This window comes from Triticum dicoccoides, chromosome 6A (assembly GCF_002162155.2).
Source record: "Triticum dicoccoides isolate Atlit2015 ecotype Zavitan chromosome 6A, WEW_v2.0, whole genome shotgun sequence".
NCBI lineage: Eukaryota > Viridiplantae > Streptophyta > Magnoliopsida > Poales > Poaceae > Triticum > Triticum dicoccoides.
Window position 1 is genome coordinate 99,258,780 of NC_041390.1, and position 56,527 is coordinate 99,315,306.

General features: G+C 44.9%; 3 protein-coding genes and 1 non-coding gene across 5 annotated transcripts in view; 2 read left to right on the forward strand and 2 right to left on the reverse strand.

Moving 5' to 3' along the window:
- Positions 1–3,032, reverse strand: part of LOC119315286 (probable LRR receptor-like serine/threonine-protein kinase At1g05700) — a 19,319-nt gene extending 16,287 nt beyond the window's left edge. The window contains exons 1-3 of the mRNA XM_037589948.1: positions 2,935–3,032; positions 2,240–2,795; positions 1,492–1,976 (exon numbers count right to left, since the gene is read on the reverse strand). Coding sequence (XP_037445845.1) covers positions 1,492–1,976; positions 2,240–2,795; positions 2,935–3,004 — 1,111 coding nt within the window. The 5' untranslated portion in view covers positions 3,005–3,032. The remainder of the gene's footprint in view (positions 1–1,491; positions 1,977–2,239; positions 2,796–2,934) is intronic.
- A 3,755-nt stretch (positions 3,033–6,787) lies between these two features.
- On the reverse strand, positions 6,788–6,981 carry LOC119319676. Its single transcript, XR_005154558.1, has one exon. It is a non-coding gene; the product is annotated as a U2 spliceosomal RNA (small nuclear RNA).
- Positions 6,982–31,467: 24,486 nt separating this feature from the next.
- Positions 31,468–36,399, forward strand: LOC119315287 (endoglucanase 5-like). Its single transcript, XM_037589950.1, has 4 exons — positions 31,468–32,371; positions 32,502–32,705; positions 33,026–33,280; positions 35,447–36,399. Exons 1-4 carry the CDS (start codon positions 31,952–31,954, stop codon positions 36,155–36,157), a joined length of 1,590 nt encoding a protein of 529 aa, XP_037445847.1. The 5' UTR covers positions 31,468–31,951; the 3' UTR covers positions 36,158–36,399.
- A 1,269-nt stretch (positions 36,400–37,668) lies between these two features.
- LOC119315288 (probable LRR receptor-like serine/threonine-protein kinase At1g05700) lies at positions 37,669–45,270 on the forward strand. 2 transcript variants are annotated; one of them, XM_037589952.1, is made up of 14 exons: positions 37,669–37,791; positions 37,971–38,526; positions 38,803–39,064; positions 39,164–39,287; positions 39,869–40,007; positions 40,142–40,213; positions 40,987–41,058; positions 41,151–41,231; positions 41,839–42,002; positions 42,121–42,341; positions 43,571–43,697; positions 43,888–43,953; positions 44,040–44,226; positions 44,340–45,270. In XM_037589952.1, the coding sequence occupies exons 1-14, from the start codon at positions 37,722–37,724 to the stop codon at positions 44,809–44,811; spliced, it is 2,613 nt and encodes an 870-aa protein (XP_037445849.1). In that variant the 5' UTR covers positions 37,669–37,721; the 3' UTR covers positions 44,812–45,270. The 2 variants fall into 2 exon arrangements, with proteins under 2 accessions (XP_037445849.1, XP_037445848.1); XM_037589951.1 differs by having other exon boundaries at positions 38,803–39,287.
- The last annotated feature ends 11,257 nt before the right edge of the window (positions 45,271–56,527 follow it).

The window sequence follows — 56,527 nt, forward strand, 5'->3', positions numbered from 1 at the left end:
GGCGGCGCGTGGCTGCGCTCGGCGTCGGTGTGCGGCGCGGCAGGCCTGGCGCAGAGGGCTGGACGCGGGTGGGTGACGCGCTTGTGCCCGAGACGGCGGTAGCTCCGGCGCGGTCAGATCTGGCTCAAGACGGCGCGGGCTGCGGGCGGCGCGGGCTGCAGGTGGCCACCTCTCTGTCGTGGTCGCGGCAGGTGGTGGTGACTTCGCGGCAGTTGGTGGTGGTGGTGCGGGCCGGAGGTTGGGGACGACGGCCGCGGCGGCTCTTTCGGATCCGACCTCCCGGCTGCGCGGGCCAAGAAGGCTTGGGCTGCGGGCAGCGGCCCTGACCGAGGCCCCCTCGGCTGGTCGGGGTGGCGGCGCACTGGCGGTGGCTGCGGGGGTTCGTGCCCGGCGGCTGCTGTGGTGGTGGCAGGTTGATTGCGGCGGCGGCCAGATTTTCCTGGCGTCGGCCCGTCTGTAGGCTGCCTGTATCGGCCCTCGACCCCTTTCCTCGGCGTCCGTTCGCTTCTCTCCCGGAAGGCTGGCCTTCTCCCGGCTGCGGTCCATCATCCGTCTCGCACCCGGTGCCGTAGGACCGAGCTGGTCTCGCGCCCGGCAGCAGGACCGGCTCGTCTCGCGCCCGGCAGCAGGACCGGCCTGTCTCGCGCCCGGCGGCAGGACTGTGCTCGTCTCGCGCCCGGTGTAGCAGGACGGCTCGATGGAGGCTTGTTGTGGCCGGCCTATTGGGTCTCGGCGTTGGGACCGACCAGGGGTGTGAAAGGCGGATCCTTTCCGCCCGTCTCTACGGTGGGGGTAGCGGTGGGGCTCGGGGGACTTGGTGTCAGGGTCTTGGATTCCGAGGCGGCGGCCTTGGTGGTGGTGGCGCGGTGCTCATGGGCAGAGCTCGTGCCTTGGTGCTGCCCGGCTACCACGGCCGTGTGGGTGGCGTGGTAGCCGGGGTGTGGCGTTCAGTGGCGGTGAAGGTTGGCCGGGGTGAAAACCTACTCTATCTTCGGACGGACTGGCGACGGCGAAGATCGCTCCCTTCTTGAAGGCGTCGTCGCGGCTATCACTGCCCGTCGTGGTGCTCCAGGGGAAACTCTGATCCTCGGATCGGGTGGTGGCGACGCTCCGGTGTCGTATCCTTCCTAAAGGCACCGCCTTGGAGCCCACGGTTCGTCATATGCGGCCTTACTTCTTCGGATGAAGCCCTCGGCGGCTCTTGTAGTGCTAGGGTGTGTGTTGCTGCGCTCAGCGCCTATGTATCATGCCTTGGGTGCGTGTGTGTGTTTGTGGTGGGTGTGTGCGGTTGTACCGGGCGTTGTGGATCTTTGCTTTATATATAAAGCGGGGCGAAAGCCTTTTTCGGTAAACATAAACTTTTGCCGAAGTTCAGAGTTGAGAAGTACTACAATTTTTCTATTGCAAATTAGACAAGACCCTTAACATAGTAACTGTGGGTGGTTATACCCTCTGTAGTCCAGTACTAATATTGCATCAGTAAATTCATACCATCTCCAGGATCAGTTGCAACCGCAGTTATCGGTTTCACCAAGTACATCTCCATGGCATTGAGGATAGGTGGAAGCGTTGCATTTTTAGTAGCAACAAGTGAGACACTGTAATTTTCCATCCCATGCAAAATGCCAGAAAAATAATCTGTGACTTGGAATGTTGGGGTGTAAGGTTGCTTGTTCCATGTCTTGCTATTGATAATGATATCAAACTGCCGCACTGCATTGCTTCCTACAGTCTGCAGCTCAGCAAAGTAGAAAATAAAGAAGTATTTGGAGCTTATGTTCACTGATGGATCAGATGGATTCCATGAGAAATCAATTCTTGAGCTATTAGCAGTCACTGCATTTTGCATAACAGATGATGGCACATCGTAGACATCCCTGAGGTTATTCTGAATTACAGATGTTGCAGATATCTGGATACAGTTTGGAATTGCATTATATGTCGTCCAGATGCGGTCATGGGAATCCGAGGGGTACCTGCTTAGACCAATGAAATATCTCTATCATCTGGCATTATAGTCCACTGAATTAACTAGAGTCAAAATAACCATATCTCTGTCGAAAAGTACACCTTGCGGACAAAACTTATGCAATACAAGGCTAAAAGCAGCTGGTACAGATTACACTCATCTATAAATATATTTTTTCTTTTAGTCTAATTACTTCTATTGACCAATATGTGAAAACATAGATTTTCCAATTTAAGATTTGATTAAAACAATTATAAGTAGAAAACTAACCTGATTACTGAACCGTCTGTGGGCCCCATGTGGAACCGATTAGAATTAACCAGCACGAGCGATCGAGTTGCATTTACCTCTGGGTAAAGGGTATTCTTCATTGGCCTCAAATCCAGCCCAGAAATAAATGGATTACCCATACCTTTGTTCACCAAACAAACTTGCAAGTAATCATCAGGAGCCACAACTATGATGTCCATCCAGTTGAATGCTCCTGCATCACTTAAGCTAACTTCATGCCAGTAGTTTGTCCCCAGGTACAGATCAAAGACAGGAGGTTTGCCCAGGCCATCATAGTTTCCATAGTAGAAGGCGGCACGAACAAGGTACTTGTTTCCCATCACCAAGGATCTCAGGGTGTAGCAATTCCTTGCGCCATGTGGAAAGAACCGGAGATTCAGATAGCGTTTCACCAGTGATGGCTTTACGTAATCTGAGGAGATGCCGTGGTTTTCTCCAGTGGTGACGAAACCATAGTCTGATACATATATCATATTTGAAACGGAATCTTGGTAGGTAGAGTTCACTTCGATGCCACAATCGATGCTTATGAAACCTGGAAACAAAATACAAGTCAAAAAGATTTATATCATCGACCTTGAATAAACCTTTGGCTATGAGCAATGCAGGTGCTTCACATTGTGTATTTTCTGAACAAAAAAGCAGTAAGAAATAAGAATTGAGGGGCAACACACCTAGATAATCAGGCTGTCCATGGATCAACTGGAACATGTAGAATAGGAGAGCTGTTACACATAGATTCATGTTTCTTGTGAGCAAACTAGAGGTTTCAGGCTTCTATCCAAGAGAGAGAGAGGGAGAGAGGCAGAGACTGGCATATATGTATATCCATGGGACTAGCAATTGCTTTCATATGTGTATTACGGTTGTCATATTCCACAATTATAGACCAGGAGGGTCAGTGTACAGTTGCCGTGTGTGGCTATGGTACGCTCCAATAAGAAATGGCTGTTTCGAAACAGTTTCGTCATGATAATGGTTAATGGAGTATCTCCCACCAATAGAAAGGATACGGCCGCGACATAATTGCAACTTTTAGACTTGACTCCATGATTCCTTTGTTGGCATTAGAAGAAAGGCTGTCCTCTCTTGTGGTTTGGTCATCTCATAGTAGAATGATAAATGAGAATGGCAAGTAAATCCCATGCCTCAAGCATTTCAGTGTATTTATTAAGCTCCGGAACAGAACCGGCCTGAAACAGTGCGCAACAAATTACTCCCTCCGTCGCAAAATATAAGAACGTTTTTTCATACTACACTAGTATGAAAAACGTTCTTATATTTTGGGACAGAGGGAGTACATTCCAACCGATCATGTTGTGGTAATCTTGTCGCCATGGCCTTGACGCATAACTTAACTGCCATCCGCCATCAACCTAAATGAACTTACGCAGTAAACTAATAAGATGATCTCAACGAATTTTACAAATATAAGTGGCAAACAGTGATAAAGTCAGGGAAGACTTGTACCTCCTTGCTTATCATGCGCTACTGCTAGTTAACAATTTTACCAATTGGTGCATATACTGTAGTGTGTAGAGGGGACCTGATCTTTTACCCAGATTCCATGATCTACCAATAGTTTCAGATGGAGACCCGCAGCTGGAGGGCGACCACGTGCATACCTGGCCAAAACAAGGGTGCGCGACAGCGCGGTGCGCGCCGTCTTCGGAGACCCTGAGGCCAGGTCGGCACGAGCAATCCATACGCTCCCCGGGGCCCCGACGGCGACGTCGCGTGTACGAGGACACGGGTGCGGCCGCGTCAAGACACCACCGCACACAGACTACCCGGCCAGTGGATGGCAGCGAGCGACCAGGGAGTGGAGCCGTCCTTGTCGGCCTCCTCTCCTTGACCTCGGTCTCAGTGGCGGCATGTCGGCACTCACTGCACAGCGCCGAAGGAGGTGCAGTACAGGCAACCGAGGAAGTCATTACGCCGAGCACCCTGCGCGCGCGGCGACCGGAATCGACCCCGGCACGCACGAACACGCGCGCGCACGCGCCGAGAGGAGAAGCGCGGCATCAAGGCCGTCGGTTCCCCCCAGAGTGACGCGCACGGAGGGCGCGACCATGGCTGCGCTAGCTTTGCGGTGACATTTCGCCGAACACACACCGAGCACTGCCACCACCCCTGTTCCGATGGGCAGTGGGGAATTAATTTTTTGTTTTTTGGGGGTAAGGCAGTGGGAAATTGATGGAAATTTCGCGGCAACGCAGAGACAAGTTGGGCTGCCGGGCCCGGTGTCTCGGTGAGGAAAACTTTGCCCGTCTCTCCTCTTCCTTTTTTGAACTGGAGATGCAGAAAAGAGAATGCCGCCACTCGGATTCAGAACAAGATGCTTGAGCATTGCTTTCTAAGAGCAGCGTGTCTATCAATTTCACCGCACATACACCCTAGCACATGATCCTCGCGCTAAGGCATTCTTTAAGAGTCTGTTCGGCAACACTCCAGCTTCGAACTTCATGACCGAAGCGGGTGAAGCTGTGCCAAACGCAACAGCTCTCAAAATCTAATAATGAAAAGCGGAGCGGCGCACAATGCAATTTAACGGAGCAGCATAACCCTCGCTCCTCGTTTCAGCAGAATCGGGAGCTGGTTGAAATTACCAAAAGTGTCACCGCCAAGTGCCACCAACAAAACGGTACGAGTCTATTTTTTCTCCTCTCCTCTCTCTATCGCTAACCAGTCCCAAAAAAACAAAGACGAGAACCAGCGCTCCGCCGGAGAGCCAGCCGAACGGTCCTTCCACAAGGCGTTTGATTAGGAGAGCGCTTCCTGCACGGGTCGGAGCGGAGCGACTAGTTTTTCTGGAGTGGGTGATTGCCGAACAGGCCCTAAGCGCGCCCTTTTTTTTAGCATTTCATATTGGCTGTCTTGCGTTTCCTGCATTGACCGCTTGTATATCTTCATGGTTTTCTGCGGATAAACAACTATTGCTTGAGGTCTCAACACCCATTAGTGCATGGTGTTCTTCGACTGATCGACATGTTGATCTTTTTGCTTTCCCAGCGATATGTGCATATCTAAGTAACTATTCTTCTGTCAAACCATAATGAAAACACATTTTCTATTTTTTAATCTCATTCTTTATACTTCTTCTTGGCATAATGGCATGCAGTATGAATCTGGTTCACTTTCTTTATAATGTGATTTTTGAAAATAAAATTATAATGATCCTTTGATTTTGATTAAACCGATTTGCTATTGAATCGTTGGCTAGTCTATGTTTTACTTCCTCTATTTCTAAATATAAGCTCTTTTAGATATTTCAATATGGACTACACACGAACGTATAGTCATATTTGAGAGTGTAGATTTCACTCATTTTACTTCGTATGTAGTCAGTATGGAAATATTTAAAAGGTCTTATATTTAGGAACTAAGGAAGTACATATAAAGGAGGAAAGCCAAAGGGTGCTGACATTGGGGGGCAAGACTTTTCTAAAATGAAAGTTTATCGTTCGTCGCAGGAGTGAGACATGATGTTTTGCATATTGGTGGCTAGGATATCAGGTTGGATGCTATGTTGTTAGATTGGACATGCTGAGCTTTTGCGTCAGTTTTCATCTCCCTTCGAGCTTTCTCTTTGCTTTATTCGCTATGTTTTTTATACTTATGTTCTTCTATAATTCAAAGTTTAAAACTTAGTCTAGGGTACGTGATTGTGAGTGTGCTCGTTTATGGCACTCCATACTTGTACGTGTTCTCTTTTGGCTTTAGCTTGATTGGGATCCGTCGTGACTCAACCTTCTTGTATGATACATGCTGCTAGTTTGTAATAGGGTTCAAACCATATGGTTTCTTTAATAGAAATCGAAGGGGGTGGCCTCTCTTTTATTAAAAATTATAATCTTTAGAAGATCAATCTATATGCATATGTCATACTGGATAACGTGGTTTCTCTTTGACTTGGATATACAAATGTTTATTTAGATATGCAGAAAAAAGATTAAAAGGCAGTCATGGATTGTGCCACAAAAGGCAAAAACAAAACTGAAAAAGTAGCACACATGATTAACATCTACTTTTACAATGTATTTTGATTTAAAATTTGTTGGATTGTAGACACATATTTCTTTATAGTTTCATTTAGAACTTTTTTAGTGGTGTGCCATGCACTAGTAGCAAGCTAGCAACATAGTCCCGTTAGCACTAGAAGTCTAGCAAGGATCAAGATCCAAGCAAACAACAACAATACATGATATTAGGAGTATTCTTGGCCCCGAGATCAACTGGAGATTAGGGCAAGTCCGACGCAGATCACCTAAACGCATCGCACAATGTCTGGAATTTTTTAGTATTGAACTAGTGTGGGTGTTTGAAGCCCTACATATTGTCCTCAAACTAGGGGTTTGGAGGGGAGGGCTTTGGGAGAGTTTGGACATCCGAGAAATCGCCAACTTAGCCTCAGGCCCGCCACAAGCTTGCCTTTTCCCTCTTCCTTCATGTCTCTAAGATTTCAAGGTCTAAAAGATAACAAACTAGATTAAAAATTTATTGATTCAAACGTTAAATTTAATTTGGTTGGGGTGCACCAGGCCTAGGCAATGATGCAACGCCTAGGCAACACACAAGGGCCCCAATGGCAAGCCATTGTGATGGAACCTCCCCACAAAAAATAAATTTAATATTGTTAGGCACATGACCCAAATATCAGATATTAAATTGATAAGAACAGATACTACACTTGATCTTAGTCAAAAGGCCGAGAAAGGTATGCTTTGAAACGATGTCTTATGCCTTGTTTTACAGCTCCCATCATCCATCTCCTCCATTTTATGTAGACGAGGTGGTACTAAACCAAGTAGGGATTTTTTTTTGTTTTAGGTAAGAACGATGAGTTTGCATTGAACTTTGTGCAACCGGCCTGCTTGGGGCGCCCCTATGTATCGCTTATAGCAAGACGTAGGGAACCCTCGCGTAAGGGCGGCATAAGATGGGCCGGCCCAAATTCGTTGGAGGCCACAACTTCTTTGTTCTGAGTTTTTATTTTCTTTTACTTTTGTTTACACGTAAAAACATTATACACATATATATTACAAAAATATACTTTACATAATGTTTTAAAAAATATTAATCACGCATACGGAAAATGTTTAAATGTGTATAAACAAATGTTGACCATGTATATGAAAACTGAATAACAAAGATGCAATGTGTGTGAAAAGGTTTGATCATGTATTTTAAGAAACTTAATCAAGCATTCGAAATAAATGTTAAATAAGTATTTGAAAATTGTTAATCAATCCTTTGAAAATGTTAGATGTGTATAGAATAAATATTGACAATGTAATAAAAATAATATTAATCTTGTACTTGAAAAATGTTGATAAAGCATTTTAAAATTGTTAAATGTGTATAGAAGAAAATACATACTACTCCCTCAGTCCCATAATATAAGAGTGTTTTTGACATGTGTCAAAAACATGTGTATGTATTATGGGACTAGTGTCAAAAACATGTATAAAAAATGCTCTTATATTATGGAACGGAGAGTGTATGTATTAAAAACCTTAATCTTGTACTTGAAAAAAAAGTTAATAAAGCATGCAAAAAAATGTTAAATGTGTGTCGAAAAAATGTTGACCATATATTAAAAAAATGTTAATCCTGTATTTAAAAATGTTGATCAAGATTTTTTTAAAATCTGCGTAAAAATATTAACCATTTATTAAAAAATGTTAAACATGTATTTAAAAAATATAAGGCATATATTAGAAAAATGTACTTGATACATACCAAGAATATACAATGTGTATGGATAAAAGTAGACATCACGAAGGTATAAGATTTCAAAAAATGTTAGACGTGTAATAAAAAATATTCAACCTATACATAATAAATGTTTCTGATGTATATCAAAAATCTTGAGTGTGGTCTGAAAACCGAGGAAAGCTGAAAAAACAATAGGGAACAAAGAAATCCGGGAAAGAAACCAAAAACATAAGAAAACTGAGAAAAAATGATGGAAACTGACAAAAACACAAAAAACGGAAGAAACCCGTGAAAAACAAAGAAACCCACTAAGAACCGTGAAAAAATGAAGAAAAAAAGATGATATATAAATTAACAATATATATATATATTATATAAAGAAATTGAAGAAACCAATTAAAACAAAGAAATACAAAAAACCAAAGAAAAAGAAAAAACCAAAGAAAACTGGCAAAGAAACAAAGAAACCGAAACAAAAAAAAACGAAAAGAAACAAAGGAACATGCGCAGCAAAAAACAGCGAAGCCACGACCAAAACGTAGGAACGAACCTGCGAAGCGTTTGTCTTGACGGAAAAAAGAACAGAAACACGGGGCGGATAGTCTGACGCGTGAGAGCTAGTCTCTTCAGAGCGAGTGTAGCTTCCATATCTCTTAAAGCGGGATATAGCTGTCGCGGCTGCTTCTACCACCGTGTTGTTTGGGTCTCCCAGGCCCAATAAAAAGTAGCAGCTCCAGGAAATGTTCATATATGTTCATAAAATTGAAGAAAATGTTCGCTAATCCATTACTTGATGAACATTTTTTGAGCTTGACGAACACAAATTGTATTCAACAACATTGTTTGTTGAAAAATGGATGAACAAAATTTTAAAAGTCGATGAACAAATTTTGAATTTGATGAACATTTGTTGAAAAAAAATATGAACAAACTTAGAATGATGAACATTTTTTAGTTCGACAAACATTTTTTGAATTTGATGAACAATTTTGAATTTGATGAGCAATTTTTAATTGGATGAAAAAAATTGAATTCAGTGCACAGTTTTTTACATTTTTAAACATTTTTTGAAACTGATGGACAAAATAATGTTAGTGAATTTTAAAATAAAATTCACAAAAAACTCAAAATGTATAGTAGAAAAGAGAGAAAAGAAAAACAGAAAAGAAAACCTGAAACAAAAAAAGAAATCCTGGTTTAGGGAAGGTTGTAGAACCTTCCCAAACCGGGCGAGAATGCACGTAAATATCCTGGAAAAACTGGGCGGGCGCACTGTGTGAACGATTCAGGGTGGGGGCTACGCACTATGCGCGAAATAGGGGGGAGCAACTACTTGGTGAGCGCTCCTTCGAGAGCCTCCCAACGATCATTTGGGGTGGGTTGAGAGCGCGCCAAGTGGCGCGCTCTCAGCCGTCGCCACGTGTCACGTTCTGGGTGCTCTCTCCGGATTCAGTTTTTTTAGCACGCGTTTTTAGCTTTTTGAATGATTTTTTTTTACTTTTTTGGTTTTCTACTGGTCTTCCTTATTTTTTGGACCAATTTTTAATTTCTTTTGGCGCGAAAAAATATTTGTTTCTTCCACGTGAGACACGGTTTTGCTTTCGTGCGAGGCATGGCTATGCCTCTCGGAAACAAAAAAAAGAATGCATTTTTTGTTTTTCTCTTTCCGCAAGAGGCATGGTTTTGCTTCCACGAGAGACACGGTTGTGCTTTCGCAAGAGGTATGGCCGTGCCTCTCGCAAATGAGAAAAATAAATATGTTTTCTATTTTTTTTCCTTCCGCGGGAGGCATGTTTTTGCTTCCACGAGAGGCATGTCCGTGTCTCTCGGAAACGGGAAAAATGCGTTTTTATTTTTATTTCATTCCGTGAGAGGCATGGTTTTGCTTCCGCGAGAGGCATGGCCGTGTCTCTTACGGAAAGTGAAAAAACGTAATCCCGGTTCGGTTTTTGTTCCGTCTTTTTACCTTTTTTCATGAAAAAGAAATTCGTCAAAACCTATCAATATGTAATCTAATTTTGAAAATCACGACACGAGGAATCCAATGATGAAAATGGTTCAAGATTTGGATGCACAATTTAAGAGATAAAACATTTTAAATAAACAAATATACAGAAAAAGAAAAACTCCCAGATTACAACAAGTGACACGCATGCACTGCGTCACTTATCGCAACCTGAGAAGGTGGGAGTGGTCTTTAAAAAAAATACTCCTTAATTAGTGATTTCACAAGTAGAAACCGCCTATCTTCAGGGCGAGTGTAGATTCCATCTCGCTTAAAGCGAGATATAGCTCTCGCGGCCTGCTTGTGCCATTGTGTTGTCTGGGTCTCTCAGGCGCAACAAAAAGTAGCAGCTCCAGGGTTTTTAAACGCACCGTGGCTTGGCATGCAGGACTGCTATCGGCGCTGGTTGCCGTCTTCTCCATCAGCTTTCTCGATCTAAAATGATGTCACAAAAATAAATAATGACATAAAAGAGACACAAGAAAGAAAGAAAATGGATATTCTCTTCTGACATAAGGAAACTGCTTGCCCCTGAGCGTCTCCTTCAGATTCTGTTTGGATATATACATTTTGATAGCATGCAGCGGCACATCTTCCAAGCTAAGCCAAGATACTCATCTCGCAACCAGAGTTGTTAGGAGTAGTACGTACTGCTTTGCTGACAAGAAAAAGACTAGTGTGGTCTTCTCGAGCTCTCAATCAACGAACTTTGGGTGGCATGGCAGGCCGGCTGAAAGGAAAACCACTCAACGCGACAGAACAAAGTAAATCAAGTCGTTGTTTAATTAAGGTAATACTAAACATGTGATTTGATATGATTACATTACCTAACACAGATTGCAGGCATGCTGATTTGTATCCTGTGTAAGTTTCGTTGCTGTTGACAGAACCTTTTTCGCTAGAACTATTGACAAAAAATATCCCAGCAAAGTTCAGCAGAGTAAGAAACGCATGGTGTTGTAGAATACATTAGTGCTCCTATCAGCAGATGCGGATGCCGACGGGTTGGTCCGGAAAATCAAGGTAGTTAGGCATTTTCCGGCAGCTAGCTAGCAAAATCAACCCTTTCAATTCCCCCCTTTAATTCCTTTCCTAATCACAAGCAAAGTCAAGTTGGAAGAAGAAAGAACGATGCGATTAATCATGCACACAACACAATCATCCAGTAAACCAAGTGGAGTAAACTAACTAACTGATTAAGTAGTGCACAGAAAGGTGATGCGTGTTCAACCTTTGTGTCCTCCCTTTTCCCACAACAACCAACCCAAAACTTTGGGGTTTGAATATGCACGCACTCATCTGTCTCTCCGTGTGACCATACATACAATCATACTACATACATGCTTCCTTTCCCTTCTTTTTGGGACAGTGTGATCGACCATAGCATACGCTTTCATACAAGAAACTTCTCTTATCTACGTACACAAAGTTCCAAACAGAGCTAGCAGTACTACTAGTGCTCCTGCTTTGCTGCCATGGAATTCAAGCCGACTCAATCAATCAGGCGCTTTGCTTCGAGACCCCGTTGTTAGGCGACAATAATTGCGAGAACGATCTTGACCTGCTGATGTCTCTTCCTGCCTGCATGTTGCGTGCTTTGTCAATTCAAGTGTTCGGCGTTGAAACCCTAGCATGTTTGAACGCGATGCACACGTATGTGTCTATGTGGTACGTGCCAAATCTTTTGACGTTCCGCTGTACACGGATGGGGGACCTGAACTGAATTGACCAATCGAGTTCGTTAACTAACCTGATCGCCGACGCGTGGGCGTGTCGTGTGACGACCGGATGACGCCCGTGTGTGCAAGGCACTGACCAGCTAGCTGCTCCGAGGAAGCTATACTACCTTATTATAGCTGGCCAGTTCGTGCGATGACTGGGGCGCATGCATGTCCCCTAACGGCGGGCTGTGCTCTTCAAGCTAGACAGACATTGTGGGCACGATCGATCAGTCGATCGAGGGGTTGTTGATTCCGATGATGGCATCTGGCAGCTGCTCGGCTTGCTTGCCAATACGGAATGTAGCTCCGGCGTCGTGCTCTCCGTGGATCGATCATCGATGTGATGTGCACGGTGGCATGGAGCTCCATATCGATCGGTCCCTCCCCGGGGAAGTATATCCTGAAGAAGTTCGAACCATATTCGTCTCTCCCACACAGCCAGGCCCAGGCAGACACGAACACAAGAGTTTGAACAGGCAATTGCTAGCTCAAGTGGCGTAAAGCAATGCACTATGCCGCCCCGGCGGCCTCTCCATCTGTGTCATGCCGTTCAGCAGAATTCAGACAAGACAACCAATCGCGCACTAAAGAGTCGTGGAAAAGGAATAATTCTGGTGTCACTGTTCTTCACAAAAGTTGGGGAGAATTGTATTCTCAGCCCCTCGATTATTACCAGAGTCTGAATTTGGTCTCTCCATTCTAATACCACAAAGATATGCGACAAATTATGCTACCAAGTCTAGAATATTCTCAACTCTAGAGACTTGTTTTGACGATCAAGTAGTGATGATCCTGTGCACGTGACAAATTATGCTACCAAGTCTAAATATTCTCAACACAGTACAACGCATTCAGCCTATAAACGCACACATATACATCTTATCTCTATGAGCAGGGGCGGAGCTACGTTGGGGCAAAACCAGGCCGTGGCCCGCCCAACGTAACAACAAACAATGAAGGATTGAGGAGGCCATAAAACAAAAGTTTGTGAGTTTAGCTTTAATCTGCCTGTTTGGCCCGCCCAAAGAATTTCTCGTAGCTTCGCCACTGTCTATGAGCACCTCCGAGATAATGAGCCGACACAATATCTTGAGATTGACGAAGCCATCAAATGTGTTTTTGTAGTCGACGGGAACGTCTTCTCGCACTGAACGAACATCGGTGGAAAAAGACTGAAATAAATCTAGGAAGATACAAACACCAATGCTAAGTGTCGAACTTGAACCCTGATGGGCTGCGTCAATGACAAGGAACCTAACCCAGTCCAGTCATCACGTACGAAAATAAAACTAAAAAAAGGTCACCTGAGGTACTAGGCGTTTTGGAAATGCAAAGACATACACGGATTTTCTTGAAAAATTCAAAAGTTTTTCTTTTCCTCAAATCATGATTTTTTTTGTTTCAATTTTTGATTTTCGGTAACTTCCTTCAATATTCCACTTTTCTTCTAAATTTCCATGTTTCCGGTAGTTATACGTATTTTCTAATGTTTTATTTTTATTTCCTATCATTTTCTTCTTAAAAATTAGATAAAAATGAATTACTCATCTATATTTTTGAAACTGTGAATATTTTGATGTGGTCTTTTCCTCAATATTTCTTCAATGTATAACAAGAGTTTTCCAATATACCATCAATTTTCTCATTTTTTTATTTGTTGATCATTTTTATTTCATAACAACATTGATGAGTGTGCTACCCACATATGTGAAATTGCCGACACAATGCCAAATTTCTCGTGACCATGGTGTGTGGAAGTGCCCCTCCAGGTAATATTGTCTTCTTTGGCAAGTGGCGGTGGCACACATGGTGCCTTATTAGTACCGGGTCTCAAGCTCCAGGGTCAAAACCCTTGGTTCGGCCTTCAATGACTGCACCTGGTAGGGGCGGTGTTTTCACATCCTTGTTGAAAGGCATTGCTTTGAAGATTCTTCAGGTGTACCATTTCGGGTGAAAACCCAAGATCCAACCTTCTGTTGTTGGATTTAGCGGCGGAGGCTACTTACGGAGAATCTTTCTTGTAGCCCATATGTTGTAAATTGACGGTGGTTGGTGTTGCTACTTGTTTGCTTGTTACGTGTCATTGTCACGTCGGCTCTCTTTAATTTCTTCCTTCCTTTTTTTTTATCATTTTGGTTGTGTGCAACCTCAATTTCTAGATTGGGTCTTGATATTGTATCGTTGCAGAGGCCATATATAATTGATATCTTCTTGATATCAGTATATTATCCTTTGTCAAAAAAGTCTAGAACATTCTCAACTCTAAAGAGTAGTTTTGACGATCAATCAACAATGGTCTTGTGCACATGGAAACCCATTCACCATGTACAAAATTAAAACTCAAAATAAGGTCACCCGAGGTACTAGACATTTTACAAATGCAAACCATTTTCTGTTCCTCAACTTATGATTTTCTTAGTTTCAAATTTCAGTTTTTTTGGGAACTTCCTTGAATATTGGAAGCAACTATTACACGGGTGGCTGAATTTTTTGGGCATTCAGTCAAATTGCTCTCCACCACTATGCACCACTTAATAAAAATCCAAAGGCCCAACCTTCTTCTTCTTCTTTCTCTAGCCTTCTTCTCCTCCATATACTCATGCTGAAATAAAATAAAAGTTTTCTAAAGAAGAATAAATTTGTGTAGTGGTATTTAACTTCGAAGAGGAAGAAATTAAAACAAACAATGAAAAAAATTGCACATAATTTGCAAATAAATTTATAAGATGAAAAAATAAATATATGATAGTGAAGTTTTCACACAAATGGTTTTTTCTAAAAAAATAATTAATTAGTGGCATTGGTATTACCATTAAAAAAGAAAGAAAATAAATAAACTAATACCAAATGATGACAAAAAGCGCGCACAATTTATACTGAAATTGCATACATTCTTGCATATACAAAATAAACATATAATTATGCAAATTTCGCACTCTAGAATATACAGATGTATTACGTAATACTTATGTGTATACTTGCGCACGCGCGCGCGCGCGCGCGCACACACACACACACACACAACGCACAACATTCACACATACCCATATAGGAAAAGAAAAATCAACTAAAAAAGAAATAGAGCAAACACACTTAGAAAAATGACTGCCCCTTAGACACCTGCTCAACAGCAACGAATTGAATATTTCATTTTTCCTCTAATATTTCATATTTTAAATGATTTATTTGTTATTTCCTATCCTTTTATTTTAAATATATCAAAATGGTATTGTATCAGAAAAAAACGATTTCTTCATCTATACTTCTTTTAATATTTAATGTGGACTTTTTCTCAATATTTCTTCAATGTAAACTATAACAAGAGTTTCCCGATAAACCATCAGTTTTCAGATTCTTTATTCTTTTTCTTGATTTTCTTGTTTCATAACAGCATTTGGCGAGTGGGCTGCCCACATGTGTGAAATTGCCAACACGTTGCCGTCAATATGGCTTTGACACTTTAAAGATCAAGAATCGTTGATTTTCAGACTTAAGGGAAAGGAAAGAACTTTAGCCCAATTGTGTAGCACTCACCAAAAATGTTTTCTTTTCTTCTCAAGCATCCAGGGTGCTCTCGTAGCCCAATTGTGTAGCACAGCACTCACCAAACATGAAAGCAAAGTAGGGCATCACACGCAGTTTTTGCAAGATACAACCACTGCATCAGGAGGCATGATTCCCCAATTATTTATCTAAGCATTCTAGCAATAAAAAAACATGTTCATGTAAGCACCTACTAGCAGCACTGACAAATAAATAACGTCCTAGAGCACTCGTAGTACCAGTTTGTCTTATTTATTGTGAGAACACAGTTGTAATTTTCACTTCTGTCATGCTAAAAAAAAGCCGATCGGTCAAACAAAATTCGAATCACCAGATTTATCATTAAAAATATTTACAAACTTAATTTTTTAACTAAAAATAATGGAAAGCAGTTGACAGGGTCTTGCACTGAAAACCGAGTCAAAACCTCATAGGACAAACATATACACGGCCAGTGCATTGTTATATACGTATACCACTTACATGCGTGCCTGCGTACATATATTATACCTAAAATCTAAAAAGCGGCCGGCCACCATCTGGTGGAAACGAGCGGGCGCGCTAGCCGACAACCCTTTGTTCCGCTCGCTCACAGCGGCTCTGGTTCCTTCTTTCCCTCCGCTCGCTCACTCTCTCCACCAAGCCGAGGCGAGGCGGCGGCCGCCGCCGCAGCGACCCCGGCGAGCCCTCCTTCTCCCCCGCTTCCCCGACAATCGCCCGCATGCCGAGGGAGCCCTAGAAGCACGGGCCACAACCGCGGGCCTCGGATCTCGCCCCGACTCGATCGACTCCATCCAGTTCATCTTCGGCGAGGACGCCGGCGATCCCTCCTTCTCCCCCGCGCCCCCGCGGCCGGCCAGCATGCCTTGGCTTCGAGGGAGCCCTAGGTGCGTGCGCTACAGCCGCGGGGATCGAATCTCGCTCCGTCTTGACGCCATCTGGTCAGATCGAGGCCTTAAACTCCCTACTCTTCTCCTCATATCTGCAGTTCCAAACTGATGTGTAGCCGAAACTGCACGCATGACATACAACCGACAATCATATCCAACGATGCACCAGTGCTGCTGCCATGCATCGTACGCTGTAATTTTAGCGTCGTCCACAAATCATGTGTATAAAATCGTGTGTATAGCAGTGCTGTTTGCAGTTGAGTCAGTGCTAATCTCCTTGTGCTTGGAAAACAGTGTTCGAAACTAATGTACTAGTCTGACGAACAGTTTACTGAAACTTTCGCTAAATCATTTTCAGTTAGGACATGGAAATAGTCTGAACTATTGTAGGATTATTATAGACAATGGAAATAGTTTTGATAGAACACAGTTGTACTAAGTTGGTCATGGTTGTAGTCTAAGTTGGACACGATCATTGCGAAATTGCACAACACAGCCATACTAAGTTGGCTAGATGATGATTTTGCTTAAGTTTATCTTTTTTTTTTTGCTAGTCACATTTTTTTGGTATCCACAGTAGTTGTAGTTGCACACATAGTAGTTCTCAGTTGGATACGACCTTTGAGAAGTTGCATAATGTAGTGATACTATGTCGGCTAGATAACGTCTCCGCCACAGGACTGTTGGAAATATGCCCTAGAGGCAATAATAAAAGTGTTATTATTATATTTCTTTGTTCATGATAATAGTCTTTTATTCATGCTATAACTGTATTATCCGGAAATCGTAATACACGTGTGAATACATAGACCACAATATGTCCCTAGTGAGCCTCTAGTTGACTAGCTCGTTGTGATCAACAGATAGTCATGGTTTCCTGGCTATGGACATTGGATGTCGTTGATAACGGGATCACATCATTAGGAGAATGATGTGATGGACAAGACCCAATCCTAAGCCTAGCACAAAGATCGTGTAGTTCGTATGCTAAAGCTTTTCTAATGTCAAGTATCTTTTCCTTAGACCATGAGATTGTGCAACTCCCGGATACCGTAGGAATGCTTTGGGTGTACCAAACGTCACAACGTAACTGGGTGGCTATAAAGGTGCATTACAGGTATCTCCGAAAGTGTCTGTTGGGTTGGCACGAATCGAGACTGGGTTTTGTCACTCCATGTAAACGGAGAGGTATCTCTGGGCCCACTCAGTAGGACATCATCATAATGTGCACAATGTGACCAAGGGGTTGATCACGGGATGATGTGTTACGGAACGAGTAAAGAGACTTGCCAGTAACGAGATTGAACAAGGTATCGGTATACCGACGATCGAATCTCGGGCAAGTAAAATACCGCTAGACAAAGGGAATTGTATACGGGATCGATTGAGTCCTTGATATTGTGGTTCATCCGATGGGATCATCGTGGAACATGTGGGAGCCAACATGGGTATCCGGATCCCGCTATTGGTTATTGACCGAAGAACGTCTCGGTCATGTCTACATGTCTCCCGAACCCGTAGGGTCTACACACTTAAGGTTCGATGACGCTAGGGTTATAAAGGAAGCTTGTATGTGGTTACCTAATGTTGTTCGGAGTCCCGGATGAGATCCTGGACGTCACGAGGAGTTCCAGAATGGTCCGGAGGTAAAGATTTATATATAGGAAGTCCTGTTTCGGCCACCGGGACAAGTTTCGGGGTCATCGGTATTGTACCGGGACCACCGGAAGGGTCCCGGGGGCCCACCGGGTGGGGCCACCTGCCCCGGGGGGCCACATGGGCTGTAGGGGGTGCGCCTTGGCCTACATGGGCCAAGGGCACCAGCCCCAAGAGGCCCATGCGCCTAGGGAACCCTAGAGGGAAGAGTCCTCAAGGGGGAAGGCACCTCCGAGGTGCCTTGGGGAGGATGGACTCCTCTCCCCCCTCTTGGCCGCACCCCAAAACCTATCTAGGGTTGGCCGCCGCCCCTAGGGGGTGGGAAAACCCTAAAGGGGGCGCAGCCCCCTTCCCCCCTATATATATTGAGGCATGGGGCTGCCCATAACACGCGATTCGATCTCTCGTTGGTGCAGCCCTGCCTCTCTCCCTCCTCCTCCTCTCCCATGGTGCTTGGCGAAGCCCTGCTGGATTGCCACGCTCCTCCACCACCACCACGCTGTTGTGCTGCTGTTGGATGGAGTCTTCCTCAACCTCTCCCTCTCTCCTTGCTGGATCAAGGCGTGGGAGACGTCACCGGGCTGTACGTGTGTTGAACGCGGAGGTGCCGTCCGTTCGGCACTTGATCATCGGTGATTTGAATCACGACGAGTACGACTCCATCAACCCCGTTCACTTGAACGCTTCCGCTTAGCGATCTACAAGGGTATGTAGATGCACTCTCCTTCTACTCGTAGCTGGTCTCTCCATAGATAGATCTTGGTGACGCGTAGGAAAATTTTGAATTTCTGCTACGTTCCCCAATAGTGGCATCATGAGCTAGGTCTATTGCGTAGATTCTTTGCACGAGTAGAACACAAAGTAGTTGTGGGCGTTGATTTTGTTCAATATGCTTACCGTTACTAGTCCAATCTTGTTTCGACGGTATTGTGGGATGAAGCGGCTCGGACCGACCTTACACGTACTCTTACGTGAGACAGGTTCCACCGATTGACATGCACTTGGTGCATAAGGTGGCTAGCGGGTGCCAGTCTCTCCCACTTTAGTCGGAACGGATTCGATGAAAAGGGTCCTTATGAAGGGTAAATAGCAATTGGCATATCACGTTGTGGTTTTGCGTAGGTAAGAAACGTTCTTGCTAGAACCCATAGCAGCCACGTAAAACATGCAAACAACAATTAGAGGACGTCTAACTTGTTTTTGCAGGGTATGCTATGTGATGTGATATGGCCAAAGGATGTGATGAATGAATATATGTGATGTATGAGATTGATCATGTTCTTGTAATAGGATTCACGACTTGCATGTCGATGAGTATGACAACCGGCAGGAGCCATAGGAGTTGTCTTTATTTTTTGTATGACCTGCGTGTCATTGAAGAACGCCATGTAAACTACTTTACTTTATTGCTAAACGCGTTAGTCATAGAAGTAGAAGTAGTCATTGGCGTGACAACTTCATGAAGACACGATGATGGAGATCATGATGATGGAGATCATGGTGTCAAGCCGGTGACAAGATGATCATGGAGCCCCGAAGATGAAGATCAAAGGAGCTATATGATATTGGCCATATCATGTCACTACTCTATTTGATTGCATGTGATGTTTATCATGTTTATGCATCTTGTTTGCTTAGAACGACGGTAGTAAATAAGATGATCCCTTACAACAATTTCAAGAAGTGTTCTCCCCTAACTGTGCACCGTTGCTACAGTTCGTCGCTTCTAAGCACCACGTGATGATCGGGTGTGATGGATTCTTACGTTCACATACAACGGGTGTAAGACAGTTTTACACAGCGAAAACACTTAGGGTTAACTTGACGAGCCTAGCATGTACAGACATGGCCTCGGAACACGGAGACCGAAAGGTCAAGCATGAGTCGTATAGTAGATACGATCAACATGAAGATGTTCACCGATGATGACTAGTCCGTCTCACGTGATGATCGGACATGGCCTAGTTGACTCGGATCATGTAATCACTTAGATGACCAGAGGGATGTCTATCTGAGTGGGAGTTCATAAGATGAACTTAATTATACTGAACATAGTCAAAAGACCTTTTGCAAATTATGTCGTAGCTCGCGCTTTAGTTCTACTGTTTTAGATATGTTCCTAGAGAAAATATAGTTGAAAGTTGATAGTAGCGATTATGCGAACAGTAGAAAGCTTATGTCCTTAATGCACTGCTCAGTGTGCTGAACCCCAAACGTCGTTTGTGGATGTTTCGAACATCGAACATACACGTTTTGATAACTACGTGATAGTTCAGTTAAATGGTTTAAGTAGAGGCACCAAAGACGTTTTCGAAACATCGCGGAACATATGAGATGTTTCGAGGGCTGAAATTGGGATTTCAGGCTCGTGCCCATGTCAAGAGGTATAAGACCTCCGATGATTTTCTTAGCCTGCAAACTAAGGGAGAAAAGCTCAATCGTTGAGCTTGTGCTCAGATTGTCTGAGTGCAACAATCACTTGAATCGAGTGGGAGTTGATCTTCCAGATGAGATAGTGATGTTTTCCCAAAGTCATTGCCACCAAGCTGCTAGAGCTTCGTGATGAACTATAACATATCAAGGATAGAGATGATGATCCTTGAGGTATTCGCATTGTCTGACATCGCGAAAGTAGAAATCAAGAAGGAGCATCAATTGTTGATGGTTGATGAAACCACTAGTTTCAAGAAGGGCAAGGGAAAGAAGGGATACTTCATGAAACGGCAAATCAGCTGTTGCACCAATGAAGAAACCCGAGGTTGAACCCAAACCCGAGACTAAGTGCTTCTGTAATAAGGGGAACAACCACTGGAGCAGGATTACCCTAGATACTTGGTAGATAAGAAGGCTGGCAAGGTCGATATAAGTATATTGGATATACATTATGTTAATGTGTACTTTACTAGTACTCCTAGTAGCACCAGGGTATTAGATACCGGTTCGGTTGCTAAGTGTTAGTAACTCGAAATAAAAGCTACGGAATAAAACGGAGACTGGCTAAAGGTGAGCTGACGATATGTGTTGGGAGTGTTTCCAAGTTTGATGTGATCTAACATCGCACGCTCCCTCTACCATCAAGATTAGTATTAAACCTGAATAAGTGCTCTTGCACCTAAAGGAATGGTTTATTGAATCTTGATCGTAGGGATACACATTTTCATGCCAAAAGATATAAGATAGTAATGATAGTACCACTTACTTGTGGCACTGCCATGTAAGTCATAATGGTATAAAATGCATGAAGAAGCTCCATGTTGATGGATCTTTGGACTCACTCATTTTTGAAAAGTTTGAGACATGCCAACCATGTCTATTGGTATATATGCATGAAGAAACTCCATGCAAATGGACCGTTTGAACTCACTTGATTTTGAATCACTTGAGATATGCAAATCATACCACATGGGCAAGATGACTGAAAAGCCTCGGTTTCAGTAAGATGGAACAAGATAGCAACTTGTTGGAAGTAACACATTTTGATGTGTGCAGTCCAATGAGTGCTGAGGCATGTAGTGAATATCGTTATGTTCTTACTTCACAGATGATTTGAGTAGATGTTGAGTATATTTACTTGATGAATCTCGAGTCTGAATTATTGAAAGGTTCAAGTAATTTCAGTGTGAAGTTGGAAGATCGTCGTGATAAGAGGATAAAAATATCTATGATATGATCATAGAGATGAATATCTGAGTTACGAGTTTTGGCACACAATTAAGACATTGTGGAAATTGTTTCGCAATTAATACCGCCTGGAACACCATAGTGTAATGGTGTGTCCGAACATCATAGTTGCACCCTATTGGATATGGTGCGTACCATGATGTCTCTTATCGAATTACCACTATTGTTCATGGGTTAGGCATTAGAGACAACCACATTCACTTTAAATAGGGCACCACGTAATTCCGTTGAGATGACACCGTATGAATTATGGTTTAGCGAAACCTAAGTTGTCGTTTCTTAAAAGTTTGGGGCTACGACGCTTATGTGAAAAAGTTTCAGGCTGATAAGCTAGAACCCAAAGCGGATAAATGCATCTTCATAGGACACCCAAAACAGTTGGGTATACCTCCTGTCTCAGATCCAAAAGCAATAAAGGATTGTTTCTTGAATCAGGTCCTTTCTCGAGGAAAGGTTTCTCTCGAAAGAATTGAGTGGGAGGATGGTGGAGACTTGATGAGGTTATTGAACCATCACTTCAACCAGTGTGTAGCAGGGCACAGGAAGTTGTTCCCGTGGCACCTACACCAATTGAAGTGGAAGCTTATGATAGTGATCATGAAACTTCAGATCAAGTCACTCCCAAACCTCGTAGGATGACAAGGATGCGTACTACTTGAGAGTGGTACGTAATCTTGTCTTGGAAGTCATGTTGCTAGACAACAATGAGCCTACGAGCTATGGAGAAGCGATGGTGGGCCCGGATTCCGATAAATGGCTTGAGGCCATAAAATCCGAGAGAGGATCCATGTATGAAAACAAAGTGAAGACTTTGGCAGAACGGCTCGATGGTCGTAAGGCAAATGAGTACGGATGGATTTTAAAAGGAAGACAGACAATGATGGTAAGAATTACCATTAAGAAAGCTCGACTTGTCGTTAAGATGTTTTCCGACAAGTTCAAAGAGTTGACTACGATGAGATTTTCTCACTCGTAGCGATGCTAAGAGTCTGTTGGAATTATGTTAGCGATCACTGCATTATTTACGAAATCTTGCAGATAGGATGTCAAAACATTGTTTCCTCGACGATTTTGAGGAAAGGTTGTATGTGATACAACCGGAAGGTTTTGTCAATCCTGAAAGATGCTAATAAGTATGCAAAGCTCCGGCAATCCTTCTAAGGACTGGAGTGAGCATCTCGGAGTTGGAATGTATGCTTTGATGATGATCAAAGATTTTGGGTTTGTACAAAGTTTATGAGAAACTTGTATTTCCAAAGAAGTGAGTGGGAGCACTATAGAATTTCTGATGAGTATATGTTGTTGACATATTGTTGATCAGAAATGACGTAGAATTTCTGGAAAGCCTGGATTAAGCTACTTGAACATTGAGCATCAAGATCTATAAGGATAGATCAAAATGCTTAATAATACTTTCAAATGAGCACATACCTTGACATGATCTTGAAGGTGTTCAAGATGGACCAGTCAAAGAAGGAGTTCTTGCCTGAGTTGTAAGGTACGAAGTTAAGACTTAAAGCTCGACCACGGCAGAATAGAGAGAAAGGACGAAGGTCGTCCCCTATGCTTAAGACGTAGGCTCTTCAGTATGCTATGCTGTGTACCGCACCTGAAGTGTGCCTTCCCATGAGTCAGTCAAGGGGTACAAGAGTGATCCATGAATGGATCATAGGACAGCGGTCAAAGTTATCCTTAGTAACTAGTGGACTAAGGAATTTTCTCGATTATGGAGGTGGTAAAAGAGTTCGTCGTAAAGGTTACGTCGATGCAAGCTTAACACCTATCCGGATAGCTCTGAGTAGAGATACCGGATACGTATAATGGAGCAACAATTTAGAATAGCTCCAAGTGGAACAGTTATTTGGAATAGCTCCAAATAGAGCGTGGTAGCTGCATCTAGGAGATGACATAGAGATTTGTAAAGCACACACGGATCTGAAAGGTTCAGACCCGTTGACTAAAACCTCTCTCACAAGCAGAACATGACCAAACCCCAGATCTCATTGAGTCTTGATCACATGATGATGTGAACTAGTTTAGTGACACTAGTAAATTCTTTGGATGTTGGTCACATGGTGATGTGACCTGTCAGTGTTAATCACATGGTGATGTGAACTAGATTATTGACTCTAGTGCAAGTGGGAGACTGTTGGAAATATGCCCTAGAGGCAATAATAAAAGTGTTATTATTATATTTCTTTGTTCATGATAATAGTCTTTTATTCATGCTATAACTGTATTATCCGGAAATCGTAATACACGTGTGAATACATAGACCACAATATGTCCCTAGTGAGCCTCTAGTTGACTAGCTCGTTGTGATCAACAGATAGTCATGGTTTCCTGGCTATGGACATTGGATGTCGTTGATAACGGGATCACATCATTAGGAGAATGATGTGATGGACAAGACCCAATCCTAAGCCTAGCACAAAGATCGTGTAGTTCGTATGCTAAAGCTTTTCTAATGTCAAGTATCTTTTCCTTAGACCATGAGATTGTGCAACTCCCGGATACCGTAGGAATGCTTTGGGTGTACCAAACGTCACAACGTAACTGAGTGGCTATAAAGGTGCATTACAGGTATCTCCGAAAGTGTCTGTTGGGTTGGCACGAATCGAGACTGGGTTTTGTCACTCCGTGTAAACGGAGAGGTATCTCTGGGCCCACTCAGTAGGACATCATCATAATGTGCACAATGTGACCAAGGGATTGATCACGGGATGATGTGTTACAGAACGAGTAAAGAGACTTGCCAGTAACGAGATTGAACAAGGTATCGGTATACCGACGATCGAATCTCGGGCAAGTAAAATACCGCTAGACAAAGGGAATTGTATACGGGATCGATTGAGTCCTTGACATCGTGGTTCATCCGATGAGATCATCGTGGAACATGTGGGAGCCAACATGGGTATCCAGATCCCGCTGTTGGTTATTGACCGGAGAACGTCTCGGTCATGTCTACATGTCTCCCGAACCCGTAGGGTCTACACACTTAAGGTTCGATGACGCTAGGGTTATAAAGGAAGCTTGTATGTGGTTACCGAATGTTGTTCGGAGTCCCGGATGAGATCCCGGATGTCACGAGGAGTTCCGGAATGGTCCGGAGGTAAAGATTTATATATAGAAAGTCCTGTTTCGGCCATCGGGACAAGTTTCGGGGTCATCGGTATTGTACCGGGACCACCGGAAGGGTCCCGGGGGCCCACCGGGTGGGGCCACCTGCCCCGGGGGGCCACATGGGCTGTAGGGGGTGCGCCTTGGCCTACATGGGCCAAGGGCACCAGCCCCAAGAGGCCCATGCGCCTAGGGAACCCTAGAGGGAAGAGTCCTCAAGGGGGAAGGCACCTCCGAGGTGCCTTGGGGAGGATGGACTCCTCCCCCCCCTCTTGGCCGCACCCCAAAACCCATCTAGGGCTGGCCGCCGCCCCTAGGGGGTGGGAAAACCCTAAAGGGGGCGCAACCCCCTTCCCCCCTATATATATTGAGGCATGGGGCTGCCCATAACACGCGATTCGATCTCTCGTTGGTGCAGCCCTGCCTCTCTCCCTCCTCCTCCTCTCCCATGGTGCTTGGCGAAGCCCTGCTAGATTGCCACGCTCCTCCACCACCACCATGCTGTTGTGCTACTGTTGGATGGAGTCTTCCTCAACCTCTCCCTCTCTCCTTGCTGGATCAAGGCGTGGGAGACGTCACCGGGCTGTACGTGTGTTGAACGCGGAGGTGCCGTCCGTTCGGCACTTGATCATCGGTGATTTGACTCACGACGAGTACGACTCCATCAACCCCGTTCACTTGAACGCTTCCGCTTAGCGATCTACAAGGGTATGTAGATGCACTCTCCTTCTACTCGTAGCTGGTCTCTCCATAGATAGATCTTGGTGACGCGTAGGAAAATTTTGAATTTCTGCTACGTTCCCCAACAAGGACGTCGGAGCACTGAAACATTTTTGTTACCAGACTTGCACCAAAGCAACATATTTTTATTCATACGTTCTTTTCAGTTGTGATTGTAGTGTCTTATTTGGAGTTGTATTATGAACCGCCACTCCATGCATGTCCACCAAAAACTGGGCAGTATCAACACGGGACATCCTTGTCCGATGTTGCAACATTAGGGGTCTTAGGGTTAGTTATTTAGAAGTTTTCGTAGATTTTGTGTGAATGTTTTTTAGCCATTTGTGCAACCGGGGCAGCTTCCCTTGTGCAACCTGTTATATTGAACTCGCCAACTTCATGTTTAAAAATAGCCAACCTAACTTTTTGTTTTTGATGGAATTTTTTGTTTTTGGCTGGCAGTTTTTTTGTACAACTAGGCAGCAAATCATGTGCAACTTTTATTTTAATTCAACCAGGGTAGTCTTTCTAAGGCTGCTGTTTTTTTAGTTGCACAGTGAGCATGCAAACGATGTGGATCACACGGTGATACAAAGGCATTTTGTAGCCTTTTTTTGCAACTAGGCAGGTCCCCTTATCCAAGTTGTTTTGATTGACTTGCCAACCAAGTAGTATAACTGTTTCTGGGTGGCAGTTTTGTTAATTTGACAAATATGTTTGTTCTTTTTCTGTTTTGCAGAGACAAATTGGTTGGTGAAGGAGAGGTGCCTGGCAGTGAAACAAAGGTTCATATTTTCTTTTTCTTTTATCCCATGACCATTAATTATGCTCTTCTCTTTTACCCTCTCAGTAGTTCAATCTTTTTTGTTCATTGTAGGGTTCTCCAAATAGGACCTTTCGGCGGGACTCAAAATGGGGTGCTAAGCAGGAACCATGTGGCACTGATAATGACGGGGATGGAGAGGATGATGACGTGTCCCAGAGAGTATCTAAGTGAGTTGGCATCCTCATACTTTTCTAGTTGCACAAGAGTACCTAATTAGTTGGCATCCTCAGCATTTCTAGTTGCACAATACCATCCAACTAGTTGACATCCTTAGTCTTTTTGTAGCTGCGTTGACACCCTCAGCATTTCTTCTAGAAGCCTGAAACCTGAATGTGCAATTTTTGATTGGTCATGCAAGCGATGAATATTTCTTTTCGAGTATCTAATTAATTGGCATCCTCAATATTTATAGTTGCACAATAGTATTCAATTAGGTGGCATCCTCAGCATTTCTACTTGCACAAACATTATCCAAGTAATTGACATCCTCAACCTTTCTAGTTGCACAAGAGTAACTAATTTTTTAGTCCCATCTTCAAATTTTTGAGGGTTGCCCAAGAGTATCTAATGACTTGGCACCCTCAGCCTTTCTAGTTGCACATGAGTATTAGTTAGTTAGCATCCTGAGCATTTTCTAGTTACACAATAGCATCTAACTAGTTAACATCCTCAACCTTTCTAGTTGCACAAGAATAACTATTTTAGTTGGCATCCTATGCATTTTGTAGTTGCACAACTAACATAATATCAAGTTGGCATCGTCAACCTTTTTTATCTAGTTTTTTAGAAGAACATATATTTTGTGTGCAATGTTAACTAATCACCTTTGGCTCCTTTTGTTTTGCAAAACCGCATGTGCTCAAGTCGGAATGTGATCACCTTTGGCACCTTTTTCTCATGACAAGAAAAATAATTTCATCTTCTTTCCTATTTACTTTTAGTAACATCCTATAGAACATATTCCCCCTATTTGCAATTTGTGTGAGACAAGCCTATTTGTACGCTCATTTTTAATATTGTTCTTGTGCTTTTTCTAGTCTGGTTTCTTTGCTGCACACATTTATAGAAAAAGTTGGGATTTGGATACAAGTTTAGTTGCACAATTATATGTTTATATTTGCAGACAGCAAACTCAGTCTTTTTTAGTTTCATCTAGTATGTGTGTTGGTTGTACACATTTTTTGCAGGAAAAGATGGACTGAATGTAGTGTCTGTGCAAATAGAAGCCCATATTTGTGCCAACTAAACATGAATCCAAAACCATCTTTTCCTGCAATGTGTGCAACCAACAGCCAAAAGATTAGAACAGATGGTCTCCAGTCTGGGCTGTTTTGTTATACATTTGCATAAAAAGGTTGGCTTGGACCCGTGCTTAGTTGCACAAATATGTTCAGAAACAGTACACCCAATCCATCTTTCTAGTCTGAGATGTTTTTTTTGCACACATATTGCAGGAAAGTTGGTTATGGACTAATGGCTTAGTTGCACAAATATGTGCTTCTTTTCGCACAAACAGTACACCCAATCCATCTTTCTAGTCTGGGTTGTTTGTTGCACATATTTTGCAGGAAAGATGTCATTGGATTAATGCTTAGTGTGCAAATATATTTACTCCTTTATAGTTTTGGCTGTTAGTTGCACACATTGTAGAAAAAGTTGGCTTGGATCCACGATTTAGTTGCACAAATATGGACTTCTATTTGCACAGACACTACATCCACTCCATGTTTCTAGTCTGGGCTGTTTGTTGCACATTTTTTTTTTGCAAAACTACTCCCTTGTGTCTATTTGCACACATCCAGGCAGAAGTTGGTTTTGCTACTGGGTCTACTTGCACAAAGTGGTGTTTAATTACAGAGACATTAGATTACTGTTGCTACTCCCTTCAATTAGGAGAAGATTGGTGGTAGATCCAGAGGCAAAGGGGAAGGGGAAGTGAAGAAGGGAGGATCTGGAGCCAAAAGGGAACTTACCTTGATTGATGCTGCCTAGTACGCCTCTCTCCTCCCTCTACTTCCGCTCGGCCAACTGCTCATTACGTGAAGTTGGTTCATGTAGCACTAAAATTGCATCACGTTGTATTATAATTGGTTGTGGTAGCACAAACGGTGGTCTAAAAAATAGTTGCATCTCATAGTATAAAAGTTGCACCATCTAGTACAACCAGTTGGCAATGAAAAAAGTTCATCGAAACATATATAAATGGGGTCTACTTTTAAAGATCTCGTCGCAAGGGTTCCGATGATGGAAACGGATTTTAATTTTGACATGTAATTCGAAAGTTATAGCTTTTTGAATTTTTTGGAATGCAATTAATTGCCTTTTTACTTTATTACTGGCATGGCAAAGCATATGAAAAAGAACTTGGGCCAGCGTGAAGGCGAGTGGATGATGCTTTTTGATTTTGGTCTCTGGAATCAGCGGACTTTCCTAATCAAGAGATGGGACAAAAAATTTCCTAATACAGCCGGCTGCCGAGAAGCGCTAGCGAGCGCACGGCTGCTCGCTAGACGCGTCCTATATTATATGCTTGTAACGCAATGTAACGCTGGGAACAAGTCATCGGTCGAACGAGGCGCGACGTCGATCGTTGACGTTCAGCTACGCAACACCACCTGGTGTGTCCGGTGAGCACTCGGTCTCTCCCCCACACGTACCAATCACCGCTACTGTTGCATCGTGGCAGCTTCCAGTGCCTCTCCTCGTCAAAGGTCCCAATTCCGCCTCCTCGCCTAACAGTTTGCATATTCCAGTATTACTCTTCTTCTAAACGTGGGTCGCCCGAATGCCAAACGTGGGCCGCCTGCCCACCAGAACACGGCGGAGCAAGCGTCAATGAAGCCAGTCGCATAATAGTACCGGTACTTTTGAAAAGAAATAAAAAAGCAGGCGTCAATGGAGCTGCTAGCCACAAGAGTGTTTTCGTTCCTTGATTCCAACCGAAGCATCGTCCGGCGATGGGCACCGGCCGGCCGCACGCCGATGTGCTCGCTTGCCGCCGACGGGACCCGTCACACGATTTGGTTAACGATGATGTACCACACCACCTGACGGCGACGCCGCAACGGCCCGGCTCACCTACAACAGAAAGAGCTAGCCACACAAAGTACACACACTAGCTTTGCCAGAAATCAAACAACCTAGTAGGAGGAGTAGTATGTGGCTTCCTCCCCACATGCACCTTCCTCCCTTCCTTCCTTCCTTCTCATGGTGATGGGAATGAAAAAGCGGCTGGTTTGTCTATTCGTAGGTTGCGTGAAACTTGGCTTGAGGCCAAGAATTCTCGTTGTATTTTGCTAAATTTGCGCACTTGTGTTCCACAAATTTTGCGCTAGTTAAGGGGTGCGCAAGGAATGAGATCGCAACAGTTCTAGACCAACCGCTGAGAAATGGAGAAAAGGATTCATTTGCATATCTTTTCCTTACACCGGTCCGCTGGTCGATCAGTTTGGACTTTGGAATGCATTTCCTTGAACATAGTTGCACTGTCCTTGTGATGTGTGCCAATCTCTGTAGAAAACCAGAGACAACGGAAAATCGACAACTTATCGACCCAGCAACAAGCAACTAAAATGATTTTTAGTAATAAACAATATGATGCTTAATGTATCGAAATATCCATGTTTATCAATTGTTCCTGAAGAAAAAATGTTTGTTAGTTGTGCGGAACATTTTTTAGGGAAGGCTATCATGGTGACACAAGCTGTGGAACTTAATTAATGCTTATAATTACAGTTTACATCTTGCTAAATTTGCAGGGTTGCACCATACTACTATACTCAGTTTTATGCTGGTTATAAATGATGTACTATAATTTTCCCGCAAAATAATAATAAATAACAAATGATGTATAACTTTAAGTGGCTGATATTAAATGATTAAGTTTGTCTATCTTTTATTAGACGGTCTGGTTGTCGACTATGAAGATGCTCAAAATTTCTTGACCGTGTCATGCAACCTATGTGGCTTAGTTTTGCCAATAAATCAAAGAACCTATGTGGCTTCCGCCATGCACCTTCCTCCGTTCTCATGGGAATAAGAAGCGGTTGGTTTGTCTATTCGTAGGTTGCACGAAACTCAGTTTGAGGCCAAGAAAACTCGTTACATTTTGCTAAATTTGCACACTTGCAGTTCCACATTTTTTTTTGTGCTGGGAGGTGTGCGACAATGAGATCACAACAATTCTAGGCCAACCACCGAGAAATGGCGAAAAAGATTAATTGGTCTATCGTGCCTTACACCGGCCCGGTTAGCACAGTTTGGACTTTGGGATGCATTTCCTTGAATATATTTGCATTGTCCTTGCGATGTGTGCCAATCCCTGTAGAAACCAGACACAACGGAGAATCGACAACTTATCGACCCAGCAACAAACAACGAATATGAGTTTCGTTAAGCAACAATAGCCATGTTTCTCAGTTTTTCACAAAAAAATTGTGTTTTATCAGCTGTGTAAAACTTTTTTAGGGAAGGCCATCACGGTGACACAAATTGTGGGACTTAATAAATGCTAATAATTTGCAGTTACATTTTGCTAAATTTGGAGACTTGCACCATATTTAGGCTGGTTATAAATGATCTTTTATTACCGATCCTGTTGTGGACCTGGAGGACGCTCAAAATTCCTCGATCATGTCATGCGGCATTCCAACTAGTAGAAAAGGTACTCCCTCCATTCGGAAATACTTGTCTTGGTTTTAGTTCATTTTGAACTAAAAGCACAACATGTATTTTGGAAAGGAGAGGGAGTATTACTCATTGTGTTAAGAAAAAAAACATATTCCGACGACGACATCAGGGCATCTCCAATAGGTGGAATATATAGTCAGCATTGTAATTACGCTACTTCTATGCATTCCCATATCACTTGCTCCACCATGCCTTTGAATTGGCTCCGGGCCAGTCGAGCTACACGGCAGGACCGAACCGATCCGCACCGTAGACCGGGGCGATCGTACGTCGGAGGAAAAAACGCGGGAAGCGCTCCCCGTTCCGCCGCGAGGACCGGCCGGGGTGCTGGGCTGGACCGACCAACCACAGCAGCCGGGGCGTGCGTGGGCCCGCGTGGACCAAGCAGAACAACCCAAAAAAACGTAAACGAAGGCAACTCGCGCGCGCGCATGAGTTTTTTGATGATGATTTGCGGACATTGCAAAAAAAATAAAATCCCGAACTGGAGTAGCAGTAGTAGTAGCTCGTACTGACTTCTCTCGGGACGTCGCTGTCCCTCCCCCGCCAAGCCACCGCACCGCCATGCATGCCAAGCCCCAAAGCCTTCTTCCTCCCTCCCTCCCTCTCTTTCAACACAGCCCACCAACCCAACATCGCCATCCGTTCCTACTACTTTGCATATCTGCGCGCGCCCGCGCCCGGCCGTATATAAACCCGTCGATCAATGCACAGCGAAGATATTGTCGAGGAGGGTTAGGGTGAGGAGGAGGTCCGCCGCTAAAGCTGGAAGCCGATCATTAGCCATTTATTTACTACTCTACTCGGGAGCGGAGCAATTACTCCGTCGGTTATCTATCAGCTTCCGTTTCGAGCTTAAATTACCAGGCAGGAGGAGGAGGAGGCGGAGCCGCGGGTTCACTTTTCGGAGGCGGCGCTGACCCGCTTCCATTCTTGGAAACCCGTTACTCCGGCGAGCGAGGCCGGCCGCCGGTGGCCATTTTGGTTTGCGGCGGGCGCGGAGCGATCGAGAAAGGTCGGCCGCACCGTCGGCGCCTGCTTTGGAGTTTCTTTCGGGGGCCGATCGACCGACCGCGGGTTTCTTTCTTGGCGCGCGCGCGGGCGGGACGGGCGGCCGCTGAGATGAGCGATGTCACCGGCAGGTTCGTGCTGGCCGCGGCCGTCGTGGCGGTGTCGCTGGTGATGGCGTCGGCGGCGCGGCACGACTACGGGGACGCGCTGTCCAAGAGCCTGCTCTACTTCGAGTCGCAGCGGTCGGGCCGGCTGCCGTACAACCAGCGGGTGCGGTGGCGCGGCCACTCGGGGCTCACCGACGGGCTGGAGCAGGGGGTGGACCTGGTGGGCGGGTACTACGACGCCGGCGACCACGTCAAGTTCGGCCTCCCCATGGCCTTCACCGTCACCATGCTCTCCTGGGCCGTCCTCGAGTACGGCGACCAGATCGCCGCCGCCGGCGAGGGCGCGCACGCGCTGCAGTCCATCAAGTGGGGCACCGACTACTTCATCAAGGCGCACACCGCGCCCAACGAGCTCTGGACCCAGGTCAGTCATCATCCATCGCCGCCGCCGCCGCCGTCGCCATGACCGGCCGCGCGCGCAGAATGCAAAGTGTAAACACGCACGTAGCGTGCACACGCTGCATCTTTTCTGACCCGATCGCGCATACGTACAGGTCGGCGACGGCGACTCGGACCACTACTGCTGGCAGCGGCCGGAGGACATGACGACGTCGCGGCGGGCGTACAAGGTGGACGCCGAGCACCCCGGCTCGGAGGTGGCCGCCGAGACGGCCGCCGCCATGGCCGCCGCGTCCATCGTGTTCCGGCGAGCCGGCGACGCGCACTACGCGCACCTCCTCCTCCACCACGCGCAGCAGGTACGCTGTCATGTACTAGCACACATTACTTGTCACACAAAATTAATAATTAATAAACGTAAAGCAGAAAAATCAGACTAGATTAGCACCAGCTTAATTTCCCTTTAAGCTTTTGTCAGCCCCCTTTACACACAGAATTCACGATTAAAAAACACGACACTCGATCCACTAGCCACAGCCGGGTCTGGTACGTGACAGCGAGCAGCTCAACGTCCGTCGTACACACACACGCTTGACGCTTCGGCTATACCGTAGTTCTTTTCTTATCGTATATGTCGTCGTATTTATAATTTATACGTACGTATGTATATTACGTGCAGCTGTTCGAGTTCGCGGACAAGTACCGGGGGCGGTACGACGCGAGCGTGCGGGTGGTGAAGAGCTACTACCCGTCGGCGAGCGGGTACAACGACGAGCTGCTGTGGGCGGCGCTGTGGCTGCACCGCGCCACCGGCGGCCGCGAGTACCTCGACTACGCCGTCGCCAACGCCGACGACTTCGGCGGCACCGGCTGGGGCGTCTCCGAGTTCAGCTGGGACATCAAGTACCCCGGCCTCCAGGTCCTCGCCTCCAAGGTCAGTCTCAGTACCACTCATCACCACTACTGCCATCTCGTCTCTCTCTGTGCGTCTCTCCATTGCTGACGCATGCACGCAGCCCATGCATGCATGCACTGCACCAACCTAGCGACCTTTCCTTGAGCTGGTCAAACTTGTTTACCTTTTCATGCATCATCAGAATGAATTCCTCACAAAAGAAAACAATGATCAGATTGATTCTTTTTTCCACCGCCGATTGCGGCAGCTGTAAACAAATTAGTCAGAGGCATACGTCAACTTCCACTATAGTTAGTTCGAATTTTAGTTAGTTCGTGATTTTTTTAAAAAAATTCACTAGTAGTTAGCAGTGCTTAGTTATTTAATACTACGTACTAGGGGATTGCCATATGGGATCCATGCGGTAAATTGATCCCATGTACTAGTAATGACAGATGTAGTATGACTTTGTTGATTTGGTTGTGCCACCGGTTTTGTATATATCGTTAGCATGAGGAGCAAGCCGCGTGTTTGGTGCACCCTAGCTTTTGCTTAGCTACCCTCTCTCTCTAGCTTGCAAGCATGGCTACCCCCCTACCGTACCTTACCTAGCATGCTTTCCCGGGGTGCTTCCGCTGGAGTTGATGGATGATGCGCCATGCCCAACAACTCCGCCCGCCCTATGCATCTCTTCTACTAATTCTTCTAGGAGAATGCATATATACATATCATCCCAAACGCCTTTCGAATTTCGATAATACATATTGCAACGTGAGTTTTAATTTGCGTAGAGGTTGATTTTCGTCGAGGGGCGCCCATGCATGTGCAAAACCTAGTTAAGCAAGCATATGAGATGATTGATGATGATTCTCAGCAAAAAAAGCTAATCATGGGGAGCAGGCGATGCTCTGCCCACCAAGAGGGTCAAGAAAGTTGAGAGATGCCCAAATTTGTTTTATACTACACAAACACGGGGCCGGCCATGAGACTAGGAGAGATCTTTCGATCTACCCCACCCCACCTGCGCCTTTGTCCTGCGGGTAACCATTTCTAATTCGTTCCTTTCACATGTGCTCCTCCCGGCAGCTGCCATTTATTTATTAAAAACCTTCCAGAAACAGACCGGTTTCCTAACCATGGACTGTTCACTGTCGCCGATCACATGAGGTCTCGTAGGAATGGACTGCCTTCCTAATCATAGCTCCTTTGACCGCACCTTCTGCTTCGCATATGCTTAGAACGCAAGGCAGCATGCGGCCGGCTCCTCTTGCCATGAGGGTGAAGGCTCGTCCATCACATGCCTGCTTCTTTGGTCATCCACAAGCTGTTTTTGTCTCTGTCATGCTTCACTTGGGATGTGATGTTTGAAGCAAGCGATTCAACCAATGATGGATACCTACTCTGGCTAGACAGCTTACTTGCCCAAGTGGAATGGAGGGGCCGAGCGGTCATTTCCTCGGTTGTTTAATGAAAAACACATCAGCAGTTGTTATCAGCAGTTGTTACTGATGTGTATGGGCTTTTCAATTGGAGATGGGAGAAAGGAAAGAGTGGAAGCACATGAGACAGAAAAATACTCAACCGACAGTAGCTGCACGTTTTTTCTTGGGATTCAGTTTTTTTTAAGGGTTTTTTGGATTCGGTGGTTGGATCACAACTTGGGCACTGGTAACTGAGCCCGCAAGGATCATGCGGCCCATTTTCGTTGATGTTCGGCCGGGTTGGTTTATATAACCTGATCAATTCTGCACGGCACTGAAGTTATGTTCCGTGTAACGATGGATGCCATTCGGACATGGCGTCTGTCAGTTGGTGTCAAAGATTCTGCACTCACATACAGTATACCAGACAAATGGAGGACAGGTTGACAACGATCACTGCTCAAGTCAACCCTGCTATTAAGTTTGCATGTAGTTTGACTACCAGCGATCGCTGCTCAAGTCAACCCTGCTATTAAGTTTGGCACATAGTTTTGACTACTAGAAGGTGTTCCTGGTCGACATGCAGCCTCTAGAGCCTATAGGTCAATATATTTTTTAGAGAGGGTCAAAGGTTTTATTTGCAAAAGGTCAAAGGGGTCAAAGGTTTTATTTACAAATTAGCCGTCAATTAAAAACTAAATTAGCCATGCATCAGCTGTTTAATTAGTATAATTTGTGTTTTGATCCTTGCAATTAACATTTCTCTTCCTGGGCCATCGATCAGCTGCTGCTGGAGGAGAAGGACCTGAGCTCGGAGTACCGCGCGGTGCTGGAGAAGTACCGTGCCAAGGCCGAGTTCTACGTGTGCTCCAACATGAACAAGAACCCCGGCGGCGCCGCCCGCAACGCGCCGCGCACCCCGGCGGGGCTCATCTTCATCCGCCCCTGGAACAACCTCCAGTACGTGACCAACGCCGTCTTCCTCCTCACCGTCCACTCCGACCTGCTGGCGGCGCTCGGGGAGCCCCTCCGCTGCACCGTGGACGAGGACGCCGACACCTCGGACACGGGCGGCGAGACGGCGGCGGACGTCGTGGTGTGCGCCGAGGAGGTGCTGGCGTTCGCCAGGGCGCAGGCGGACTACATCCTGGGCACCAACCCGATGGGGACGAGCTACCTGGTCGGGTACAGCGACAAGTACCCGCGGCGGGTGCACCACCGGGCGGCATCGACGGCGTCGTTCGCGGACGAGAAGGGGTTCATCGGGTGCGCGCAGGGGTTCGACTCGTGGTACAGCGCGGGCGAGGAGAACCCGCACGACCTCGTCGGCGCCGTCGTCGGCGGGCCCGACGGCGAGGACCGGTTCAACGACCAGCGCGGCGCGTACATGCAGACCGAGGCCTGCACATACAACACCGCGCCCATGGTCGGCGTCTTCTCCAGGCTCATGGAGCTCGACGCGGAGGAGCGGCTGCGGGAGCAACGGGACCTGTGAAGAAGCGGCTCCTCGTCGCCGGCCGGTGAATATGTTCAGCTGTAGGAATGTTAATTGAATAACCGAGAAAAATGTGAGAAAAGAAAGAGTGAAGAAAAGGCGATTTTTTAGGACCGTTGGATGGATGGGTGGATTTGTACATTTTTTTGTTGATTAATTCGTATAGGTTTTGCTTTGTTTCATTCGTGTAGGAATGAAATTTCGAAAAAAAAAAAGAGAATAAAACGTCACCAGATTGATGATGGTTGACCTTGAGTTGACCAAGAGGGAAGAGGAAAGGCGGGAAAGGTTTTTCCGTCGCTGACACCGGGCCCCGTAGTCCAGTTTCTCTCCGCGTCCCCACGAAATTTCCATCCCCACTGCCCACCGAGAGGGTGGCGGTGGTAATGCTCGAGAAGCAGTGCCCGATGTGTGTTCGACGAAATGTCATCGCCAGAGCTAGCGCTGCCATGGTCGCGCCCCCGTGCGCGTCACGCTGGGGGAACCGACGGCCTTGACGCCGTGCTTCTCCTGTCGGCGCGGACGCACCGTGCGTGCCAGGGTCGATTCCGGTCGCCGCGCGCGCAGGGTGCTCGGCGTAATGGCTCCCTCGGCTGCCTGCACTGCATCTCCTTCGGGGCAGTGCAGTGCGTGCCGACATGCCCACTGAGACCGAGGTCAAGGAGAGGAGACCGACAAGGACGACTCCGCTCCCTGTTCGCTCGCTGCCATCCATCGGCCGAGTAAATTGTGCGGTGGTGTCCTGACGCGGCCGCACCCGCGGGCTCGTACAAACGACGTCGCCGTCGGGGCCCCGGGGACATACGGATTGCGCGTGCCGACCGCGCCTCAGGGTCTCCGAATGCGGCGCACTCCGCGCTGGCCAGGCACGGTACGTGGTCGCTGTGCAGCTGCGGGGCTCCATCTGAACCTCTTGGCCCAGCATGAAATCTGGTGAAAAATCAGGGCCTCACTGCAGTAACTGCAGTAATGCCAATTGCTAAAATTGTTAGCTAGCAGCGCATAATAAGTAAGTAAGCACTACCTCATTGTTCCCAGACTTTATCCTTGTGTGCCACTTGCAAGATTCCTTAGGATCATCTTGTTAGTATACTGTACCAGGTCATTAGGTTGATGATCACTTAGATTACGGTTCCATTCCGGAGATTCATTCATTCATACATACATACCCTGAAATGCTTGAGCCATGGGGGTTCTTGCCCTTCTGGTTTGTTCGTATTATTTACTATGAGATGAAGATGACCAAACCACATGAGTGGACAGTCTTTTTCTAATGCCAACAAAGGAATCATAGAGTAAGTTAAAAGTTGCAATGACAGAACTGTTTCGAAAAAACCTTTTCTAGACCGACCCTCCTAATCTATCATTGTGGAATAGGACGACAGTAATATGCATGTGAAAGCATTTGCTAATCCCATGGATATACATATATATGCCAGTCTCTCTCTCTCTCTCTCTCTCTCTCTCTCTCTCTCTCTCTCTCTCTCTCTCTGCCCTCCCTCCCTCTCTCTCTCTCTCTCTCTCTCTCTCAGATAGAAGGCTCGTTTGCTCACAAGAGTGAAGCATGAATCTATGTGTAGCAGTTCTCCTATTCTACATGTTCCAGTTGATTCATGGACAGCCTGATTATCTGGGTGTGTTGCCCCTCAATTCTTAGTTTCTTACCACTCTTTCTGTTCAGAAAATACACAATGAGAAGCACCTATGTTGCTCATAGCACAACGTTCATTTAAGGCCGGTGATAGAAATCCATTATGCATAAGTGCATAACCACTTGTGATACAAATCTTTTTGACTTGTATTTTGTTTCCAGGTTTCATAAGCATCGATTGTGGCATCCCAGTGAATTCTACCTACCAAGATTCCATTACAAATATGGTATATGTATCGGACTATGGTTTCATCACCACGGGAGAAAACCGCATCATCTCCTCAGATTACATGGAGCCATCACTGGCAAAACGCTATTCCAATCTCCGGTTCTTTCCGCATGGTCCAAGGAATTGCTACACCCTGAGGTCCCTGGTGATGGGAAACAAGTACCTTGTTCGTGCCGCCTTCTACTATGGAAACTATGATGGCCTGGGCAAACCTCCTGTCTTTGATCTTTACCTGGGGGCAAACTACTGGCATGAAGTTAACTACAGTGATGCAGGAGCATTCAACTGGATGGACATCATACTTGTGGCTCCTACTGATTACTTGCAAGTTTGTTTGGTGAACAAAGGTATGGGCAATCCATTTATTTCTGGGCTGGATTTGAGGCCACTGAATACCACCCTCTACCCAGAGGTCAATGCAAGTCAATCGCTCGTGCTGGTTAATTCTAATCGGTTCCACATGGGGCCCACAGACAATTCAATAATCAGGTTAGTTTTTGACTTAGAATTTTTGTTATCAAATTTTAACATAAATCCGCGTTAGCACCATCTTGATCAACAGAAGTAAAATTTTGGTCGCTGAATATCCTGCGGAAAAATATATTTATAAATGACTGTAGACTGTAACCTCTGCTTTTAGCCTTATAGTATTGCATAAGTTTTGTCCGCAAGGTATACCTTTTGACAAAGAGGTGGTTTTTTGACTCTAGTTAATTCAGTGGACTACAATAGTACATAAAACATATACTTCATTGGTCCAAACAGGTACCCTTCGGATCCCCAAGACCGCATCTGGACGACATATAATGCAATTCCGAACTGTACTAAGATATCTGCAACTTCTCCAATCCACAATAACCTCAGGGCTGTCTACGATGTGCCACCTTCTGTTATGCAAAATGCAGCGACTGTTAATAGCTCAAGAATTGATTTCTCATGGAATCCATCTGATCCATCGGCGAACATAAGCTCCAAATACTTCTTTATTTTCTACTTTGCTGAGCTGCAGCATGTACCGAGCAATGTGGTGCGGCAGTTTGATATCATTGTCAATAACAAGACATGGAACAGGCGACCTTACACCCCAACGTTCCTATTCACCAATTACTTTTCCGGTGTTGTGCAGGGGATGGAAAGTTATAGTGTCTCACTTGTTGCTACAAAAAATGCAACACTTCCACCTATCCTCAATGCCATGGAGATGTACTTGGTGAAACCGATAACTGCGGTTGCAACTGATCCTGGAGACGGTATGGATTTAGTGATGCGATATTAGTAGGGACTAGAGAGGGTATATAACCAGCTACAGTTACTACGTTAAGGGTCCTGTCTAACTTGCAATAAACAAAAGTCCACTTTCCAACTCTGAACCTTGGCAAAAGTTCACTTTTCAACCCTGAATTCTAAAACCTTTCGATTGACAACCTCAAACTATTGAAACCATCATTTTTTTAAACCTCGGGTAGTCTCACTAGTGATTTAGTGTAACGTGCATGCCACGTGTCCACCACATTACTGCCATGCCATTGCCATATCACTAAGTTCCGTTTATTGATCTGTTTGTACCATTTTTTCTTCTGTTTTTAGCATTTTTTTTGTGGAAGTTTCTTTTATCCAAATGGTGGAGCTTGTTTTCGATTGTTTGTTGTTGTAGTGTCTGTTTGTTCATGGCTGTGGTGTAAGTTCAAGACTGAGACGTAGAATTTTTTCTTAGCAGTAAAGAGGGTTGGATTAGACTGTCCTTTATCACATTCGAGGTGTATTAGTATCTTAAAGCTTGCCTGCTTGTCTATTCGTTTAATTAACCATCTTCCTTGTTCTTGCAAAGCAGCTAGAGCTATGATGGCAATCCAAGACAATTTTGGTGTGGTAAAAAACTGGATGGGTGATCCATGTACTCCGAAAGCTTTTATATGGAGAGGATTAAACTGCTCATATCCACCGGCAAGCCCCTCTGAAATAATGGGACTGTAAGTTTCATAACTGTGTTTGGATGAAATAAAGAAAAAACCCATTCTCATACGCTGAATATTTGACATTTCTAAGAAACGTCTAGGACAAATGAACAAGAGAAGCTAACTGTTCTTGGTTTACTTTTTGGCAGAAACTTGTCTTCCTTTGGGTTAGTTGGTGCCATCTCTACTAATTTTAGAGATCTCAAAGCACTCCAGTATCTGTAGGTTTTTACTTCTCGTCTTTCTTACTGTGGAATTTTTAACATGCTACTACCTTTTTTATATTCCCTCCGTCCGAAAATACTTGTCATCAAAATGGACAAAAAGGGATGTATTTAGAACTAAAATACATTTAGATACATCCCCTTTTATTCATTTTGATGACAAGTATTTCCGGACAGAGGGAGTACTACTCAAAATAAACCCACGTGGATATTTTCCGCACCTGCCTTTTTTAGTATATTCAGGAATTAGTGTACTTGTTATCAGAACACAGGTTTGTATAAGCTAAATTATATGCACATAATTCACAGACATTTGAAAATTACCAAAAAAGGAATGCTTGCACTGATATTCTTAAGATGATTAGCTTGTTTACACATGGAGAGAATTACTGAACAATACCTGAAACAATTTACACAGTAGTACAGAGAAACTCTCTTGAACTGTGGATGATAGTACATTTCTTAAATTGTCTGTGTCTCCATGTTTTCAGGAAAAAGAAAGAACTGTCTGTATCTCCATATAGGAACTTTGGATACATGATATGTGCTTCCTCGTTTTAATACACCGTTCACCAAAATAATACTGTCAGAAAACTAATGATATAGTTTGGGAGAAAAACATAACTCTCTTCCTCACATGCAGTGACTAGATACATACTTTTGCCTTTTGTATTCAGTCATGCAGTGAAGCTGAAAATAACACTTCAGAAAATGTTGTATTTCGCCTTTCCTTTTTAGCTTTAATTCACAAGATCTGTTACTCCTTCCAGGGATTTGTCACACAACAACTTATCTGGTCCCATTCCAAATTTTCTTGGGAAACTATCATCACTAATGTTTCTGTAAGTCTTATTACTTATCTTTTCATTCTTGAATCTCGGCACAACAGTTTTCTGTGCTACATATATGGATATACCATGTTTTTCCTTTATAGGGATTTGTCCAGCAATGATCTGAGCGGACCAATTCCTTACAGCCTTTTACAAAGGTCCCAAAATGGATCCCTATCACTAAGGTATGTTCAGCTATCAAAAGTTAACTAACTAAGAATATAATTTTTTTTAAGGAAAAAATTCATACCAATATGTAAATCAGTAAATGCTCATCATTTTGGGATGATGTCAGTAATATTTTAGAAAATGATGATTTAATATCATACTACTTAAAATTGTATGGTTTTGCTATTTGGGCCTTCTATTTTTCAATTTCTTTGACTGCTCATTCAGTAAGGTATATTACTTCTGGTTAACTGGAAAGATAAGTTGTGTCATCATCAGTTATCAACTGTAATAGATACTACAACAAGGACCGGTGACTCTAGCGCATAAAATAATATATGCTAATTGTTGGATTTCTCTAGAAAGGCATGGAAGAATCTTGTATATCAATTTACTTTGTCCCAGTGCATTTCATGGGTAGTTTCATTTCTTCAAGAGCATTCATTGTGAAAGCACCTTCAAAAACAGTGTCAGTATTACATTTGACTAGTTAACTATTAGGTCTGATTGATCAGTATATTTTGTAGAGAAGTAGTGGTTCCTTCCAGCATTTATAGTTAGACACCTCTCTTTATTCAGAACACCATAGAAGCACATTATAATTTAACTTTTGTGTATTGCCAGGGTCGGTGGCAATGCAAATCTTTGTGGCAATGATACTTCCTGCAGACCAGTTCGAAAGAAGATCAATGGGTCACTTCTCTCTGCAATAGTCATTGTGCCAATAGTTACTGCCATCGCACTATTTGTTATATTATTTTTGCTGCGCCAAATGCTCAAAGGAAAAGGTAATATTGGAAATAATGGTTTCTGCTTTGTGCATTACACACTTTTGTATTTCATTTTCTTTTGCCTTTTTTTATACAAAATATAAAATGCTTGCCATTACGTTGTGCATGTATTCAGCTAAGCGAAAGGCTACTGGTCATGAAGATGGATCAGCATTACTTGGGAGCCGAGAGTTCTCTTACAAAGAACTGAAGCATATTACAAACAACTTTAGCCAACAGGTAGGAAAGGGTGGGTTTGGACCTGTCTTCCTTGGTTACTTGGAGAATGGAAACCCAGTTGCAGTGAAAGTGCGTTCTGAGTCATCTTCCCAAGGGGGCAAAGAGTTTCTGGCTGAGGTAAAAACAAAATCAGTGTGAAGTTCTACATGTCGAAATTAAAAATATTCATGTGTAATCGTAACATCTATGTTCCCCCCAGATTTCTTAGTGTAGCCATCTGTATACGAATTTTGATGAATGAGTTCTTTAAGATTTTTGTGTTTGTGTGTGTGTAGTTTTACAAAAGAGAGAAGTTCATGTTACAACCCTGAACTTTTCCATTTGTCTATGATTCAGTCCCGAACTCTGAAACTGTCTAAGAATTAATCCTGAACTATAAAACCTTATGAGATTCAACCCTTCTCTCCCCTGAATCCAGTTTTTGCTGAGTTGGCCTAGTTTTCTCCCGTTGACCGGCCTGTCAGCATCCCAGTCACCCCTTTTTGGGTCAAATTTTGACAAAAAATTGGAAGTGTCAACAAAATTTTGAAATAATTTCTGTAAAATCAATACTAATATACTTTACCATTCTGGGGAAGTTTCAGACATTTTTGCCAAACAAACTTTAAAATACCCTCAAATTACATTTTCTGCCCCTTTTTTGGTCAAATTTTGACAAAAAAATTAAAGTGTGCAGAAATTTTTTAGACTGTTCTGTAAAATATAGACTAATATACTTATCATTCTGGGAAATTTTAAGACATTTTTGCCAAACAGATTTAAAATACCCTTAAATTACATTTTCAGCCAATGGAAGTGTCCAGAAAAAATAGTGTAAAATCAAAGAAATATAGTGATAATTCTTGGAAATTTTCAGACAATTTTGCCAACATAACTAAGAATACCCTCAAATTTCATTTTCAGCCCCTTTTGGGTAAAATTTTGACCAAAAAATGAAAATGTGCAGAAAATCTGAAACAATTCTGTAAAATCAAAACTAATATAGTGATCATTCTGGGAACACACACTTTGGCCTGCAGAAGTAGGGATACCCTCAAATTTCGTTTCTGGGATGCTGACGTGGCTGCTAACTGGCCGACCAACGGGCCAAAGCCAGGCTAACTCAGTGAAAACCGGGTTCAGGGGAGAGAAGGGTTGAATCATAGATGGTTTTGATAGTTCAGGGTTGATTCTTATATGGTTTCAGAGTTCCGGGTTGAACCTTAGACAAATGGAAGAGTTCAGAGTTCAGGGTTGAACCTTAGACAATATGGACTTCTCTCTTTACAAGACTACACTTACTAAACATCCTCATTATGTATTCTACTTAAATTATTTGAATGACAGCGCCGCATGTTATATTGCAGGCTCAGCACTTGACGAGGATTCATCACAAGAACTTAGTTTCTTTGATTGGCTACTGCAAGGACAAAAATCATTTGGCTCTTGTTTACGAGTACATGCCTGAAGGGAGCCTGCAGGATCATCTGAGAGGTTCATCTTGGCCATTCAAATGTGGATTCTTATATCGGCTAATCAAAGTTTTAGGCGCACATTACATTACATTTCATTTAAGCAAGAATTGCGTAGACCTTAAATTATCCGTGGTTATTAACTGAAGTCCATGAATTGTTCCAAAATCTTCTTTGAACTAACTATGTTTAATCTCCATTGACATGTGAAGCCACTTCTACTAGTAAACCACTCACTTGGAAGCAGCGTCTTCAGATCGCCCTTGATGCTGCACAAGGTTAGGACATAGCAGCCATCTACTAGGTCCTGAGATTTCATTTGCACATGACTGTCAACAAAAAAGTAGTAATTATTTTATCACAGGTCTTGAGTATCTGCACATCGCTTGTAAGCCAGCATTGATTCACAGAGATGTGAAGAGCAGGAACATCCTCCTGACCACAGATCTTGGGGCAAAGATAGCTGATTTTGGCCTGACCAAGGCTTTCAGCGACTCCGAAACACATATAACTACTGAGCCAGCTGGTACCATTGGGTATTTAGATCCTGAGTACGTCATGCACAGCATCACTCTCTTCTCCTGTCTACTCCACTTATTCAACATTACCTGAAGTGTTGTTACTTTGTCATAATTAAGGACCCTTTCGTCTACCAATTGTTCAGGTACTTCCGCAGTTATCACATCAGCGAGAAGAGCGACCTGTACAGCTTCGGGGTCGTCCTCCTGGAGCTCATCACAGGCCATGCCCCGGTAATACCGATTAGTGACAGCATGAGCATCCACATCGGCGAGTGGGTGCATGAGAGCCTCGACCATGGAAACATCGAGAGCATTGTGGATGCAAAGATGGGAGGGGACTATGACATCAACTCTGCCTGGAAAACTGCTGACTTGGCGCTGCATTGCAAGCAAGATGTCTCCCGGGAGCGGCCGACTATGGCGGAGGTCGTGGCCCAGCTTAAGGAGTGCTTGGAGCTCGAGAATCGTTGCAGTGAGAGGAGAGGAAACTTGTCCTCGAATGATGATAATTTGACCTGTCCCGGAGAGGGAAGTGCACTTGAGGTAGAAGAAGAAGAAACACAACAGCAACAAGGTGGAGAGATACAAGCGGCTGCTGGCCCTGCAATGAGATGATAGTTTTGATGATCTTATACATAAATGCTGGAGGTTGGAGCCATCTTCTTTACCTTTCGGATAAACCTTCATCTTGCCTTTCTTTGTGAAGTTCTCAAATTTCTGGCAATGACTAGATGGAGTCTGCCTGTTCTAGTCTAGATAAAAAAATTGTGATGAAAGAAGCTCGAGTGGATCACCGGAGAATTCACATTCGGGTTTGGACGGCGTGCAAGTGATACGTTTCTCAGTGTTTAGAGTGGACTTTTTTGTTGGCATGTTCGTCTTAGTTTGTCCATGTTTTTGATGTTTCTCTCTTGGCAATATTAAACTTTGATCTCTTTATAATAAACAATGTTTTAGTGCTGGCTATATGCATCTTAGGATCCAGAGGCTGGGGGCAAATAAAGCTTCCATCATCTAAAAAACCAATCATGTATTTGATGGTTGCTTACCCAAAGGTGACACTTCTTTCTGATATTCTTTTGACAAACATTTGTGATAATGTGATGATTGATGATGGCACGGCATAAATTCCTTGATTCTTTTTCTTTTAGCCTGGATTTCTTGATTCTTAGGATGCTGATGCAAGATGGCAACGTGTGAAAACCTTGAAACCATATTGATGGCAATGTGTCGGCATTTTCACACATGTGGCAGCCCACTCGTTAAATTGTTTTGAAACAAGAAAATCAAGGGGAAGAAATATTGAAAGGAACACATTGAAATATTCAATAAAACATTAAAAATTTAAAATATAGAATAAGAAGAAAATTCAGGTTAAATTTTCAAAATTCTAATATATTTAAATAAAAGATATGTAATATAACAAATAAAACATTAAAAATGTGGAAAATAGGGTAAACATGGAAATTTAGAATAAAATGTAATATCTAAGGGAGTTACTAATCTAAAAGTTTAAACTGGAAAAAATCATGAATTGATGAAAGAAAACCTTGTGAGGTTTTATGAAGAATACTCAACTATAGTCTGAATTTCTAAAATGTTAGAGCAACTCTAGCAGACCCCGCAAAACGCCGGCCCGCAAAACGCGTTTGCAGTTCGTGCAAAACAGCTTTTGCGGGCCGGCGCGGGCTGGCAGAGATGCAGACCCCGCAAACGGATCCGTAAAAAAGTATATTCGCGGAATATGCTTTTTTACGGGTCGGCTATGCAGGTTCTGCTCAGACACCACCGTGACGACCCGCAAAAAGATAAACTGCAAATCTCGCATTTGACATAGGATTTCACAAACAAGTTCAAATTCAAACGACACAAACAGTTTTATGCGTAAATAGAAGCCAAGTTCATTACGGCTAACACAAAAGAGGGCCCTGCAAAAGGTTTGCGCTCATGTCCGGCATCATCTTGATCGATCTTCACTCCGCGCCATCGAGTCCACCTTGGAGTTCATCGGTGCCACCGAATCCACCTCCGGCGCTTGTTCCAACTCCTGCACCGAAATCATCCACGTTGCCACCATATGGAGCGGAGAAAACATCACCGGAACTGTAGCACGAACCGGCCGACGCCACCATTCTTCTCTTCAAGATTTCCCTCCTTGCCATATCATGCCATGTTTTGGTGAGGTCGTTCATGTCATTGCGGTTCATTGACATGATCTTGTTCTCTTCGGCGAGCAACATGGACATTGATTTGTTTTCGGCGGCTCGTGCTCTTCTCTCCTCGATGGCATCTTTGCGCAACCCCTCTTCCTTGAGCAACTGCCACTTTTCTTGCTTCTCCTTTGCCTTCTTCTCGGCCAACTCTTTCTTGATCTCCAACGATTTCAACAACATCGACTCGTTGGATTGCAACATGGCATCAATCTTCTCCCTCAAGTTTGATGCTTCTTGCTCTCTCTTCATCTTCTCCTTGGTCTTCTTGTCACCATCGGGCTTGTGCAAATTTCTTGGGCCATCATCATCCTCATCTTCATCCATGTTTGTAAGTGAGCCTCTCTTTGGTGGGGATTCTTTGTCGATCAACTTTCACTTCTCGCACTTTTGGAGAAACTCCCAACAATGCTCTAGTTTGAAAAATTTGCCTTCCGAAGCTTCCATGTCCTTGTATCTATGTTGAGCAATCTTTTTCTACACAATGTGAACAAAGTGATCCAATCACTTCTCATGATGCAATATGATGATGCACAATTTGAACAAAGGAAAAACAAACTCATGGTCGGACTCCACGGTGCCACTTGGAGGTGCATTGCGTACTTGCTCCAAGCAAGCTGCCCAACGGTTGCACATATGCTTGATGCTCTCCCAACGCCCTTGAAGCGACCGAAATATGCGTGGAGTCCTATTGGGATACTTTGTCATAATGCGGAAGTATTGATCTTTGATCCTTTGCCAATATCTCTTGGAAGTTTCAGATGTACCCGTGGTAGCATCAAGAGACACCGCACTCCATGCTTGAATCAAAGCTTGATCTTCCAAGATCGTGTAGTTCTTCGATCTTATACTTTTCCCAGTTTTTGCTTGCGATTGCTCAAACGCTTCCGCTTCGATCTCCTCCAATTCTTCTGCACAACCATGATCATCCACGCCGGCCTCCGTTTCATTGTACTCGAATGGTTCGAAAGGGGCTTGATCAATGTCAACCGCGTTCGTGTCCAACAAGTTCATGAACTCGGTTGTTCCATTGTTCGAACCACCGCTGTAGCGAACGATAACAAGTCACGCGCTATCGAGAATAATGGCGAAAAATGAAAGGGAATCGCCAAGACCGAAGGCGCATACCTTCCGGCCATTTCGTTGAACACCTCGCTCGCGGGGGGAGCGGCACCGTTGAACGGCATCGCCGGAGCACCTCCTTGCGGCGGGATGAAGCGAGAGGTTGAAGAAGGTGGCTTCTTTGTAGCCGGAACCTTCCTCCGCTTTACGCCCGCGACCTTGCTGACCTTCTCCGCCGCCGGCCGGGATCGCACTGCCGCGTTGGCGCCCGGAGCGCGGGCCATCGCGGTGGGGGCGGCCGGATACCCGCCCTGCACGACAACGTTGCCCTGCCGCTTGCGTGCAGGCGCGGCTTGGGCTTGGGCGACGGCGGCTGGACCAACTTGGCCGGCGACGAGATCCGCCCGAGCGGAAGGGGCGTGGTCGACCTCGACGGTGACGGGGGACAGCAGGGGGTCGTCCATGACGGCGACGGATGGCCGGGGAAGAGCAGCCGGAGCTTGCGGAGTGGGGGCAATGGTGGCGGAGGATGCGGGGAGCGGGAAGGGCCGCGCGGAAATGTCTCTCCCGCCAAATCTCGCGCGGGATAGGGGTTGAGCTCGGGTCGGCCTCCCAACCCGTGAAGATAGAGGTTGGGGAGAAGATTTGCCGCGCCCCGCAAAAAAATTTGCGGGCCGGGGCGGGATGCGGGGTCTGCTCGTGCAGATTTTCTGGCCTCGACCCGCAATTTGGCGGTTATTTTGCGAGGCGGGGCGTTTTACGGGGTCTGCTAGAGTTGCTCTTAGTACCTCGGGTGAACCTTTTTGGAATGTTTATGTTTTTTGCCAATTATTTTAATTTCCCCTTACTTCTCATCTGTATTATTTTTGTATGTGGTCACTGGGCTGCCGCCTGCATGAGACCATCGCTCGGTACTTGATTGTCAATAGTCAAAACCCACTCTCTTCGAATTGAATCCTTTCGATCTACGTTATTCTTCATCTCGGCGGTTGCTGTTATGGTGCGCTGGTCCTACGGGGCCTTAGCACGACGACTTCTCAACTGTCTACTACAACAAGTTGTGCCCGACTCCGACGATGGAGGGGCGATGACGGCGGCGCGCCTTCGGCTCGCTTCAGTGCTTGTAGTCGTCGCTAGGTGGTCTACGGATCTGGTTGTAATTTCTATTATTTCTGGTATTCGTTGTACTGCCATGTTTGAAAATGAATAGATCGGAAATTTTCTCGCCAAAAAGAAACCCCGCTGTCTAGAGTTGAGAATATTCTACAGTTGATAGCGTCATTTGTGGCATCTCTTTGTGGTATTAGAATCGAGAGACCAAATTCAGAGTTTGCTAATAATAATTGAGGGTTTTCCCTAACTTTTTCTGAAGAACAGCGACATGAGAACAATTCCTTTTTCATGGTTCTTTAGTGCGTGCTTGGTTGTCTCGTCTGAACGGCATGATCCAACGGAGAGGGGGCATAGTAGGTTGCTTTACGCCACTTGAGCTAGCAACCCGGCCTGTTCAAACTCTAGTGCCCCCTTGTGTTTGTGTCTGGCTGTGTGAGAGAGAAGAAGACGATTCCAACTTCTTCATGGTGCACCGTCCATAAGTGTGTGATTCCAACTTCTTCATTTCCCCGTTGATTAAGTGCAATAAGGTGTGGGGAGGGGACAACAATTGCTTCCCTAGGGAGGGACCGGTTGATATGGAGCTCCATGCCGTTGATCACATCACATCCATCCACGGAGAGTGCGACGCCGGAGCCACATTCCGGTTTGGCAAGCAAGCCAGGCAGCTGGTTGATCCCATCAGAATCAACAACCCATGATCGATCGATGGCGCGCAGAATATGTGTCTAGCTTGAGCAGCACAGCCCGCCGTTAGGGGACATGCATCTTAATCAAGATTCCATCGTACGCACATGCCCAGCCATAATAAGGTAGGGTAGCTAGTTTCCTCAAATTCGAAGGAAAAAAAAGAGGGATAGCTAATCGATCGGCGCCTCTTGCACACACGCGTCATCTAATCGTCATGTATGACACTGACACGCACGCGTCAGAGAGTTAGTTAACGAACTCGACTGGTCAATTCAGGTCCCCCATCCGTGTACAGCGAGACGTCAAAAGATTTGGCACGTACCACATACACATATGCATACTACCTGTGCAAAGCATTCAAACTGGCTAGAGTAACGCCGAACACATGAATTGACAAAGCAAGCAACATGCAGGCAGGCAGAGACATCAGCAGGTCAAGATCGTTCTCGCAATTATTGTCGCCTAACAGCGGGGTCTCGAAGCAAAGCGTCTGATTGATTGAATTGGCTTGAATTCCATGGCAACAAAGCAGGAGCACTACTACTTAGCTCTGTTTGGAACTTTGTGTACGTACGTACTGTAGATAGGAGAAGTTTCTTGTATGAAAGCGTATGGTCGATCCGTCACACTGTCCCAAAAATAAGAGGAAAAGGAAAGTGTATGTATGCATGTATGGTCACCCAGAGACAGATGAGTGCGTGCATATTCAAACCCCAAAGTTTTGGGTTGTTGTGGGAAAAGGGAGGACACAAAGGTTGAACACACATCACCTTTCTGTGTGCTACTTAATCAGTTAGTTAGTTTACTCCACTTAGTTTACATGATTGTGTGTTGTGTGTATGATTAATTGCATCGTTCTTTCTTCTTCCAACTTGACTTTGGTTGTGATTAGGAAAGGAATTAAAGGGGGAGTTGAAAGGGTTGATTTAGCTAGCTGCCGGAAAATTGCCTAACTACCTTGATTTTCCGGACCAACTGGTCGCCATCTCTGCATCTGCTGATAGGAGCACTAATATATACTACTACAACACCATACCATACCATGCGTTTCTTACTCAACCGGTGAGCTTTGCTGGGATATTTTTTGTCAACAGTTTTAGTTGGACAAAAGGTTTTGTCAACAGCAACGAAAACTTATACAGGATACAAATCACCATGTCTGCAATCTGTGTTAGGTCGTGTAATCATATCGAATCACATGTTTATTTATATGTACGTTAATTAAACAATGACTTGATTTCCCTTTTTCTGTCGCGTCAAGTAGTTTTCCTTTCAGCCGTCCTGCCATGCCAGCCGAACTTTGATTGAGAGCTCGAGAAGACCAGACTAGTCTTTTTCTTGTCAGCAAAGTAGCACCACTCCTAACAACTCTAGTTGCCAGGTGAGTATCTTCGCTTAGTGGCTTGGAAGATGTGCAGTTCCTACCAAAATGTATCCAAACATTTTTTTAAATAGAGGCAAAAGCTTTGCCTCATCCATTAATTAAGAAGGAAACGGACAAGAGTTTGCAACACATTGTGAAAGAGAGAAAAAAAGAAAAATATTACATCATGGTCATTACTCTCCGGCATCAAAAGACCCACATTTTTTGCCCCGGCGGTGATCCAAAGTTTAGCCTCGCTCTTTATGTTGATAAATAGGATGTTGGGTGGCTTGAACTTGTTGTGGAAAATCCTCACGTTCCTCTCATTCCATATAGTCCAGCTAACAAGCATTGTGAGGGAGGCCATAGCTTTCCTATGCACCCTCATTGCGCTAGACATTCTTGTCCACCAATCCTTGATCGATCGTTCCCCCGGCCAAGTAGTAATATCCATGGTATCCAATCGTAGCCATACTTTCAGCATTTCCCAGAGCCTCAACGTGTATCGGCACTTGTAGAAGAGGTGAGCCATAGATTCTTGCTCCCTCTTGCATAGTGGGCAAAGCACGCAATTGTCCCAACCTCGCTTGGTCAAGCGAGCGGTGGTACAAACACGATTTTGAATTGCTAGCCAAGCAAAGAACTTGATTTTTGGGGGATCCCAAACCTTCCAAATGGTTTTATTCATCTCTGTGTGTGCAATGTCCAAGAATTGCGCCCTATACGCCGAGGCTGTGGTGTATTCACCATTCGTTGTGTGCTTCCATGCGATGGAATCCACCCTATCCTCCTCGAGATGAACATTCCGAAGCAAGGTCCAAAGATGGATAAATTGACGGATATGCTCGAGTGTAAAGGAGGTCGAAATTTTGACTTTGCCAATCCATGCGCCCTCGAGTAAGGCTTCGCGCACCTTCCAATTTTTCCTCGTAGAGCACTCAAAGATGAGTGGAGCCACGTCTTTTGGTTTCCTACCAAATAACCAAGGGGAGTCCCAAAAAGGCGCAATAGCCCCATTGCCAATAGTGATAGTGGTCGAAGTATAGAAGAGGTCCATGTCGTCCTCGTCACAGGGATTGCCCATTCCCACCCACATCCGATGGGAGTCGTTCCACTCATACCAAGGCCATCATAATCTTAGTGCACGGGAAAATTTCCCAAGATGAAGCACACCAAGGCCCCTGGATCCTTGGGGCGGCACACCGTCTCCCAACTGACCTTGCACTTGGCTCCGGTCGTCTTGTCCGTCCCAGACCAGAGTGAAAGATCGTGGATGTCGCCTAGAGGAGGGGGGTGAATAGGCGTTTTAAAATAATTACGATTTAGGCTTGAACAAATGCGGAATAAACCTAGCGGTTAATTTGTCAAGCACAAAATCTAAAACAACTAGGCTCACCTATGTGCACCAACAACTTATGCTAAGCAAGATAAGCAACTATGTGATAGCAAGATATATGACAAGAAACAATATGGCTATCACAAAGTAAAGTGCATAAGTAAAGAGCTCGGGTAAGAGATAACCGAGGCACGCGGAGACGATGATGTATCCCGAAGTTCACACCCTTGCGGATGCTAATCTCCGTTTGGAGCGGTGTGGAGGCACAATGCTCCCCAAGAAACCACTAGGGCCACCGTAATCTCCTCACGCCCTCGCACAATGCAAGATGCCGTGATTCCACTAAGGGACCCTTGAGGGCGGTCACCGAACCCGTACAAATGGCAACCCTTGGGGGCGGTCACCGAACCCGTACACTTTGGCAACCCTTGGGGGCGGTCACCGGTACCCGTCAAATTGCTCGGGGCGATCTCCACAACCTAATTGGAGACCCCGACGCTAGCCCGGAGCTTTACACCACAATGATTGAGCTCCGAACAACACCAACCGTCTAGGGCGCCAAGGCACCCAAGAGGAACAAGCTCTAGGGTGCCCAAACACCCAAGAGTAATAAGCTTCTCAAACTTCACTTCCACGTATCACCATGGAGAACTCAAACCGATGCACCAAATGCAATGGCAAGGGCACATGGAGTGCCCAAGTCCTTCTCTCTCAAATCCCACTGGAGCAACTAATGCCAGGGAGGAAAATGAGAGGAAGAACAAGAAGGAGAACACCAAGAACTCCAAGATCTAGATCCAAGGGGTTCCCCTCACATAGAGGAGAAAGTGATTGGTGGAAATGTGGATCTAGATCTCCTCTCTTTTTTCCCTCAAAAACTAGCAAGAATCCATGGAGGGAATGAGAGTTAGCAAGCTCAAAGAAGGTCAACAAAGGGGGCAAAAACGAGCTCAAGAGATAGATAACCATTGGGGAAGAAGACCCCCTTAAATAGGTCCCCACGAATCTGCCCGTTATATACAGAATAACATAGGAGCGGTACAACCTCTATGAGCACCGGTACAACCGGTAACATGCAATAAGCGGTACAACCGGCCCACAACCGCCCAACAACCGCACCACAACAGAGACCAGTCCGGTGGTAGAGCAGTACATGACCGGTACAACCTCCGGACCAATTCTGGAGCGGTACAACCGCTCCAAACACCGGTTGTACCGGTCAAGCGGTACAACCTTTCCATGGGGCGGTACAACCTCTCTGTGTAAAACAGGCAATATCAAAGCAGCCACAACTTTCGCATACGAGCTCCGAATTCAACGAAACCAAGTTTGTTGGAAAGCTAATGACAAGGGCTAACACAATCTAGAGAAAATATCAATAAGAAGCAAATGAGAAAAGGACCATAATAAAATGGTGAGAACCCTTCCTCGGAAAGACCGGTAAAACCTCCAACACCGAAAACATCATAGAAGATGCATGCGAACTCCGTTTTCGATGAACTCAAGCTTGTCATCAAGATGACCATAAGCTCTAAGACTCACAAATGGAACCAAACAAGAACCAAGAAAGATGATGCAAGGATGCAATGGTTTGAGCTCTCAACTAATGATACGATCAAGCTACTCCCTAGAGAGCCCCCCTTGATAGTACGACAATCGATCCTACAACCCGGTCTCCCAACTACCACTATGAGACCGGTAAAATAGAAAATCTATCAAGGGCAAACCTTTGCCTTGCACATAGTCCACTTGAGCTAGATGATGACGATCTTGACTTCCTCAAGTTGGACCATCTTTCTTGATTGTGTTGGCTCGATGAAGACTAGTTGATTGCTCCCCATACTCCACTATGGGTGAGCCACTCTTTGGCACATCTTCACAATTCCATTGACACCACAATGGACGGCAAGCTTCAAGCTTGATTGCTCCCCCATACTCCATTATGGGTGAGCTACTCTTCGAGTTGCTCCACTTGAACTTGCACACTGCAAACTTGATAACGATCACCACTTGATGTCATCCTCCATGGGTTGTATGAGATTTTCCTCTTGACGCAAGACCATGGAAACATACCTAACCCCACAAAGAACTCTCACGTAGACCATGGGTTAGTACACAAAGCGTAATGGACAATGCTTACCATACCATGGGATCACTTGATCCCTCTCGGTACTTCTTCTACGCTTTGTGAGTTGATCAACTTGATTCACTCTTGACTTAGTCTTGATCAACATTGAATCTTTCCAACTCTCTTCATTTGGATGATGTCTTGAAGGTAAACATGAATGATCACACAATCTTCTTCTTTAAGACATGCTTGCAATAAGCTCAACTCACACATGACCAATCTTTGGATAATTTCTTGAAAAACACTTTGTCCATCTCATAAACTCCTTGAAACCAACACATGGACTTCAAGACAATCCTATGGACAAATGCTTCAAATATAATTCAAGGCAATCGTTAGTCCATAGAGATTGTCATCAATTACCAAAACCACACATGGGGGCACCGCATGTCCTTTCATAGAGGAAAGCTCTCTCGATCTTGTTGATGCTAGCAAGCGTGCCGGGCGGGGTGGTGAGGGAAGTGGCGTGAAAGATCACCTGCGAGGAGAGCACTGATTTGACAAGAACGCACCGACCCTTTGTGGTGATATTCCCACCTTCCCAAGAGACAAGGTTTCCCGCGACCTTGTCCTCAAGGTATTGGCAGTCGACCTTCTTGAGCTGCCACACGGAGAGAGGAAGGCCCAAATACTTCACTGGGAAAGAGGCTCGGGAGGCCGGAAGCTCATGGAGGATCTTGTCCAAGTTCAAGCTCCCACATCTTATGGGGACGATAGAGCTTTTCTGGAAGTTTGTGCATAATCCCGTGGCCCGACCAAAGCAATCCAGGATGGTTGCAAGGTTCGAAACATCCCCCTTCAAAGGCTTGACAAAAACCGCCGCGTCGTCCGCATAGAAGGAGGTCCGGAAGCTAGTGCCACGCCCTCTGATCCTGTGAAGAATCCCCCAGCGAGTGGCCACATTAAGAACTTGTTGGCGAGGATCAATGGCAATGACAAAGAGGAGAGGAGATAGCGGATCTCCTTGTCGAAAGCCCTTCCCGTGTTTGATGGCATTGCCGGGTATCCCATTTAGAAGGATTCTCGAGGAAGATGTCTTAAGAAGAGCGGTGATCCACTCCCTGAACTTGTTTGGGAAGCCTCTCCTTTGAAGGAGGTCGAGGATGTATTCCCACCGCACGGAGTCGAACACTTTGCGGATATCAAGCTTGAAGAGGAGGGAAGGAGTCTTGCTCTTGTGAAGCCGTCGTGCGAGATTTCACACATACATGAAGTTATCGTGGATACTTCGTCTCTTAATGAACGCGCTTTGGGCATGTGAGACAGGGTTGTTCATGAGGGGGGCGAGTCGTAGGGCAAGCACTTTGGCAATAATCTTGGCAATGGTGTGGATGAGGCTAATGGGCCTATAGTCGGTGATTCCTTCCGCCCCTTCTTTTTTGGGCAGCAAGATGACATTTGCGGAGTTTAACCAATGGATGTTTCCCACATGAAGATTTCCAAATAGATCGATGACACGCATGACATCAATTTTGATGATATGCCAACATTTTTTGAAGAATGCCCTTGTAAAACCATCCGGGTCGGGGGCTTTGTCACTAGGCATTTGTTTGATGGCATTCCACACCTCTTCTGTGGTGAAAGGGTCATCAAGGCCATGAAGATCTATTTCCTCAAATTCGAGGTTCTGCCAGTTGAAGTCCTTGGTTCGAGGACCCCTCTTCCAATGGCCTCAGTGAAGTGGTCATGAATGATTTTTCTCTTTTTGCTCGTGGTTCGTAACCCAACCGTTGTTGTGTTTGAGGCGATGGATATGGTTTTTCCTCCTTCTCGCATTCACCCTAAGGTGAAAGTATTTGGTATTAGCATCTCCCGCCTTGAGATTGCTTGAGCGGGCACATTGCTTCTTTCTTGTGCGCTCAAGGACCGCCAAGCTAATGAGCCTTCTTTTTAATCTTGCTCTTAGGTCCATCTCCTCGGCAGATAAAGTTTGTGACTCTTGAGCAACATCGAGCCTAAGGATAACCAACAGCGCAGCATGCAGGTGCAACTTGGGCTTGGAAAACAAACTTCTACTCCACTCTGTCAATCTCATGCCAACTCTCTTGAGTTTGTGAAAAATGATTTGCTAGGGCTCAATATGGCCAGTGTGCGCGGCCCAAGCATTCTCGACAACCTCAAAGAAACCCGGGATGGAACACCAAAAGTTCTCAAATTTGAAGCTCCGAGGCCTACGAGGCCCTCGATCGTCGGCGAGGAGTAAAGGGTAGTGGCCAGAGAGCGAGGAGGAGAGCACATGTAGCACATGGGTGTCAAACTAAATGTCCCAGTCGGCATTCCAAACAGATTATGAAGGAGACGCTCAGCAGCTAGCAATTTTCTTAGATCAGAAGATACTTTATTTTATCATCTCTTTTAGATCATAAGATTATTGTTTGTTTTAGAACAATTCAGATCAAGAAAGATGATGGAGAAGCCAGGGTTACAAC

Bases quoted from the DNA above. Each gene is read 5' to 3' on its own strand.
- LOC119315287 (XM_037589950.1), top strand. From the start codon at position 31,952: ATGAGCGATGTCACCGGCAGGTTCGTGCTGGCCGCGGCCGTCGTGGCG. The intron at 32,706-33,025 runs GTACGCTGTCAT...TATTACGTGCAG, and splicing joins TCCTCCACCACGCGCAGCAG to CTGTTCGAGTTCGCGGACAA. The intron at 33,281-35,446 runs GTCAGTCTCAGT...GCCATCGATCAG, and splicing joins TCCAGGTCCTCGCCTCCAAG to CTGCTGCTGGAGGAGAAGGA.
- LOC119315288 (XM_037589951.1), top strand. From the start codon at position 37,722: ATGAATCTATGTGTAGCAGTTCTCCTATTCTACATGTTCCAGTTGATT. The intron at 37,792-37,970 runs GTGTGTTGCCCC...TTTTGTTTCCAG, and splicing joins TGGACAGCCTGATTATCTGG to GTTTCATAAGCATCGATTGT. The intron at 40,214-40,986 runs GTAGGTTTTTAC...TACTCCTTCCAG, and splicing joins CTCAAAGCACTCCAGTATCT to GGATTTGTCACACAACAACT.